Consider the following 72089-nt stretch of genomic DNA (forward strand, 5'->3'; position numbering starts at 1 on the left):
ATTAATCAGACTGCTATAGATAGCAATTGCTGATGAGACTTAGCCCCAGGCTAAGCAAATTCATGTTTGGGAATATGGCTCTAAAGCTCCCTCTGTCTTCGATTACAAGAATTGGACAAAAGAAGAAGCAGTATCTTCCTATAGTTTATTAAGTATGAATTATGAACAATAGTTTTGTTTTTCTTAAATTGGTATTGGTATTGTTATTTTTCCCTAGGATAATCAAGGATTGGATTGAAGAATTAGGCTCAATATTCATGTCAATGACATTTTTCTTCTACAAAGGCATGCTGTCTATAGTTTAAGAAGTTTAAAATAATCTTGAAGATATTTAAAAATAAAAATCAAATCCATACAGATTTTTACCGGCCTGAAAAAGCTGAAATGGTTCCCATTTGTCCTAGCCTAATTTCCTGTTTCCCAAATCACTAAGCTAAGAAAACAGAAGCTCTGGCCTGCAGATAATATACTCAGAGCTCCCAAAGACAGAAATTTTTATTTGAAACAAGGAATAAAGCTAATTGAATGAAATCAATTTTGCTTGGTTTAATGCCTGATCATCTGCTCCCTGCTCCATCTCCAAGCTCTGAAGTATTTCTTCTAGACTTGGTTGAATTTTCTTTTAGACTTGAGCACATTGAAGTCTGAGTGTTGCTATATTTCAGGGGGACTATAGTTATTATATTGTCTGGGGTACAATTGGCATGGCCAATGTTAATGCCAAATGATGCCTATTTGATGAGTTTTTATGATTTTTCTTGTTATGATTATTTTACAGAAGCAAATATACCAGAAGGTTCATGTGTTCATATCAACTCTGCATCATCTGGAACTTCAAAATAAGAAAAGGGAGCTGTTTCCATCGATCCTAGTAAACAATTGAACATTCAAAGATTGCAAATGGCTTTAAATCTACATGTATTTTAAAGTTTCTCTCTTCAAAAGAAACCTTTGCTGCCTTTCAAGGGAACAAGGGACAAAATTAAATGCAAAAGAGCCTGCTAATGCAAGATTAAGATTCTCAGAGGAACATCAATTTCTGCACATTCTACTGATTCTGAATATTAACGTCTCATATTTAAGAGCCTAGCTATCTCTGAAAAACACAACATTTGAGGCATAATGAATCCAAATGAAGAGAATTTCATTGACTCTCACTTTTTTCAGCATGTCTGACCACCATGTAGTAAACTGGCTTATCAAGGGCCTAATTACTCAATTTCAGGATTAGTCTTGCCCCTGATTTCTCTTCCTTTCCCCTACTCTTGCCACTTTATCTCAATTTCATTTTATGTTAGCACCTCCACCGTGGGGACAGCCAGGGTCAGGAAGTGAAAGTGAAACCCCAATGAGACAACTTTGCCTGAATGGATAGAGTAGATTAAAATTCTCAACTGTTTTTATATACTTGTTGATTATTTAACTATCAGAAATTAATTTATTTGTGCTCAGCCTACATGATAAATAAAGGGTAGGCTCTTGAATCTAAGAGGTCTGGTTTTCAATTCTTTCTCTGAGAGTAACTACTGTTTTTTGAGATGAGCAAGTCAATTAAGCTGCCTGTTGTCTTCCCCATTAGAGTAAACTCCAAGAGCAGGAACTGTGCACAACACTCAGCACAGTACTGGGCATATAGTAGGTACTTAAGTCTAGTTGATTACCTTTAGTGCCCTCAAAACCTAAGACTTGATGTTACAGATGAGATCTGAAACTTTCTTGATAGAGAATATTTCAGAAGATCATAAGATCAAAACTTTAGAACAGAAAGAAATCTCAAAGGCCAACTAGCCCAATACCTCTATTTTTCAGGTGGCGATATTGACATTGAACAATTGGCCAAAGTTTACACAAATAACAGGAGTCAAGTTGAATTTTAATTCACAAGGTATTGATATCAGAATGAACTCTCTTTCCACTATAATCTGTAGTAGTTAGCACTGGTCTAGACAAGAAAAAAAAATCCCCACTATTTCTAGTTGGATCTAGTCCAACCCCAGTATTGGACAGATATGGAACTGGGGGTAAATCTTCAAGGTCACATAGATATTAGAAAAAGAATTTGAACTCAAAGCTTCTTATTCTAGATACCATGTTTTTTCACTTCACCTTGCTTTTTGTCGTTTCTTTAGCTCTGTCATCTTTGTGATCCAGGTCCACAAATAGTCAAGAAATAGCTAGACCCCAATCACCTTTTGTCCACTTTTAAACAATGGAAAAATGCAAAAGTTGGCATTAGTCACTTTTGTGCTTTTTAAAAAATTTCACCACAGCATCTGTTTCTGTTTCTGTAATGACAAGAAATGTGAACAGAGGGGATCGGATGCGCAATGTACCAAGAATGGAGGCAGGTGGCTTTTCTAGGAGAATTCATAGATAAGAACGTCAAAACTCAAAGCAGATCCACCCATCTGGGATGGAGAGATGTGCTTGTGAGTATGAGAAGCATATGAGGAATTTAGTTAATCCAATGTTGTTGAATAACAATAACAACACTTTGTGTTTATGTGGCGCCTTTCTCCTAAAGAGCTCAGCCTGCTTTATAAACAGTATCTCATTAATCTTCACAGCTTCCTTATATGGAAGGTAGTCTCAAATATCATTACTCACATCTTTATCAACAGGGAAACACAAGCCAGGAGAGTAAAGGAACAACTTGTTCAAGGTCACCTAGGGAATGAGTGGCAGAATTAGGAATAAAACTCAGGGTTATGATTTTTGGTTTAAATTGTAGGCAATAGATTTATTGGAATTGTATGCAATGTAAGGTGAATGGTTCTTTTCCCTCAAATACCCACATGGGAAGCCATCTTTCTACGGGGGCAGAGTAGGACCAGGAAGAGCAAAAGAATGAAGCTTTCTCTCTAGGAGAAAGTTTTCACACACACACACACACACACACACACACACACACACACACACACACAAAAGCCCAGAAATAATAAGGGTCTTCCCAATCTCCCATTGGAAGATTCTTATTTCTAGAGTTCAATTTCTTCCCACTGTAGAGAACTGGGCTTCTGCCATTCTCTGTGTGATTTCATCATGGTTAGGACTATCTCTTGCCCAGCCCAACAATCAGTAAAAGCTTTTATCCCAGGAGAAAATATTCCTAATTAAAATTCCAAGATTTAGCTCCAATGTTGGACCTTTGTTTTCTTATTCTAGAAGAAAAGTCAGATCCACTTTTGGTTGTATTCTAATTGGTCAGATTCTGGCAAGATAGAAGTTCCTTGAGAGTAGTGGCCATTTTCTTTTTTATCTGGGTATCCCTGACATTTGACACATTGTCCAAACACACAGGGCACTTAATAGGTAAAGGATGAATTTAATTGAAGCTCTCTTGCTTATAATCAATGGATATGTGTATAAAATGTAAAGATAAGCAAAATGTCAGAAACAAGCTTGGAAATTATCTTGGCCAACCTTCTATTTGAGAGAGTGAAGGGAGGAGAAATGGCACTTTGTCCATACCTGTTATCAAACAGTAAGGTGAACATGCAATGTGCAATCTCCACTGATATCAATGGTCAATTCATCTGTAATTTACAGTCTGAACTAGCTTGGAGCACTGAGAGGGTAAGCAATTCTCTCATGCTGCATCCCCTCCTTAATTTTACAGGTACAAAAACAGAAAATGGTTTCCCACGCACCTATATCTATGACAAAGACTCATCTTGAAGCAGTATGTATGGGAAGTGCTCTCCCATCTTCCACCCATCCCAGAAATAGCCATTTCTGAGGTAAATGCATTGCATGAAAGATGGCTTCACAACTACTGGTTTCCATTTGATAAAGGAAGATGTATTCACTTATGTGCATAAAGGCAAGCAGAACCCTTAAGTTTTTGCCCTTGCCCAAAATATTTCATTGGTTAGCGTAACCATTTCCATAGGCTTTGAATATAAAGAGATGATACTACCAGGATAATTATATCTGGATTGCGTACCTTTTCTAATTTTCTATACTGCTCTTCTGTCTGATAATTCTCTCCCCTTACAATGTGTGTATGAATGTGTGTTTCAAAACCTACTTCCTTTATTATTCATGAGGTAAAAAACTACTTTTTAAGAAATCTTTAAAACTTGGCAAAGTTAAGAAGGCTAGTTTTCATGTACAAGGTGACAATTTGGCACAGAGATCTCAACCTTTAAGCTTCCAATACTCCATATAACCAGGCGGTTATCATGGTATATGAGCAACTATTTGGCAAACAAAAGTCTGAGCCTTGTGAGGCAAATTGGACTCTATGGAGCTGACAGTGACCAGATAGATACTGAACTTCTTTCTTTAGAAACTGAAGGTTCATTCATCATCTCCCCAGGGACCCAGAATTCAGTTCTCTTCAGGATCAAAATGTTCTTTGATGACAAAATAGCAGAAGGAGTTACCCTAAGAAATCAGATTTAAAAAAAAAAGAAAGAAAACAGTTGTTCTCCTGTGTACATATACATACCCATACATATGGAAGTCATGTTTTTTTTTGTTTTTTGCTTGAGAATTGTTTTCTAGAAACAAAAACTGAAGTATGAGGAGACTCCCTAACTTTCCTGGCTTGTCTTTTTTCTCCTGTTAAATAACTATAGAGAAGCTCTCTCTTACTCTGACACAGGCTGGGCTTTTTCTTAAAGCAATCCACAAATTTCTGCCAAAATATGTTCAGGAAATATGAGCTGTTGCATCTGGTGACCCCTTTAGTTAACCACAAACTGAATCATGGGATACAGTTCAGCTGAGTAATAAAATATAATCCAATTGGGGGGTGGCATTAGAGTGGGCCACATCCTTATAGATCTTCTTTTAACCCAGTTTAACAAGTTGCTCTCAAGAAGTTATTTATTCCCCCTGTCAACATCCTGTTGTGGAGACGACAGCCGTCAAAGCTCTTTTGGATCCTAATCCTATTCTTCTCCCTCCAGCCTCAGGTAGTGGAAGGCTTCATAGAAGCAATATCTTTTTGAGTCAGCTAAGTGATTTGTTTGACATCGATCATTTGTTTAAAAGAACAGACACCAGGTTTTTTTTTAAAGAAGGCAAAATAATCTCATTCATCATTAAACATGAAGGAAATTCAAAATAAACATCAACTACTACAAATTACTGTGAATTTTAGTATGACCTGGATTACCATAAGGAATCTACCAGTGATCTAGAGTCACTCTGCACCAAATAATATAACATTTATTAAGGGCTTACTATGTGCCGAGTACTGTGTAAGGCACTGGAGATATGAAGACAAAAGTAAAAAAGAAAAATCTTTGTCCTCAAGGATTCTATCAATGGAGACAACTGTGCACATATTAATTCATATAAAACACACACACACACACACACACACACACACACACCATGTGGAGGAAATCCTGAGTAGGAGGGCACTAGTGGCTGAGGGAACCAAGATTTGTGCCTAAGCCGAGTATTGAAGGAATGCAGGGACTCTCAGAGGCAGAAGTGAAAAGAGAATACATTTTAGGTCTGGGAGAATCCAAAAGGAAAAGACATGGAGGTCCAGAGCCCCAATTTTGTTACTTTTGGCTATCAAGGAAACTAAGCCACAGGTTTGTTTGGGCTTCCTCTTTGTGTCAATTGATTTATGTCAGTTAAACTTCCCTAAGAATGGTACCAGTGTGTCTCTACCTTTATCCTTTTACCATTAAGAAAATCATCAGTAGCACATTTTTTTGCTGAGACAATTGGGGTTAAGTGACTTGCCCATGGTCACACAGTTAGGAAGTGTTAAGTGTCTGAGGTCAGATTTGAACTCCGGTCTTTCTGACTTCAGGGCTGGTGCTCTACCCACTGAGCCACCTAGCTATCCATCATTGTAAAATTAGCTTGGAATTGTTTTATCTGCATGCTACATTTCTTTCAATTTTTATCCTTTATGCTAGATTTGCATTAGTGTATGTAAAGGGAATGTGTAATTCCCGGGTAGAAGAAACCCCAGAAAGTTTTGATGAAGTATCCCAGAAGTGTCCTGTCCCAGATTTGGTGCATGTACAGATATTCTATAACTACTTTCAGTATGCTAAATCTGTTGTAAGGAGAAGTCTTTTTGGCTATGTGCAAAAGGCTTTTCCTCTGCTCATGCTCCACATTGGGGAGCAGGAAACTTCTATTATACTTTACTATACCTTTCCAGATGTAGTCTCTCCATGCTCTTCCACATGAGGATTAGCTCCCCCCACCCATATCGCAAATTTTGATTTTTCTAATAAGTTAGTGGTCTGACAGTATGCAGAAAGCTGATGTGTGAGGCATTAATAAGTAATTTTCTCTCTGCTAAAATATAATCAATTTTATTCTTTTGTGATGCTATATGACGTTAACAATGTCAAGTATCTTCTGATTTTCTTGTATTTATGATACATAGAAGTGAGACTTCTATGTAGTTTCTGCCACTTATTTCTTACTTTACAAACATATTTTCCAGCACATTTTAGAGGCAGGTATTTCTGTTCCTCCTGATTTGCTCTGAATTCACCAATTATTAAAGTGTATATTGATCTAAGAATCTTTCAAATCACAGAATTCTTCTTCCTCTTCAATATCTAATTATAAATAGTTTCAATGCCATTTGTGGTGATATTTTTGCAAATGTTCATCATGAAAACTGCATTACAAAATGAGAAGGACCATGAAATGATGCTTCATAGCCCTTGGATAAATGAAATCCCCCCCACACAAACACCTCTTGTTTGTGGCCAAAATATTTAAGCTTCAACTTGAATGTTTGACATCCCAGTGAACAGTCTAAATTATTTTTTGAAGTATTGACTGATTCGATCTCCATGTTGTCCAAGGGACTTTCAAAATTCTCTCCAGCACCCCAATTCAAAATCCTCAATTCTGCGGTGCTCAGTTTTCCTCACAACACAGCCTTCACAGCCCTACATTGCTACTGAAAAAACCACAACTTTGATTACATATATGAACCATTGTCAACAAGGTGTCTCTGCTTTTTAGTATGCTAATCTAGATTTGCCATAGCTTTCCTTCCAAAAACAAGCATCTTTGAATCTTCATGGCTACAGTCATCATTTGCCATGATCTTTGAGTCCAAGAATATAAAATCTACTTCTGTTTTTTCTTCCTCTCTTTACCAGGATGTGATGGAACCATTTGCTAAGATCTTATGTTCTTTTCATGTCAAACTTCAAACCAGCTTTTAAAATTTCCTCTTTTATTCTCATTAAGAGGCTTCTTAATTCCTCTTCACTTTCTGCCACCAGAATGGTATCACCTGCAAATTCAGAATTGTTGATATTTCTCCTAGCAATCTTAATTCTGCCTTTTATCCATCCAGCTTGGTATTTCACCTGATGTACTTTGCATACAAATTAAATAAATAAGGTGACAATATACAACCTTGTAGAACTACTTTTCGAATCTTAAACTAATCACTTGTTTCACATTTGGTTCGAACTTTTGTATCTTGGAATATGGTTATATGAAGGAATACAAGTTCCTTCAGAGACCAGATGAACTAGTACTCCCATCTCTCTGAGGACTTGTCACATGATGTTATCAGTTAAATGATCAAATTCTTTAGTGTAATCAGTGAAGCAGAAGTAGATAGTTTTCTGGAACTTTTTTGCTTTCTCCGTAATCTGATGAATCTTGGCAATTTCTGCTTCTGAAAACTAGCCTACTCTTCCAATAATTCTTGGTTCACATATTGCTGAAGCCTAACTTTCAGAATTATAAGCATACCGTTGCTGACATGAAATAAACATAATTTGTTAAGTAAATTGAACAATTTTTCACATTGCCCTTCTTTAGGATTGAGATGTAAGCTGATCTTTTCCAATTCACTGACCACTGCTGAGTTTTCCAAATTTGCTGGCAAATTGAGTCCAGAACTTCAATAGCATCATCTTTAAGGATTTTAAATAGTTCAACTAAGATTCTGTCACCTCTACTAGCCTTATTGTTAACAATACTTCCTAATTAATTCTCCAGGATGTCTGGTTCTAGATCAGTAAGCATACCATCATGGTTAGTTGTAAGAAAGATAAAATCTTTCTTGTATAGTTCTACATATTCTTATCACCTCTTTTTTTCTTAGACATCTTTTATTTTTTCCATTCTGTTTGTTTCTTCTATTTCATTTTATTACTCATGTAAGAAAACTTCTTATCTCTCCTTGCTATTCTTTAGAATTCTACATTCAGTTGTTTATAGCTTTCCCTTTTTTCTTTCCTTTTAGTTATCCTTCTTTCCACAGCTATTTATGAACTTCAAGGTTCCATTTTGCTTTCCTCACATTCTTTCCCCTTTAGAATGTTTCTTTGTTGCTGCTTCCTATATAATATTACAAACCTCTATCCATAGTTTTCAGGCACTCTGTCTACCAGATATAATCACTTAAATCTATTCAGTTCTTCCAGTACATATCCATAAGGGATATTATTTAGATTATAATTATATGGTCTGATGGTTTTCCCTACTTTCTTCAATTTCAATCTGAATTTTATAATAAGAAGCTCATAATCTGAGTAAGTCAGCTCCAGGTCTTGTTCTAACCGACAATATAGAGTTTTTCATCTCTGGCTGCAAAATATATAATCAATCTGATTTCAGTGATCACCATCTGGTGATGTCCATGTGTAGAACCATCTTCTGGATTATTGAAAAAGAGTGTTTGCTATGACCAGAGAGTTATCTTAACAATTTCTATTAGTCTCTCCTTGTTTCACTTTGTACTCCAAAGCCAAATTTGTCTCTTATTCTAATGATCTTTTGATGATCTGCCTTAGCATTCCAATTCCCACGATGAATGTAACAGCTTTTTGTTTTCCCCAGGGAGGGAGGGAGTGGTATTATTTCTAGAAGATTTTGTAGGTCTTTAAAGAACTGATAAACTTTGGCCTCTTTGGCATTAGTGGTTGGAACATATACATGTAGTGCCCTGATGTTGAATAGTTTGCTTGGGGTTCAAACAGATATTATTCTGACATTTTAAAAAATTATATCCCGGGACTGCTTTTCTCACCATTTTATTGACTCTGAGGTCTATTTCACTTCTTCTAAGGGATTCTTGTCCACAGTAGTAGATGTAAGGGTGACCTGAATAAAATTCACCCATTCCTGTCCATTTAGCTTGACAACCAAAATGACAGTGCTCATCCTGGAATATGAATAGCAAGTGCAAAGGAGCAACTTTCAGAAGACATGACAAGTAGGATGTCATCCTATCTCGGGAAAGCTCATGTGAGAATCCTTTCCTTAGAATGTATAAAACAACCTATTCCAGATATTGGCATAGTCTTTAGTAGAATGGATTTGAGGAGGCTTCTCAGTAAATAAAGCCACTTTAGAGGAGTAACCTATGATGACACTGGGTGTTTAGAGAAAGCTAATAAAAGAGACCCCACTACTATCACAATGGCAAATTCACAGCCATATCTAAAGAGGTTCCAACTAAAGTAGCTTGAAATTATAAGGTACTAGGAAAGAAAATCCATGGCCAGAAAATATGACAGTAAAGTAATTAATGTAATATTTCCATAATGGGGAATGGAGAGAAAGATCCAGTACTTCTATTTACCTCATACTTTCAAATTAATAATTTTCCAGATCTTCAGTAATACAAGTTATCTAATTAAGCTAGGCATCTTTTTGTGGTAATAGAAGGAAAATGTAAGAGAATCATATGCCTCAGGTACAACTAGCACTGATCCAATCCTATTCCAGATGACAATCCAATCCTTTGGTCAAAAGGATTGTAAGGAAATCAGTGGATGGAGTCTGAAATGATGTCAGAAGTGGTTATTTGGAAACTGTGCATACCTGGAAGATCTTAGTTTCACCTGGAGTTGTTACTCCTTGATTTTAGCTGTTACTGCACTTAATCTCATAGGAATATATAAACACTTTGAAGGCAGTGACAGTTTTTTCCTTCCTGTCTTTACTACAGTGCTTTGGATATCATAGGTACTTAAATATTTATTATGTACAATCAAAAATCAGCCTATCCACTGACCCCCCGAAAAACACCAACTTAGAACAGGATATGGGGGGAGGAACATGAATAATATTTCTATGTAGTATGATATAATATAATCTTTATTTATTGCAAAATTATGAAAAGTTTTAGTCAGCTGTGTTTTTTAGTCCTGTATAATTCTTTGTGATCCCATCTGTTGTTGTTTTTTACTTGTTGTTTGTTTTGGTTTGGTTTTTATGGCAAAGATATTAATCTGCCATTTCAATCTCAAATTGATTTTATAAATGAGTAAACAGAGGCGAATAGGGTCAAATGACTTGCCCAAGGTTACATACTAAGTATTTGAGACTAGATTTGAACTAAGGAAGATGAGTCTTTCCAACTATAAGCCCTGTGTTCTTTCTCCTGCTCTACCTAGATGATACCTAGTTATTGTTAAAAAAAAGTTCTAATAGGTTATATATCTATGAAAGCATATTAACTTCTCTTATATTCTAAGATAGTTTTCTTTTTTAAATCTACTTTTATGTTTTGCTGTGTTTTTCATTAACTATTCTCCAACTCTATATTTTTTAATTCTTATTTTTGTTTATTCTTATTTATTCATTATTATTTTTGTTTAGTATTTTATTTTCCCCCAATTACATGCAAAAACAATTTAACATTCATTTCTTAAAACTTTGGGTTCCAAACTCTCTCCATCCCTTCCTCTCTTGTTGAGAAAGTAAGCAATTCGATATAGGTTATACATATGTAGTCATGCAAAACATAATCCTATATTAATCATGTTGTGTAAGAAAACAGACCAGAAAAACTCAAGAAAAATAAGGGAAGTAAAAAAGTATGTTTCAATCTGTATTCAACTACTATCAGTTCTTTCTCTGGGGATAGATAGCACTCCTTCAGAGTTGTCATAGATCATTGTATCACTGAAAATAGCTAAGTTGTTCCTATCTTACAATAGTTACCTTGTACATAATACATGTCACTTTGCGTCAGCTTCTTTAAGTCTTTCCAGATTTTTCGGTGAACATCCTGCTCATCATTTCTGATAGCACAATAACATTTCATCGCAATCACATACCACAATGTGTTCAGTCATTCCCCAATTGAAGGGCATCCCCTCAATTTTCAATTCTTTGTTGCCAGAAAAGAATTGCTATAAAAATTTTTGTACACAGATATGTTTTTTGCTTTTCTGTTTTTTTATTTCTTTCTGAATACAGAACTAGTGCTTGCATTGCTAGGTCAAAGGTTTTGCATAGTTTAATAGTTTTTTGGGTATTGTTCCAAATTACTCTACAGAATGGTGGAATCAGGTCACAATTCCACTAATAGTTCACTATTTTTCCCCACATGACCTTCGACATTTGTCATTTTCTTTTTCTGTCATGTTAGCCAATTTGATAGGTAAGGATAGTTCCTCAGAATTATTTTAATTTGCATTTCTCCAATCAATAATGAAATAGAACATTTTTTCATATGGCTATAGATAGCTTTGATTACTTCATCTGAAAACTTCATATCTTTTGATCTTTTAATTGGGGAATGACTCATTTTTATAAATCTTACTCAGTTCTCCATATGTTTGAAAAATGAGGCATTTATCAGAGAAATTTGTTTAAATTTTTTTTCACATTTAGTCTTGCTATTTCCCTTTCCATCCTATTTCCCCCTGTGCTTATGCTATTTTCTTTCTCCTTTCACCCTATCCTTTTTAAAAAGTGTTTTGTTTCTAACATCTTTCCCAATCTGCCCTCCCTTCTATCACCTACCCACCACTTTTCTTATCACCTTCCCCTCCCATTTTTCTATAGGGTAAGATAGATTTCTATACTTATTTATATTTCTCTATTATTGCCTCTTTTATGTGACAAAATTTGCCCCATTCTATCTTTCTGTTTCTTTTTTTCCCGGTATATTTCTCTCTCATCCCCTTAATTTAATTTTTTTAGATATCATTCCTTCATGTTCAAATCACACCTGTGTCCTCTGTTTACATATCCTTCTAAACTGCACTATTAATGAGAAAGTTATATAGTTCAGCTTTATTAAGTCCCTTATGATTTATCTTCCCTATTTAGCTTTTTATGCTTCTCTTAAATCTTGTATTTAAAAATCAAATATTTTATTCAACTCTAGTCTCTTCATCAGGAAGGCTTAAAAGTCCTCATTGAATCTCCACTTTCCCCCTGAAGGTTTAAACCCATTTTTGCTGGGTAACTGTTTATTGTTTGTAATCCTAACTCCTTGACCCTCCAGAATTCATATTCTAAACCCTCTGAGATTTTAATATAGAAGCTGCTAAATCTTGTGATATCCTGAATATCACTCCATGGTACTTAAATGGTTTCTTTCTGGCTGCTTACAATGTTTTGGCTTGTTCTAGGAGCTCTGAAATCTAGATATAATATTCCTGGGAATTTTCTTTTTGGGATCTCTTTCGGGAGAATCAGTGGATTTATCCGATTACTATGATTGTAGAATATCAAAACAGTTCTCCTTGAATTTCTTGAACTGAATTTCTTGAAAGATGATGTCTAGGCTCTTTTTTTTTTTTAATTAGAGCTTTCAGGTAGCCCAGTAATTTTTATCTATCCTGGATCTATTTTACAAGTCAATTATTTTTCCAATGAAATATTTTACATTGCATTTTTTCCATTTGGGGTTTTTTATTGTTTCTTGATTTATCATAAAGTCATTAGCTTCCATTCACTCAATTATAATTTTTAAGGAATCATTTCCTTTGTTTAAGTAAAGCTTTTTATTTACAAAACATATACCTGGATAATTTTTACACATTGACCCTTGCAAAACCTTGTGTTTCAAATTTCTCCCCTTATCCTTACTCCCTCACCTATGTTAAACATATTAAAAATATGTGTTAATTGTGTTAAACACATGTTAAATATGTGTTAAAGCTTTACTTAAAAAAGAAAATGATTCCTTAAAAATTATAATTGCGTGAATGAAAGCTAATGATTTTATGAGAAATCAAGAAATAACAAGAAACATGTTGTGCACATGTTGGTTTCTTTCCCTCCTTTAAGATCTCTTTGGTCTTAAAGAAGGGAAAAGGGCCTGTATGTGCAAGAATGTCTGTGGCAGCCCGCCTTGTAGTGGCCAGAAACTGGAAATTGAGTGGATGCTCATTATTTGGAGAATGGTTGGGTAAATTGTGGTATATGAATTTTATGGAATATTGTTTTTCTGTAAGAAATGACAAGCAGGATGATTTAAGAAAGACCTGGAGAGACTTACATGAACTGATGCTGAGTGAAATGAGCAAGACCAGGAGATCATTATATATTTCAACAATGATACTGTATGATGATCAATTCTGATGGACGTGGCCCTCTTCAACAATGAGATGAACCAAATCAGTTCTATTTGTTCAATAATGAATAGAATCAGCTATACCCAGGGAAAGAACTCTGGGAGATGACTATGAACCACTACGTAGAATTCCCAATCCCTCTATTTTTGTCTGCCTGATTCTTGATTTCCTTCACAGGTTAATTGTATGCTATTTCAAAGTCCAATTTTTCTTGTGCAGCAAAATAACTCTATGGACATGTATACATATGTTGTATTTAGCATATACTTTAACATATTTAACATGTATTGGTCTACCTGCCATCTAGGGGAGGAGATGGAGGGAAGGAGGGGAAAAATTGGAACAAAAGGTTTTGCAAGGGTCAATGCTGAAAAATTACCCATGCACATATCTTGTAAATATAAAGCTATTTAAAAAGATCTCTTTGGAATATAAGTTTAGGAGAAACACTGCTGGATCAAAGGGTATGCATATTTTAATAGCTCTTTGGGCATAGTTAGGAATCATTTTCTTAAGTGAAAGTGAACTTTTGTACCTTTTGTAAGGTACATTTTCCATTTAGCCAATTCTATTTTTTAAGAACTTTTATTTCTTTAGTAGGTTTTCATGTCTCTTTTTCTATTTGGCAGTTCCACTTTTCAATGCATTTTTCTCATTTGTGTGTGTGTGTATGTGTGTCTCTGTGTGTGTCTCTGTGTGTGTATGTATTTATTTATTTTGTTTGCCATTTGGCCTAGTATTTTTTTAAAGTATTGTTTTCTTCAGTATATTTGTGTGTGTATGTATTCTTTAACAAGCTGTTGACTATATTGGAGCACTTGCCAATGAGGGAGGCTGTGAGAGGAAGGGAGGGGTTTTGTAGGGGTGAATGTCAAAAATTATCAATGTATATATTTTGAAAATAAAAAACTTTCATTAAAAAAGCTGTTGACTTATTCCCATGATATTATTGCATCACTCTCATTCTCTTTCCAATTTTTCCTTTACCTCTTTTTTTTTCTTTACTTTACTTTTTTTTCTTACTTTATTTTCTTCTGAGTATGTGTTTTAATTCTCGTTGTCACCATAGTAACTTTCTATGGTCAGAATTTTTTTGTGTTTTATGCCTTTTTTCCAGTCCATTTCTTGACTTTTAACTTTGTTAAAGTAAGTTTCTGCTTCCAGGGTGGAGGGTACACTTTCCCAAGCTTCAGGAGTTTGTCTAAGTATTTTAAGAGATACTTTTAGGGACCTGTAAGTTTTTAGTTCTTCTAAGATGGCATGATGTAAGGAGAGGTGATCTTACAACTTTCCTGGCCTGTGATCTGGTCTATGAGTTACCAGGCACTCTTTTATGCTTTGGAACTATGTTCCACTGTGGCTATAAATTTTGGTATACTAGTATGCTTACTTACCCTGGAACTGCCACTTACTACTGTGACCCAGATCTGAGTAGGGGCAAAACAACAGAGTCCTGCCCCCAGGGCCAGCAAAAAGACCCCTGTAATTTTTTGACCAGTTGTTCAACCCCCTTACCATCTGTGGGCTGAGAGCTCCAGAAGCACCCATTGCTACTGCAAAGGCTCCCATGGCCTGCTTCTGGTTTGTTGGGGCTTGGTGTTATGGATGCTACCTGCACTGAACTGTGCTCCATTCTCATTCTGGTGCACCAGATCTCTCTTTTCAACTTTCTAAATTATCTTTGGCTGGATATTTTTTTATTCTGTCCTTTTGTAGTTCCTGACACTCCAGGAATTGGAGTGTTCTATGGCATTATTGAAAGGTATTCAAAGGAATTTAGGGGAGACTTCAAGGGAGTCATTGCTTTTTCTACACCATCTGTCTAAATTTATTTATTTTTAATCATTTTTAAAAATTTTAAGTTACAAATTCTTTTCCTCTCACCATTCCCTCACTGAATAGAAACATAAAATTACATCAATTAATTATACAGGTAAAACTATGTACAGATATTTCCATATTAGTTATATGATACCAAAAATAATAAAAGTGAGATAATCATACTTCAATTTATACTTAATCAGTTTTCTCTTTTTCATTTTTAGACCTTCAGAATTGTCTTGGATCATTACATTGATCACTGTAGCCAAGTCTTTCACACTTGATATTACCGTGCACAGGAATCTCCCAATTTTTATCACTTTACTTTGTGTCAGTCATAAATGTCTTGCCATATTGTTGTTTTACTTTGTCACAATCATATACCACAGCTTGTTCAGTCATTCACCATTTGTAAGTGTTCCCTCAATTTTCAATTCTTTGCCACAACAAAAAGAGTTGCTATAAATATTTTTGTATAGATCCTTCTCGTTTTTCTTTTATCTCTTTAAAATATAGACGCATGGCCAAAGGGCATGCAGAGTTTTGTAGCCCTTTGGGCATAGCTCCAAATTGTTCTGGGGGTTGATTGGACCAGTTCACAACTCCACTAATAGTTTATTAGTGTTCCTATCTGTCCCACCCCCAGCATTTCTCTCTTCTGATAGGTGTGAGATGGTAGCTCAGAGTTGTTTTAATTTGCATTTCTCCATTCAATAGTGATTTAGAGTATTTTTCATATGAATGTTGGTAGCTTTGATTTCTTCTTGATATTATTTCATTGTCTAGGGTACCTTTTATCAAAAATATAGCTTTCCAGCTTGTCTCTGCTTATCTATTTTAATCAATTAGGGATATTTTTGCTTTTGATTTGTCTGAAATCATGATTGCTCCCCTGTCCTTATTATTTTAGCTAAAGCATAGCAGATTCTGCTTTAGTCTTTTATTTTAATTCTGTGTGTGTCTTTCTGTCTCATGTGTCTCTTGTAAACCATTTATTTTTGAATTCTGGACTTAGTATTCCTCTTTTCCCTAGAACTGTGTGACACAGAACTATGTATGGGCAATATAGGTGTCAATCAGCACCAGCTGTACCCAGGGTCAGAAAAAGCCCTGTAATATGTCTCTGAACAGTTGTCTGACCCCCTTACCATTTCTGACCTGAGAACTCCAGGAATGGCTGTTGCTATCACAGCTGCTTCATTGTCTAGTGCTGCTGCTTCTGCTGCACTCTAGCCCGGCTGCCACAAGAGTCTCACAGACCTCTTCTACCTCTTAAATTATCTTAGTCTGGAAAAATGTCTCTTCCTGACCCAATTTGATTTGAAACGTCATTTTTTAGTTTGGAGTAGAATGTGAGGAGAGTTCAGCTGTGTTGTAGCCTTTGCTCCACTATCTTGGCTTCTTATCTCTCTAGGATAGTTATTAACCATTACCTTTGATTACTGATGAATGTTTCACAAATATTACTATTTGTTAATATTTGTAGGGAAAAACTAATCACTAATACTAGAAAAATAACTTATTTCTAACTTCTAAAAGTTAAGCTACAAGAGTAGGCATGTTGAATCATTTTCTTACACACAAGTAAAGTTGTCTTTGAAAAGTATAGGACTTGGGGCATGCTCTAAATGGAGCAAGTTGGAACTAAGGTGATCCTCTGAATACTAGCTAGTTGACTCTTTTCTAGGACATAGTATAGTATATTAAATATTCATCCTTTGTATCATGGAAGACTGCTTTACACAATTCTGTTGCCTCAGATTTTGTAGGATTACCGTGAGTTATTATCACCAATAAGTTTTAGTTTATGACAATTAAGCAGAAACATATAGATTTGTTCAACAAATTGTTGTATGTGAAGAAACAGAGTATTATTGAATCACAAGAAATAATGCATATGAAGAATCCAAAAAAATGAAGGATTTGTGTAAGCTAATGCAATATGAAGAAAGTATTGGAGAATATTAAAATATATTAAAATAGTTTTGGAGAATAGTAAAATCATAGTTCTAATAATATAAATGAAAAAGCATTAAAAAAAACAACTAAGATTAACTACAATGATCAGATTTAGTCCTTGAGGACAGATGATAAAACATACTTCCCACTATTATATAGAGAGTTGAGTGATTTAAGGATATGAAATTTTATATATGACCTGAGCAAATTTTGAAAATGACATAAATCTTCATTGGGACATTGTGATATCTGTATTCACTTTCCACTGGAGACCTTAACTTTTCACTTTAGTTTATCTCCAAATAAATTTCTATATACCATAGTATTTAAATTTTTTATCATTGAAAAGCAGTATGGCAAAAATTTGCTTCCTATATATTATGCCCTAGGTAGTCATTACTTAATTGGTTTGTTTACAGTAGTCTGATAGAAACAATTGCTGGCCTTTAGAAAATTACAAATACAGATATAATACTGAAGAAGACAGACATGAAGACATCCAGAGAGTTGAATAAATATGTTAAACTATTACATGAGAAGGAAATGAAGACCATTAATCTCCAAATTTAATGTAATTTTATGTAAGACTCTGCTAATAGGCAAGGTAATTGGACAGAGATCAAGAGATTTTTTTTTAAACAAGAAGCTTGACTTGGGGGTTGAGTGCGAAAAATAAGCTTTGTCATTATGGATGCTCTTTTGAACATTATGAAAGGTAAGCACGATTGGTTTATTTCTCTTTCAATCCCAGAAGGGCAGAAAGCCACAAGAATCATTCTCAAGAGTTTTACTGGTTATTGAGTTCACCCCAAAATGAAGTTTTAAAAAATAAGTGAAGAGATTTTGACCTTTATTTCCCATTCCACATCAAGTCCAAGAAAAACCTCATGAGCTATACAAACTATTGTTACTTTCAAGAGTACCTCAGTGAATATGACAGGTACATTTCCTGCAAGAAGCTCAATTTGTCAGTTGAGTGTTTGCACAGAATTATTCCACTTATACCAAAGAAAGTATTTTCCCCTGCTCACACTTCTTTTCCTGTGATGCTGATTCATTGGTTCTATTTTGGGATCTCATAATTTAGAGACTGACACTTACAAGCAAAAGGAGAATTCATTCCCCTCTGATTTCCTTTACTTTCTTGAGCTAATTTATACAATAGCATATAAATAAAGCATTTATTATGTATACATTTGTAAAAATCCATACCATCTTTCTAACATGTTCCTCATTAGTGAAGACAGGTCCATACTTTGGATATTAATTTTCTCTTCTCTTAGGATGAATCAATGCTGTCCCACTTCTTGTTAGTTTTATTTATGATCTTACAAAATATGGACCTTTGAAAATGAAAACCACAAAAATCTGATTTGCCTTAAAGTAATGATTCTAGCAGCATAATATTTAGCATTTCCTTGAGTCACTGAGTTATCTTGCAGTTTTGTTCTGCTACTACTGCCACATGACTGGCTGTTCTTGTAGCCAACTAGGTCACAGAGTATGTCTCTTATTTCTACAGAACTGTTTGTTAAACAACACAAATGAATGTAACACATTATTGGGCTTAACGTATAGAAAGATAGTGCCATATGGTAAGCTAGTAGGTAGTTGGGGAATAAGTTTGAGGATTCTGTGCATTGAAATCAAACATGTTGTTGAGATTCCACATGGAAAGAGAAATTTGTGGGGGGACAAATTCCTTAATGCTCCAGGGGATCATGTGGGTTATTTTCCTCTAAAACTCAAATTTGGGGATTTTTTTCACTCACTTATAAAAAAATTAGATTCAAAACAAGAAAGAATAAAGTATCTGGTGGGAGTGGTTAAATAAAGAATTATATTGGTATAGCGCATTGTAGTTCAGAAAAATGATATCCTAAGGACTTAAAAAGTGTAAATATCAACAAGTTGATGAAGAACTTGTGAAGGCATTGTCTTTTATTGGCTAAAATAGAATGCAGATGAAGTTTAAAATGAGTAAATTGGCTATTAGGAATTAGACTAGGTTGCTTAAAGCATTTAACAAGATTTCAGGGGGAAATTGTATTTTTCCCAAAAATAATAAATCAAATGAACCATAATAGAAGCATTTAGAAGTGGAAGGGGCCTTAGATATTGTTTTAATTTTTTCATTCTACAAATGAACACACTGAAGTCTAGAAAAGTAAAATGTTCTGTTGAAAGATCAAATAAGTAGTGACATAGCTCAGATTTGAATGACCAGGTCTTCTGATTCCAAATTCATTTCTCTTTCCGTTGTACAACACTGCCTTTTCTGATTGTTTAGTATAGTGCTCTACATTAATGGTTTTCAGAGTACAGTCTGTATACTTCTAGGGATCCCTAAAGTTCTTTCAGGGAGTTCAGAAGATCAAAACTACTTTTTGTTATTCATCTTTTAAAATATTCCTCCATTTTCTAATGCTGTATCTGTGTGAGGCTACATTTTCTCTATAAACTTCAGCCAAAATAATATATGTCAATGGATTGAAGGCAGAAAAAAATAAATATTCAAATTGTATTCTTTTAAGCCAGTTACCAAAAAAGATTTTCAGAAATATGCCAATCAATGGCACTCTCACCATTGATTTTTTTTTATTTTAAAAGCAGTTATTTTTCATAACAAAATTCAAAGTCAAGAAAGAGTCTGGAAAGATAAACAACAACAGAAAGAAAAAAAACTTGACCACAAAAATTTAATAGAGTGTCAGGGAAAAACCAAGATAAAAACTCAAAAGAAGATGTCAATATGAAAACAGTACAAAGAAAACCTCAAAAAAATCCCAATTAAACCCAAACCCAGCAACAATTCCTGAAAATATTAAAGATTCAAGAATGATAGAGGAAAAAATGGGGAAAGAAATGAGAGTAATGCAAGAAAATTATAAAAAAGAGAATTAACAACTTGGTAAAAGGATCACAAAAATACTGAAGAAAATAATACTCTTAAAAACAGAATTATAAAGATTGAAGAGAAAATCCAGGAAGCTGCCTGAGCTCTCTCCAGGTTCCCTCAGAAACAACATTAAATCAAGCTTCCAAAAGAATTCTGGAACACCAAAGGATTTCAGAAAAGATTTATCTCACTTGGGTAAAGGTTGAACAGAGTCCAGTACAAGCCTATAGGACACTTTTAGACACAACACAGATCAGCAACTGAGCAACCATAGAGAGCTGCTATGGTGACAGGGAAGATCAAAACACAAATTCAAAAGAACTAAACTATGTCAAAATATGTACAAGCTTTAAAGGGAAATATGAATTGGTCTCAAGTCCCCAAAGCCCTTTTGGAAGAACTCAAAAAGATTTTTAAAATCAAGTAAAAAATAAAGAAGAAAAATTGGGAAAAGAAATTAAAATTTGAAAAGCAAATTATGAAAAGAGAGTCAACAGTTTGGAAAAGAAAGCACAAAAATTGATAGAAGAAAGTTCCTTAAAAATCGAATTGGCCAAGTGGAAAATGAGGTACAAAAATTAGCTGAAGAAAATAATTCCTTAAAAATTAAAACTGGGAAAATAGAAGCTAAGAACTATATGAGACATCAAGAAGCAGTCAAAATCAAAAGAATGAAAAAAATAAAAGAAAATGTAAAATACCTCATTGGAAAAACAACGGACCTGGAAAATAGATCCTGTGGAGATAATTTAAGAATTATTGCACTACCTGAAAGTCACCAAAAGATCCTGGACAGCATCTTTCAAGAAATTATCAAGGAAAATGTTCCTGATATCCTAAAATCAGAGTGACATAATGATTGAAATAATCCTCCAATCACTTCCTAAAAAAAATTCCAAAATGAAAACTCAAATGAATATTGTAGCCAAATCCCAGAATTATCAGATCAAGGAGAAAATACTGTAAGCAGTCAGAAAGGAACAATGCAAATATCAAGTCATAATTACCCAGGACTTGGGAGTCTCTACATTAAAAGGCAAAAGGGCTTGGGATATGATATTCCACAAAGCAAAGAAGTTTGTATTACAATCAATAATAAACTACTCAGCAAAATTAAACATAATCTCTTTTGGGGAAAGATGGATTTTAAACAACTTAAAGCTATCTACAATCATGAAAAAAAAATGTTCTAAATCACTATGGATTAGAGAAATGCAAATTAAAACAACTCTGAGATACCATCTCATACCTATCCAATTGACTAATATAACAAAGTAGGAAATTAATGTGGGACACTAATAATTGTTGGTGAAGTTGTTAATTGACGCAATCATTTTGGAGAGCAATTGGGAACTATGCCCAAAGGACAAAACTGTGCATGCTCTATGATTTAGCAATCCCATTATGATATCTGAAAGATATCATAAAAAGGGGAATGACCTGCATGCACATAAATATTTATAGCAGCTCTCTTGTGGTGGCAAAGAATTAGACATTGGGGAAATGATCCTCAATTGAGGAAGGTCTGACCAAGTCGTGATACATGAATGTGATGGAATATTATTGTTCTATAAGAAATGATGAGCAGGCAGTTTTCAGAAAAACCTGGAAAGACTCATATGAACTGATGCTGAATGAAGTGAGCAGAATCAGTAAAACACTATACCTAGTAATGTCAATATTGTATACAATTATCAGCTTTGATTGGCTTAGCTCTTCTTAGCAATATAATGATCCAACACAATTCCAAAAAACAATGATGATAAATATTATCAACATCCAGAGTAAAATTTATGAAGTATTAATTAAGATTGAAGCATACAATTTTCAATTTTTTTCTCATTGCTTTTCCTCTTTGTTCTGTTTCTTTTTTTTCTGTAACACAACTAATGTGGACATATATTTAAGTGATTTCATACTTACAATTTATATCAGATTTCTTGACTCCTTGATGAGAGGGTTAGGTAGGAAAAAGAAAAAATTGATATTCAAAATTTTGTAAAAAAAATGAATGTCGAAAACTATATTTTCATGTGATTTTTTGGGAAGTACTATTTACAAACAAAAGAAAAGAAAAGAAAAGAAAACAGAATTGGTCAAATCACAAGAGAGGTACAAAAATCCTTTGAAGGAAAAAACTCCTCAAAAAAAACTAAATTGGCCAAATGCAAAAGGAGATGTAAAAATTCACTGAAGAAGGTAATTCTTGAAACGTAAGGATTGGTCAAATGGAAGTCAATGATTTCATGAAACACTAAGAAACAATTAAACAAAGTCAAAACAATGAAAAAAATAGAATATGTGAAATGTTTTATTGAAAAACAATTGACCTGAGCCTACCAGATCTAAAACTATATTATAATGCAGCGGTTACCAAAACCATTTGGTATTTATTAACTAAGAAATAGACTAGTTGATCAGTGGAATAGGTTAGGCTCACAGGACAAAATATTCAATAACTTTAATAATTTAGTGTTCGACAAACCCAAAGACCTCAGCTTTTGGGATAAGAATTCACTGTTTGACAAAAACTGCTAGGGAAAATTAGAAATTAGTATGGCAGAAACTAGTCCACACGTAACACCGTACACCAAGATAAAGTCAAAATGGGTTCATGACCTAGGCATAAAGAATGATATTATAAATAAATTGGAAGAGCATAGGATAGTTTACCTCTCAGACCTTTGGGGGAGGAAGTATTTTGTGACCAATGAAAAACTAGAGATCGTTATTGATCACAAAATAGAAAATTTTGATTATATCAAATTGAAAAGCTTTTGTACAAACAAAACTACTGCAGACAAGATTAGAAGGGAAACAATAAACTGGGAAAATATTTTTATAGATAAAGGTTCTAATAAAGACCTCATTTCCAAAATATATAGAGACTTAAATCTAATTTATAAGAAATCAAGCCATTCTCCAAATGATAAATGGTCAAAGGATATAAACAGACAATTTTCAGATGAAGAAATTAAAACTATTTCTAGCCATATGAAAATATGCTCCAAGTCATTATTAATCAGAGAAATGCAAATTAAGACAAATCTGAGATACCACTACATACTTGTCAGATTGGCTAGGATGACAGGGAAAGATAATGCGGAATGCTGGAGGGGATGTGGGAAAACAGGGACCCTAATAAACTGTTGGTGGAACTGTGAATACATCCAGCCATTCTGGAGAGCAATTTGGAACTATTCTCAAAAAGTTATCAAAATGTGTATACCCTTTGATCCAGCAGTGTTAGTACTGGGCTTTTATTCCAAAGAGATTTTAAAGAAGGGAAAAGGACCCATATGTGCAAGAATGTTTGTGGCAGGTCTCTTTGTAATGGCCAGAAACTGGAAATTGAGTGGATGCCTCTCAATTGGAGAAAGGCTGAATAAATTGTGGTATATGAATATTATGGAATAGTATTGTTCTGTAAAGAAATGACCAGCAGGATGATTTCAGAAAGGCTTAGAGAGACTTACGTGAACTGATGCTGAGTGAAATGAGCAGGACCAGGAGATCATTATATACTTCAACAACAATACTATATGAATTTTGATAGACCTGGCCCTCTTCAACAAGTTGATGAACCAAATCAGTTCCAATAGAGTAGTAATGAATAGAACCAGCTACACCCAGCGAAAGAACTCTTGGAAATGAGTATGAACCACTACATAGAATTCCCAATCCCTCTATTTTTGTCTGCCTTCATTTTTTATTTCCTTCACAGGTTAATTGTACATTATTTCAAAGTTCAATTCTTCTTGTGCAGCAAAATAACTGTATGGACACGTATATATATATATATATATATATATATATATATATATATAGTATTTAACATATACTTTAACATATTTAACATGTATTGGTCTACCTGCCATCTGGGGGAGAGGGTGGAGGGAAGGAGGGGAAAAGTTGGAACAAAAGGTTTTGTAACTGTCAATGCTGAAAAATTACCCATGCATATATCTTGTAATTAAAAAGCTATAATAAAAAAAGAAAAACAATTGATCTGGAAAATAAATTGAGGAAAGATAATTGAATGATTAGAGAAAACATGATAAAAAAAAGTTGCTATATATTATATTTCAAAAAACTATAAAGAAAATCATCCAGATATGTTAGAAATAAAAGGTCAAAAAGACATTAAAATAATCCACCAATAACTTCTTGAAACAGATTCCAAAATAAACATTCAAAGGAATATTAAGTTAAATTCCAGAGCAATCAGGTTGAGGAAAATTTAGGGAAGTAGGCAAAGGAAAAATGTTATCCCCGTATTATGAAGTCAAAGTCAGGATAACACAAGATTTAGAGCATCCATGTTAAAGGAGGAGAAGGCTTGAAATATTGCAATATTCTGGATGGCAAAGGAGCTAGGGTTACAAACAAGAATAACCTACCTAGCAAAATGCTTCCAGTGATATAGTATTATCTAGTGTGATACTTAAAGAAAAAAAAATATTTAATGAAATAGAAGACTTTCAAGCATTCTTGATGAAAAGACCAGAGCTGAATAGAAAATTTTACATTCAAACACAAGACTTAAGAGAAGCATATAAAGGTAAAAATAAAAGAGAAATCATAAAGCATGCAAACTAATGTTAAACTGTTAACATTCATATGTGGGTGCTATTAAGAACTTGATCATTCTTAGGACAGATAGAAGGAGCCTACATAGAAAGTAAATAGTAGAATTGTTTAGAACCCTGAATCCAAAAACATATTGTTTATAAGAGATACACTTGAAAAAGGAAGACATATAGAGAGTTAAAATTAAGGACTGGAGCAGAATTTATTTTGTTTCAGCTGAAGCAAAAATGGCAGGAGTAGCAATCATGATCTCAGACAAAGCAAAAATAAACCTAATTAAAAGAGATAAGAAGGAAAGTTATATTTTGCTAAAAGGTACCATGGACAATGAAATAGTATTTTAAAAATTACATGAAGTTTTTATAAAACACTCGTTATAAAAAAAATCCTATTCTTCAGAGAGAGAACTGATGAACTCTGAATACAAATTAAATTATAATTTTCTATGTTCCTTTTTTTAGTATGTTTAATATGGAAATATGCCTTACATGATTTCATATGTATAAGTGATATTTTGTGTGCCTTCTCAATGGGTGGGAGAGATGAGAGAAAAGAGGTGAAGAACTTGTAATAAAATTTAAAAAGAGAAAACTTTAAAAAATATTTTAATGTAAAAAATTAACTTTGACGAATTTTTTCAGTGACCAACAAGTAGACACTAGAAATAATGATATTTGAATCATAAATGAAACAAGAAGACCATAGTAAGTTTCAACTAAGGGGAAGAATGGTTCATAGGTTTTCCTTATGGAAATATTGGAATTGGAATTTGCATTTAAATGAAAAGAGTAACATTTTGTTGGATATCTATTCATCTTGTATTATAGAAATCACAAAGTATACTTATGAAAAGATGTCCATTATATTAGTTGCAGTTAGCATTAGCATATTTTGTAGACAATGAAAATGTAGAGAAATTCTTGGGAAAAGGTCATCTAGATTTAGACAATGTATACTCTGGTACTTGTTTTTTCAATAAAAAAGGTGTGCATTCATCAGAACAGCAAAAAAAAAAAATGAATTTTAACTCAGAAATAAGAAATGAGAGTAGATCAAAGGTTTATAGACCTTCATAGCTATGTATCATTAATACTTTTCTTTAAGAAGAGAGTTGTGAGGCCCTGGACACAGTAAATGCAAAATTATATCACAAAAATGAAATTAATTATATTTTAATGTAGAGGGCCTGAACTATGAGAAAAATATATTTGAAGCAAAGATACTTACATCAGAGTGTTAACTCAGTGTGATTGATGAGATAATGGATTTCTAGTTTGCATATATTTAGTTCTTAGTGTAATGTAATGATTCTACAGTTGGCACATGCTCAGTGTGCTATAGTGGTGTAATTATACTAAGGTATTTAAGGGCTGAGAGGACCTGAAATAAGCAGACTTCAGAGAGACTCAAGTGAGGGTGTGCTCGAGCAAAGACTCCAGACTCTATCCCAGTTCATCCTTGTGGTGACTCTCCTGCTAAGATCAAGGTCTGTCCAGAGACCCTCAAGAAAGCTAGTCTGGACTTTACATTTTAATATAGAGGAAATGAATGGTTGCCTTTGTGGGAGTCATTTCCAAATCAACTATCTGTGTTTAATCAGTTCACCTATTTGTTAGTTAAATATTAAAATTAATATGAAATTACTAGGAAGAAATAAGATATGTCATAGTTAACTAACTCCAAATCTTATTTAAATAAGCCATTGAGTTTTTTAATTAAGAAGTTAATTTAGAAGCAAACATTTATATGTCATGCTCATTTCCTAAGAAAGTTTAACAATGTAAATCTGAGGAGATCAAAAAAAAGCCCAAAATCTTATATAGAAAAGCAACACTTTATCCCCTTGAGAAGCATAAAGACATAGCAGCCAAAGAAAACACCATTTTAAAATATAAATTCACATCTGAAATCTTACAGGGTAGGATGGTAGAAGATCATGATATAATCTCATAAGATATTGAGAATCAGTAAAGGGAAAAAACAACCTATATCATCCCAAGGATGAACTTGGAAGATGAACAAAAAATGATAAAAAATGAAAATGATGTGTCTAGATTCTGTGACAAATTTTTTTTCTCCATCCATGAGAATGCAGGAACCAGTTTTAAAACGACCAATAAATAGCCATATTAATTTTTTTCCTTAACATTTGTGCTGAGGATGGTGAATACTGCCTAAAATTCTCTTCTCATAATTTTGACATTTTACTACTCTAATTTATAATCTTGCCATGCCCTTTGAGGTTCATTTGGTTCTAAATCTATGAACCTATGAATAAAAATGAAGGAAATAGATTTTATTTTAAAGACAGAGAAGGTACTTATTTTCATTGGTAGAAGAAGTGCCACTTCTACCAATGGGGCAGGGAGAAGGAAAAAATTGCCATTCCTGAAGGATTCCTGAAATTATTAAAGACAGCAGAAAGTATTTACATTGTAATATCTGTTGCAGTTATGTAGTGTACTAGATGGATTGATGGATTTGGACTCAAAAAGATAAGCTCAAATCTAGCTTCTGACATTAATTAATTGTGTGGTCCTGAGCAAGTCACTTAAACAATGTCTGCTTCAGTTTCCTCAACTACAAGATGGAGATAATAACATCTACTTCCCAGATTTATTATGAGAATCAAATGAGATGATATTTTCAAAGTGCTTAGAAAAGTGCCTGGTACATAGAACATAGTATAAAAATGTTTATTTCTTCCTTTCCGGCCCAAGGGAGTATGATGGGCTCCACATATTTTCTTGTTACACACTCTTTACAATGGAGGTTTTGTGTATTATTATCCTAAGAACACTTAGGAATAATATTTTGCTTTGTTTAATTTTTTCTTCTCAATGGGCCATTTGGTGACCAAAATGAATTGTCAATCTAACCCAGAGTAAATTATATAGAGTTGTCTATTTGCTATTTTTCCTTGTTAATTGTTTGTCCTTGAAATATTAGCTGTATTAACACAGAAGAGAGAGAGAACTAGAGAGCAAAGAGGTAGATTATTAAATCACAACTGACTTCTCAGTGCTCAGTAAGGTCCCATCTTTTGCATTTCTTTCCTTTATGATGGTTTGGGATCCACTGATTATTATAAGCATTAAGATAAACTAACTGATAAAGTTCATTATGTTTCACAATTTGTCAGTGTTGACTGAAATATCTTTATAGTGATAGAGTTCAATTAATTTCACTCAAAATAAAAGTTTAGAAAGGAGTTTTTAAAAATGAAAAATATGATGACCTGGAATAACTATAAGTGACCCTTTAGAATCCTACCATTGCAAATGGAGAGAAAAATTGGGATGAAATAGTTCAATGTGCTCATTTTGCAGATGAGCAAACTAAGGAATAAAATAACTTCCTTAGGATTAGGCTGTTTAAAAAGTAGTGGCAAAGGCCATCTCAGACCCTTGTACTCCAGATTTAACTTCTTATACTTCACCAGACAGTCAGCCTTCTAAGCTCAATACCTACCACAGTGCCTACCATATAATCGGTAATTAATAAGTGCTAGTTGACTGAGTGAGAGAGGCTAAAGACTGTTTTTTTCAAATGGAAGATTGTGAAGATGCAAGTTTTACCTCTTTTAGATCAAGGCCCTTTCGTGAACTAGGCTAAAATAATTGGGTTGGCTTCCCTGGAGACACTAAAATATCAATAAACTGACTTAAGCTCCCTCAAGATATCTGTGCAAAAAAAACCAAGAGGTTTATTTAATGAAAGCACAACTACTTCCTCTATTAGCTTTGATCAATTGCTTTGTGGTCACTTTCATTAGACTGTCTAATTTGAACCACAATTAGATTTTATCCTTTTTAACAGATAAAGCAGATTCCCCAGCCATTAATTAAAGAGTCTGACTAAAGGTGGTTACAAGATGGATGTATATCCCCTCCACTGATGACCCTACTCAGCAAAATAGTACACTTTTGTTTTAAAAAGCAAATACTGTATCGCTAATTGAATGAAAACTTTGGCTTCTATTTGGAGCTGATGGAGACACTCACAACACACACACACACAGAGACACACACGATTATTTAGGTATGCTAAGGTAGCATTTGAAATTTGGGGACTTTCAGAAAAAGAAAGTATGCATGTAAATAAAAATATTTATTTAAAAAATTTTTTTGTAAAAATACTTCAGAGAAATTTTAATGCCATCTATTTGAGCCCTAGAAGCAGTTAGGTAGCCCAGTGGATATAATGCTGAATTTGGCATTAAGATGATGGAGTTTAAATCCTGTCTCAGAGACTTATTATCCATGTAATGTTTGGCAGATTGATTTACCTCTGAGCCTTAGTTTCCTGATCTGTAAACGGAGAAGAATAATAGCACTTTCCTGGAAGAGTTATTGTGAAGATACAGTAAGATAGTTATGCAAAACACTTTGCAAACCTTAAAGCACCACATAAACATCATTATCTTTGTCCTGTGTGATTCTTGTACTGTTCTTATCTTTCTGCAAATCTTCTACCAGATGTTTACCCACCATGCTGGAGGCCTTCCTCTTCAACTATTAACATCAGATAACAATGGAGTTCTCTACTTGTCTATCAGCTATTATTGGTTCTCCTATCATCCTGATTTATATCTCACCTTCTTTTCTGGTCATTCACCTCTGTTGACAGCTTTTCTTTCACTTCTGTTACACCATCCTTTGTTAGCATTGTGTTATATCTTATTTCTAACTTATCATATTTACTTCAGTCATTTCTTCGGGTGACCCTCAACTTAAGAGCCTTTAATACTCCACGTCTTATCCTTTAGAAGCTATCGTCTTCCATATTTCATCACTGCAAAACATTACCAAGAGAATATTAAAGTTAAATAAATACGGTTCCTTGTTTCATAGGGAAATTGGGAGTCATTAGAAGCAAGCACAATTTCCCAAGGGCAATCCAAACCCAGCTCCTTCTCTTGCTCAGTTTTGAACCCAGATAATTGTCTGTCCGTGGTATCACCTCTCAAAAGTGGATGTGCTGTTTAATTCTATTGATGAGTGATCCACTCAACTTCATCTTATATTCCATACAAGAAAAACTCTTTATCCAATTGATTTTTCATATGGAAAAATAGGCTAAATTATTTTAAGTGGTTATGGGTCTGATTTAGGAGGCTCTGCAGTCCTCTAGAGATGAACTCAATTAGCACAATGATATCTACAAAAAGAAGTGTCAAGAGGATCTCATCTCACCATTTATAAAGAATTCCTCTTCCATTTGGTTTCTATACTGAATATCCTGCATGACAATGTTAAACTCCTCTAGGCAGCATATATCTTCTTATAAATATTCATAATCAGGGGAGCATCAAAGAAAGTTAACTCTCATGTTCAGTCTTGCAAGAAATTTTGGATGAATTTGCTCTATGTATGGGAAACGATTACTTGAAGAAGAACATTTATGACAGTAGCTTGCTCTATTGAGTCAAATGCTTTTAGTAGTAATAAAAATAATCATTTTATTAATACTTAAATAAGTTGTACATATATATGCATACACATATACATCTATGCATACACACATATGAGGTGACTAGATGATTCAGTGAACAGAACTCAGTTCTGAGTTCAAATCCAGCTTCAGACACTTAAAAACTGTTTGAAGCTGGCAAGTCACTTAATTCTGTTTGCCTTGATCTATTACAGAAAGAAATGGCAAACCATTCTATAATCTTTCCTAAGAAAAAACCCATGGAAAATATTGATGTGTCAAAAATAAATTCACAGGATCACTAAGAATAAGAAATGACTGAATAACTGAACAATCCCAACAGCACACTTATATATACAAATATACATACATATAGATAAATATACATGCACACATATATGTAAAATGCTTACAAATTATCAGAGATAATGTAACACAAAGCACCGAGGGATGGTTCTCAGTTTAAGTCCTGGATTTAACACATATTAAGTGTGTGTTTGTGGGCAAATTGCTTAACTTCTCAGTGTCCCAAGCATCTCTCTACGACTAAAGTTACATGGCAATTCCTCATCTATTTTTGTAGCAGGGTTTACTACACCAAATGAAATAACAAATACGTACCTCTCTAAAGATAAAGATTTCTATTATTGTAGAAGTGACAGTAAAGGGCAAGGTAGAGAAACCTCTGAGATAGTTCTCTTTTCAAGCCATTTTTACTGTTTGTTGTTCAGATGTTTCAGTCATGGCCATCTCTTCATGACTGGGATTTTCTTGGCAGAGATACTGAAGTGATTTGCCATTTCTTTTCAAGGCTCATTTTACAGAAGAGAAACTGAAGCCAACAGAATTAAAAGACTTGCCCAATGTCACATAGCTAATAAGTCAGGACAGATTTGTTCTCTTCCTGACTCCAGAGCTGATGCTCTGTCCACTGTACCACCTAACTTCCCATTCTTCAAGCCATAAATGATGGTAAAAAGCAAAGCAGACAAGCCTCTCCTTTCTTGAGGCAGCCAGCTATCTTGACAGCAAGGGATTTTTCCTAAAATTATATCACTAGAGAGGTAAGAATCTGTTCTACTAAGCTCTTCTCTTAGTTCTCAATTTTAATAATCAATAGTCAATAAATATTTATTAAGCACCAAATATGTGCCAGTAAGTGTGCTAAGCTCTGACATTGTGAAGAAGCTGGACAATTGCCAAATTAATTAAAAAATGAGTCCTGCTGCCTTCTCCTTCATGAAACGGCTCCTTTCAAGCAGCAGGAAGCAGTCTCAGTTACTCTTCCTTCATTCTGCTTCCCTTGGCTTTTTGGGGGGCTTCTTCTGTCTTCTTTATTCCTGGGGTCTTCGGCTGACTCCTCAAATCAGCCAGCAACAGCCAATTGTCTCATAGTTACCCAAAAAGTTCTAGTTCTGGGCTTCTCAATTATCAATCTCAAAATCTTCATACTAATCAGATATAAATTAGATGCTTGGAAACAAAGTGCCATTAGCCATTCTTGCCCTTAGTTAAGTTTTTTTTTTTTCACTCAAAGTTGTTTGGTGTTTTGGGTTTGGGTTTTTTTTTTTTGGGGGGGGGTCCTTTCAGAACTTTCTGTGTTTCTCCTAATTCCATTTCTTTGAGAAGATGCTTTATTAGAAGTATCTCAGAACTAAGTTTCTGCCCCTTTCAAAAATAAAATTAAAATGCCCAGACCCAAAAGAGACCATCCTTACTCGAAAGTAGCTATCTAATTCTACTTAGATCTTTTCATTTCTGAGTTAAAAATTTCAAGGTTTTGTTGTTGTTGCTGCTGCTGTTGTTTTTTAGCTAATCCTTAAATGATGCAGCCTCTATATTCCTCATATTCTTCATCACTTTCTTCTATATGATTTTTATTCTTTCAATGTCCTTTCTAAAATGTTGAACCTAGAAATGAATATAGATGTGATCTTCCCAAAGTAGGGAGCAATACCCTTATTCATTATCTTTATTCTGGAAATCAGGCTACCCTAGTCATCATCCTAAAACACTTTAAGACTTTTTGGGTCTTCATATCATTTCATTGACTCAGATTCAGTTTAGGATTCACTGAACCTCCCCCCCATCTTCCCACAAATAAAATTTTCTCCGTAAGCTTGTGAACTCCTTATGGAGGTATTGACCTTCAGCAATGTTTTTATATCTAGCACTAAGCACAATGTTTGGCACAGAGTGATTCTTTTTTTTTTTTTTTGATAGTCTACTCATACCTACCCTATCTTGCTCTGTGGTAGTAAATTAAAATATATATAAGACATATAGAGAGTTAAAATTAAGGACTGGAGCAGAATTTATTTTGTTTCAGCTGAAGCAAAAATGGCAGGAGTAGCAATCATGATCTCAGACAAAGCAAAAATAAACCTAATTAAAAGAGATAAGAAGGAAAGTTATATTTTGCTAAAAGGTACCATGGACAATGAAATAGTATTTTAAAAATTACATGAAGTTTTTATAAAACACTCGTTATAAAAAAAATCCTATTCTTCAGAACTCTATCTTCCTATATGTTGGGTATCCTTCTGCTCTTATTATATAACTTGCAAATGTGATACACATTCACCTTTTCTGTCATACTAGTCCTCAATAAAATGTTGAGCAGGACAGGTGCAAGAAATGATTCTTGGAGATGCCCTGAAAGTGACACTCACCCATTAATGACTTTGGGTCTGGACATTCAACCAATTATGAGTTCATCTAAAATCTAGACAATCCCCCTGGATGACATCTAGATTTTTAGATGTTAAAGGGGAAATCTTAACATCCCAAAATTGTCTTCGGTGTTATCTACCACTATGCTTGTAAATATTTTGCTGTAATATTTGGGTCTTTACCTCCTTTTCATCTACCTGAATTAATGAACCTGCTTCCAAGGAGTTGAGCCCTAAGCAGAGTCTGTTCTTTGCTCTTAGGGGAAAAAAAATCTATTGTCATGCTTAGCGATCCAAATGCAACTTGCTGCTGTCTTGTTCTCATGGCCTGTGGTCCTGGGTGCTGACTCAGCTACAAAAAAATGCAGGCTGAGTGAGAGGTCAGTTTAATTACTGTATTCTTCATTATTAATAGGGATCTCAAATTAAATAAAACAGTACAAACAATAGGCAAAGAAATATGCTTGGTCTCTTTCATTAGGACAGGAAGGAAGGAAAGACCATCTCCTGGTTTGAGAACAGATATATGTATACTTGTATATGTAATTTACATGTAAATGATATGTGATTTATAATCACAAAAGGGTGTCTGTATTTATATGGATTTACCCTTAAAGCTGGAAAATCCCTGAGTAATATGAATGAGCCACTGCTTTACCAAGGAAAGTAGAACTATGAGTGAAGACATTAATGACCAAGTTGTTTTGCTTTGAGAGGTGAAGTGAATAGGGAACTAGATTTGGAGTAAGGAAACCCTGAGTTTGAATCCCACCACAGACATATACTAACTTTGTGACTTTGTGTGTAAAATTGCTTAACCTATCTTAATCTTAGTTTACTCATTTACAAAATAAGAGTGTCAGACTTAGTACTCTTTAGAATTCCTTATGTCCTTATTATTGTCCTTTTGGTGGGGACTTTTGATGGAAGAAGTGATGTCACAGGTGAGAGAAGCAAAAATGTTCACGTATCACAGAGATTATCACATTAGTTTTTAGAGGGTTGTGTGGAATAAGGCTGCACCCTTAGAGTCAGAAAGCTACTTTTTTATGTATACTGGATGATCCAACCAAACTATTCTTTGTTTCCCAAATGTTTACCATGCATTCCCACTACCCTGCCTTTTTTCATTGTTCTCCTTCTCTGAAATTTACTTTCACCTACATGTAAGCCTGTTATGATCCTACATATCTTTCAAGAAGCAGACAAAATTTCACATCTTCTATGGAGACTTTTCAGTCAACTCAGCTGAAATGATTTTCCCTCTCAGATTATTCAAAACACCTAGCTTGCACCTCATCTACACTCTTTTTTTTATCTTGTATATTGTTTGTGGACTTTTACTTCTGCTACTGGAGAATCAATGGACATCACAGAGTATGTCTTACCTATTATCTTTGGCTCCCACTTGAAGCCTAACTAGTGCTTTCCATATAACATAATCAGTAGACATCTTTTGAATTGTTGAAAGGAATCCCTGACTATCCTTCTTTCTCTCATAGCATGTTTAATAAAGCCTATTTTGCACCAGACACAACACAAGAGTTTTAGCATACAAATAGAGAAGTGAAACATTCCCTTTCTTCCAGAAGCTTTCATTTTTTGGGGGAAAGACAACACACACATAATACATAATACACACACTCCCATATATGTGTGTATGTATATATGAATATATATACATACATATACATATAAAATTAATACTTACTTTCCCAATACCAATGATTTTGTTTTTCAAGTTGAATTAATATTTCTTTAGTATAAAAAAAATTCACTTTAGGAAATGGCAAAATGAGAATCACTGCTCTTGCTCAGATTTTCATTTTTTCTCCTTCTGAAGGAAACTGTAAAATTTCAAATAAAGAAGAATGGAATGGGAAAATCTTGTGCTTGGATTTTGTCTTGTTTAATTAGTCTTTTTGCTTATTGCAGAACTCCTGCAATTGAGACAGAGAAAAAAATATTCCTCAACCCCCTCTATCATCCAAAATCACAATAATAAGAGACCCATTTTCATTCATTCTTCCAAATGTATAATGTTTCCCCAAAGAAGAAATCAAACCTATATTTTATTTAATCTTGTCTCTTATGAAAACAAAGTAGACAAGAGAAATCAATACTTTCAAACTCCTAAAGGTATATGATCCATGGCTCCCTAAATTAATAGTCTACCAGGCTGATGGTTTGTAGAGGACTCTATTCTTCATAGTTCAGCTAAATGAGCTCTTGTGACAAAAGAGAACCATTTTCCCCACTGCCCTCTATTTAGAAATATCATAAAAGGGCTAAGGAACAACTTTTTAAAGGGACTTTCTATATATAGCTTTTGTTAGAGGCTTTCCCCCAAAATATTGCTTAATTTGGGTCTTCAAAATATAGAAAAAATAAATCTGTTAATTACATGCTATTGTGGCTATTAAGTTGACCTGAGATTCAACAAATCAATAATTTCAGCAAACAATTCTTATATACAATAAATAAACAATTATTATTATTTAACCCTTGTCAAATCTCTTAGCCTCTCAGCACTCCAGTTTCCTGGAGTACTGACACATAGATGCTAATTTTTGTTGATAGAAAGAAATTTTATTTTGGGGAATTCTTTATATCAATGAAATCACAATGTATCATTTTTGCATAGTCCCATGATTTGTTGGCATAGGGAACTCCCAGACTCCTTGTCAAAAAATTTCTTCCATAGGTGTAAAGCAGAAACTCATGTGTAATTTATAAATATTAGAAAATTAACCAAAGTACCAAAAAGCTCATAGACTTGCTCAAGTTCACACAGCTTATACATATCAGAAGTAGAACTTGAATGTTGGCCTTCTTGATTCCTAAGTCAGCAACCTATTTATTAGGATTATCTTTAGAAAACTTCATTTTTTTTAATCTCAAGTTTCTTTAGAAATGAAGATCTATATTTTTAATATTAACTCTTTCAGTGATATAAAATAGCACATGGGAGTATGATCAAGTTGCAATACATTATAAATAAGGAATTAAGGAAAAGCAGTGGAAAATATGGCATAAGAGAAATATATATTTGAAAAATTCCAGGAAAAAATATTTTTTTAACAAACAAAACCAATGCAGCTAAAGTTACAAGGAAAGTTGGTAACTGGAGAAAAAATATTCACAATTAATTTATTTGTTAAAGGTTTTATTTCTAGCATATATAGAAAATAGATTTGAATTAAAAGAATAAGAAGCATTCTGTAATTGACATACAGTGAAAGGATAAGTATAGACAGTCTTTGGTTATAATTAATAGATATATGAAATCAACTAAATCATCAACAAAGAGAAAAAGTGAAAATTAAAGTAATTCTTAGTTTTCTCCTCACATCCAGTAAACTGGCAAGATTAAAAAAAAGAAAAACTGATAATTGTTGGAAGGGATGTGGGAAATAGGTGTATTGCATTGTTGGTAGAGTTACAGATTAGTTTAGACATTCTAGAAAGCATTTTGCCTGGAAATTATTCAAAAGTTACTAAACTATGTATACTCTTTACCTCCTATAATACCATTACTGGGTCTAAAGTCTCCTGAAAAATCAAAGATGTATTTCTAAAGAGGAAAAGGTGTGAGATATTGATAGCAGCTCTTTTTTGTGGTATAAAGAACTGGAAAATCCAAGGTGGTGGACAAGGAGCAGATATCCAGGTGAACTCTTCCAATATTCCCCTCAGATAACTTAAAATCCTCAAATCAAAGATTGGAGTGAGACATTTTTCTAGTCTAAGAAAACTTAAGAGGTCAGTAGAAAAAGTTTGTGGCACTGGGGTAGAGGCTTATTTAGAGCCCATACAGGGTGAGACAGCAATAGTAGACACAGAAGAAGCTTCACAAGCTCTCAGTTAGGAAACCGTAAAGTGGGTCATAAAACTGATAAGAAAGAGACTACAGGGTTCATTTTCCTGATTTTGGGTACAGTTGGCACTGACTGGCAAGTGTATTACTCATATGCCATTTGGGGCCACAATTCCAGGGCACAGAGGAGAACAGGAATGAGGGGGTCAGTTGCACAAGAGACAGGGCTGTAGTCATTAAAGAAAATAAATCTTTAAAAATTAAAATTGGGGGACAGCTAGGTGTTACAGTTGATAGAGCACTGATAGAGACCGGAGTTCAAATCTAGCCTCAGGCATTTACTAGCTGTATAACTCTAGAAAAGTAATTTAATCTTGATAGTCTTCCTACTCAAAAGAACAAAGTACACCTACCTCAAATTTATTTTTAAAAATATAATTAGACAAGTGAAAGTTAACAACTCTATGAGACAACAAGAAACAATAAAACAGAGTAAAAAGAATGAAACAAATGAAAGAAAATATAAAATATCTCATTGGAAAAACAATTGATCTGAAGAATATATCAAGGAGCAACAATTTAAGAATCAATGGACTACTAGAAAGTCATGATCATGAAATATCCTAAACATCATATTTTGAAAAATTATAAAGAAAAACTGCCCTGATGTCTTAGATTCAGAGAATAAATTAGATATAGAAAGAATTCATCAATCACTTCCTTGAAAGAGATCTCAAAATGAAAACTTCTAGAAATATTATAGTCAGATTTCAGAGTTTCCAGGTCAAAGAAGTATTTTAAGTAGGCATAAAGAAACAATTTAAATATCATGGATCTACAGTCAGGATCACACAAAATTTAGCAGTTTCTATATTAAAAAAGTTGAGGCCTTGGAATATGATATTCTGGCAGGAAAAGGAACTAGCATTATAATCAAGAATAACTTAGACAGAAAAACTAAATGTAATCTCTCAAGGGGAAAATTGATATTTAATGAAATAGAAGACTTTCAATCAGACCTGATGAAAATACTATAGCTCTACAGAAAATTTAGTATTCAAGCACAAGACTCAAGAGAAGCATAAGAAGAGTACACATAAAAGAGTAATTATAAAAGACTCAGTAAAGTTAAACAAAGTTTTTATATTAGTAGACAGGAAGATATGAAACTCCCAGGAATTTTATCATTATTAGGGTAATCAAAATGAATTTACATAAGCAAAGGACATGGGTATAGCTGGATTATATTGGGATAATTTCCACCCCCAAAAAGGGAGTATGAAAGATAGATGTATTGGGGGAGGAGGAGAGAATTCAGAACTCAAAATTAAAAAAATAAAAGAATATGAAAAATAACAGATTAAAATGTTAAACAAAAAAGCCCTGCAAATTAAGCAGGTGGTCATCAGTTAAAGAATTAATAATCAAATTATAGAGTATGAATGTAGTGGCATATTATTTTTCTATGAGAAATTATAAAGAAGATGATTTCAGACAAACATGGGAAGATTTGTGAGAACTGATGGTAAAGTGAAGTGAGCAAAACCAGGAGAATTATTCATACTTTAACAACAATATAAAGACAAACAGCTTTGAAAGACTTAAGAACTCTGATCAATACAATGATCAGTCATGATTCTAGAAAACAGACAATGAAATGTGCTACATATTTCTTGATAGAGGATGATGGATTCCATATACAAATACAGACACCTGTTTTTTTATTACAATCCATAAAAGAATGTGTTTTACTTAACTGCACAGCAAGAGTTTTGTTTTATTTCTTTTTTTATTTAGTGGAAGCAAGAGAGGGAGAGACATTGGATTTTTATTAATTAAAAAATGAAATTAAAAGTGTTTTTTAAAGAAGTAAGGCAGGATTTTTCAATTGATAAATGGTCAAAGGATATGGACAGACAATTTTCAGATGAAGAAATTGAAACCATTTCTAGTCATATGAAAAAAATGCTCTAAATCACTATTGATCAGAGAAATGAAAATTAAGACAACCCTGAGATATCACTACACACCTCATAGATTGGCTAAGATGACAGGAAAAGCTAATGACAAATGTTGGAGGGGATGTGAGAAAACTGGGACATTGATACATTGTTGGTGGAGTTGTGAACGAATCCAACCATTCTGGAGAGCAATCTGGAATTATGCCCAAAAAGTTATCAAACTATGCATACCCTTTGCTCCAGCAGTGTTTCTACTGGGCTTATACCCCAAAGAGATCTTAAAGGAGGGAAAGGGACCCACATATGCAAAAATGTTTGTGGCAGCCTTTTTTGTAGTGGCAAGAAACTGCAAACTCAGTGGCTGCCCATCAATTGGAGAATGGCTGAATAAGTTATGGTGTATGTATGTTATGGAATATTATTGTTCTGTGAGAAACAATCAGCAGGATGATTTCAGAGAGGCCTGGAGAGATTTACATGAACTGATGCTGAATGAAATGAGCAGGACCAGGAGATCATTGTACATGGCAACAACAAGATTATACAATAAGCAATTCTGAAGAACGTGGCTACCTTCAACAGTGAGATGATTCAGATCAGTTCCAATGGTCTTGTGATGAAGAACGTCATCTACACTCAAAGAGAGGACTGTGGGAACTGAGTGTAGTCACAACATAGTATTTTCACTCTTTTTGTTGTTGTTGGCTTGTATTTTATTTTGTTTCTCTTTTTTTCTGGTTTGATTTGATTTTTCTTTTGGGCAAGATAATTGTATAAATATATGTGTGTGTATATTGAATTTAATATGTTTAACATATATTACACTATTTGCCATCTAGGGGAGTAGGTAGGGGAAGGCGGGAAATTGGAATACAAGGTTTTGCAAGGGTTAACTTTATAGAATTATTCATTCATGTGTTTTGAAAAATAAAAAGCTTTAATAAAGAATAGAAAGAAGTAAGGCAGGGCCTTGATTAAGCAATGCTCAAATAGCATAGTGTGATTTACTCTGCATAGTTGAAAGTAGTTTTTAAAAATAGCATTTCTTTTTTAAAAAGTAACAGACAGCAAGAATGGCCCCCAAAAAATGATTAAGAAAACACCTTTTCTCACTCCTCTGCAGTTGTGAGAAATCCATGGATGTGGAATACTGAGTATATTTGCAGACATTTAACTGTATCCATAGGATCTAATGTTTTTTTTTTTTTCTCTTCTAAATTATTTTAAAAATAGGAAGACTCTAGGAAGAAAAATTACAAGGAGATGAATAGAAGGGGAAAGATAGGTGATTACAAGGTAAATTAAATGTATTTTTAAATTTCAAAAGAGAAATAATGAGAGGGACAGTGTCAGAGAAATCTGTGAAGATATGTGTCTACTGATGCTCACTGGTGAAGTGAACAGAACCAGAACAATACAAAACAATAACAACAATATTATAAAGATAAGCAATTGTGAGAGACTTAAGAATTCTGATTAACACGTTAGTAAGTAGCATCCCAGATGATGAAGTATTTCCTTTTCCTCCTAACAGAGAGGTGATGGACTAAAAGTACAGATTTAGACTGTTCTTTTTATTTTTATTTGAATATATCTAATTTACGAATTTGTTTCTTTCTACTATGCTTATTTATAACAAGATTTTCTTGTTGTGGTTGTTGTTGCAAGTGGTTGTTTGCTTGCTTGTTTTTTCCAATGGGGGAGGAAGAAATAATAATTTTACTTGAAAAAATATAAAAGAAAAAATAAAGAAATAAAAATTGATCATATAGTGAGATGAGAGAGAGAATTTATTAAATGTTTACTGGTTGCCAAGAACTGTGCAAAACATTGGTGATAAAAATATAAGCACACAGACCCTGTTCTGCAGGACGTTACATTCTATTGGAATAAGACAACAAAAAAGAAGAATACTGGAAAAGTAGAAGAGATGCACATAGGAGTATCCTATGTATAGCTGGGAACTGCTTAAAAGGTCAAGGTCCCATCAAGGTAAGGCAAAAGCTCACCTTTCAGATCTGAGAGACCCAGGGATTGAAGCCAAGTTTGAGGTAAGAATGTAGTGGGGATGATGACTACTGAGCATGATGAACAGAGCACCAAGACTATTGATGCTTTTTTGATATCCTAAGGATTTCAGAAACTCTTTTATGAATTAATGATAGAACATGGGCAAGATTTGCATAGCATGGACATGAGTGACAAGACTGAGATCTATATACATTGGAGGGAATACTTACATTAAGGAAATCACATAAATCCATTGGAGAATTGAATAAATATAATTTGCAAGATTTGACAACTGAATTGGATACAAGGAAAATAAAGAGTTAAGGATGACTCTGGAATTATGAACTAAGAAGAAAGGGGTAGTGTTGTGATATGGGAGCCACCTGCCAGTGGCTGCTGGAGGTCTAACTTAGACCTGTAGAGTGGATCTCTTCATGTGAGATGATGATGATGATGATGATGATGATGATGATGATGATGATGATGATGATGATGATGATGATGATGATGATGATGATGATGATGATGATGATGATGATGATGATACAAAAAGACTGGGAGGCAATTGTGTTCTCTGACCTTTCCACTGAGAGACAGTTATATTGTCTGACCTCTCTCCTCATTCCTCTGCCTCCAATTTATTTCATTCCCAATCCACAAGCAACACCTGTGTCAGTAAAGGCTGCCCTGCAGGTCCTTTAGATGTTACCATCCACAGCTGTGGAGGCTCTCAGAAAACTGACCTGCCCCTTCACCCAGGCATGGTCCTTAATAAGGAAGTGCCCTTATCAGAAATAGGCAAGTTGGGATGAGGTCTGTGCTTTGGGGAAAAATAGTGAGTTCTGTTTGGACATGTTAAGTTTGAGATCCCTATAGGACATCCACATGGCAATGTTTAATAGGCAAGTGATGCCGCATTATATTATTGGGGAGAATATTTTTCTAAATCTCAAAATTTCATTAAATTACAATTATATTTAAAAATAACATAAGTGCTATTTTGTTGCTTTTATATATACTTTTGTTCCTTCACTAAAGTACATTTGATATATTGGAAACACATAAAAAAGATAACCTCAATCAACAGTCATAGATAATTTTATATGAAGGTAATAATTTTAATGCTAGAAATGAAGATTTCTAATATATATTTCTCTATTATTTTTAGAAGATATTTAGTCTTAATTAAGAGTATACTAAATGGAATAGGTATTAGCAATGCCACAAGCCAAGCAGATAGTCCAGAATTTCCAACTTTGCTTTTCCTGTAAAATTCATTCAAGTGACAAGAGTTGTTTAAAGTTAATATTAGAATTTTCAAAATGGCCCAGAGTTTATGGTAAATGAAAATAGCTCACATTCAAAACATATTTGGGGGAAGGTATTTTTTTAGACTGATAGCCCTTTAAATTACACAGATTACAGTAAAATTGCCTGGTATAATACCAATTCAAAAGGGAGAACAAACTTTTCTTAAACATTAAAAAGCACACCCCATCCTAAACCCCAGGGAACATGAAGTGGGTGATGGCAGATTTGACCAATCCTCTTGGAAACCAAGAATTTAATTTACCTGACTAATCAACAGAAGAAGGTGATTGGCTTTCTGTTGATTTTAGCTTAGTGGCTGCTTACCTGCTGATGAGACAAACTTCCTTTTCCTAATTTATCACTTTAATTTAAAGTTACATCTTTTAACATTACACAAATAAGTGGCCTACAAAAGACCCTCACCATTACAGTGATGTACCCCACCCCAGATTATCAATGACACTGACCAGCTCTCAGAATGCAAGAGTAAGCAGAGGGCTAGGACTAACATTTATCACCATTTGGTTGGAGAGGAAAGCATTCATTCCATTTATCACTTGATCTCTCTCTATTATTCTTCATACGGATGGAGTTCAATCAGCACAATTGGTTTGACTTGAAAGTTTCCAGCCATTTCCCACAAAGGGTAATAGTGAGCGTCCTTGCTTAAAGGAAATCTCAGCTCCAAAATAAGTATCTAGAAAGAGTGTTTGCTTTTCTTGTAGTTTTGAAGATGAAATGTTACTATATTAGAAGAAATCATTAAGAAAACATGGCTTAATAATAATTACTAAGATTTGCATAGTGCTTTAAGATTTGCAAATAACTTTACAAAAATTATCTTATTTTATCATCAAAGATAAATGCCATTGTTGTTCAGTCATGCCCAAATCTTCTGGACTCCATTTGGGGTTTTTTTTTGGCAAAGATAATAGAGTGATTTGCCATTTCTTTCTCCAGCTCATTTTACAGATGAGGAAACTGACAAATAGAATTAATTAACTTTGCCCATGTCTGGATAGCTAGTAAATGTCTGAGACCAGATTTGAAGTCAATAAGATGAGTCTTCCTTACTCCAAGTCCAACATTATATCCACTGTGCCACCTAGCCATTTCCTAGTAATAGTATTACAATCCTTGTTTTTATAAATGAGTAAACTGAGGCCCATAGAGATTAAGTAAAAAGCCTAAGTCTTCCTAACTTCAGGTTCAGCATGTAACTGCCTACATTTATATATATATATATATATATATATATATATATATATATATATATAATACACACACACATATATATATATATATTTATATAAGTCTTGGTTATCTATTTGAAGTAAAATTTTAAAGAAAGTCCCTCTTTTAAAAGTGAAAGAATAGAATCTAGTAAAAAGATTACTGGGCTTGAAACATGAGAAAATAGGGTTTATCACCTTCTTCAACATCTAAAAATGATTAGTTTCCTATAAAAATCATTTATCCTGTGTGAGCCTCAGTTTCCTCCTCTGTAAGATTTATATATGCTATCATTTATATAGCACTACAAGTTTTGTAATTTGTATTCTCTCATTTTGTTCTCACAACAGCTCTGGTAAGGAAAGATTACCATTATCTCCTTTATAGCTGAAAAAATTGAGGCAGAATGACTTACCCAGAATGACTTACAGTCCATTGCTTTATCCACTGCTTAATTGCCTGTCAACTGGTTTGTTGTAATAGATAAAAGAGAACAAAATATGTAAAGTGTTATATAAATGTCAGCTAATGTTATTCTTTAGAGGCCTGAATATGTGGGTTTCCTGTCCTATTTTTGACACATACTGGTTGAGTGATCCTGGACAAGTCATTTTATGTCTGATTTCTAATTGAAATGCCACTCATTGTCTGAGGCTATTAATTACAGATGTATTACTAATCCTAATTGGTAGAGGGAGTTTCCATACAGTTGAAACAAGATCCCTTTCCTCACCTATCCCCCAAAGTTAATATTATTCTTGATAACAATTGTATTTAATTATGAAAGCAATTCATTAGGAGAAAGCTTATATCAAGTTAAGAATTTGTGGTTCTATTATTAACAATAATAATATTTTAACACACTTCAAACTTATAAAGTAGATGTTATTTTTATTGTTATTAATCTCTTTTTAAATAAGGAAACTGAGCTTGAGAAGCAGAGGTTCTGTGATTAATACACTAAGTAATTGAATATTCTGACTCCTCTTCCAAATACCTGGTGGCATTGTCACACAGATTGCCAATTCAGTTAGACAGCCTGTGGGCAGAAGTTATTACTCCTGGATTCTTCTCTGCAAAGTCTTAACAAAGAGTTTAATTGCATTTCATATTTCTTGGGATCCCAGGATTTAGGGCAAAAGCCTGAGCAATCATCTCACACAATTCCTGGACTGAGGTCCAGAGCATTTCCTTGACTTAGCCAGGACTCAAGGGTCTTAGAAAGAAAGTGACAGAGTGAGAATTCAAACTCATGAGGAAGCCAAAGAATCCACTCCAGTCTGACACTCTTTCATTAAATCCCTACTGTGTGAAAGGTACTGGAGATACAAAGATAAAATGAGAACCCTTGACCCTTAATTCTACTGGGCAGTGAGGGGAGGGATACAATTTATATAAAGATAAAGACTATGTATGATAATTTTAGGGATCAGGAAAAAAATCTCAGAAGTGATAGCACGAGTTGAGCCTTTGGGAAAGAAACAAATTTCTAGAGACAGAGTGAAGAATAATTCCAATTCTCTTCAATTATTCCATTGAAACAGATTTTGGGACTGTGTCAGACACTAGGGAAACAAAGATAACAAAAACAAAACCAAAAAACAGCCAGTCCCTGTTCTAAAGGTGTTTATGTTCTATTCCAGGCTTAGGAACCAGTCTGTGTGAAAGCCTATTGGTTGGAGATGGGGTGCTTAGTGCAGGCAACAGCAGGTGGGACTTTTTGGCTGGAACATGGAGTGCATGAAGGGGAGTAGCATGCAACAAGCCTGGGAAAAGAAATGTTTATCTTTGTTTGTAACTGTAAAAATTTTAAAAAAAATGTTGTTTTTAGAAAGGCTGAGGGAGTAGATATAGTCATATTGTGAAACTATTTATTTTTTTAATTAATTGATTTTAATATACATTGCTTTATGAACCATGTTGGGAGAGAAAAGTCAGAACAAAAGGGAAAAACCATGGGAGAAAGGAAAAACACAGAAAAAAAGAAGTGAACATAGACTATGTTGATTTACATTCAATCTCCATAGTTGATTTTTTGGATGCAGATGGCATTTTCTATCCAAAGTCTATTGGGATTGCCTTGGGTCATTGAACTACAGAGAAGAACCAAGTCTTTCATTTTTGATCATCACACATTTTTACTGTTACTATGTACAATGTATTCCTGTTTCTTCTTGTTTCGTTCAGTATCAGTTCATGTAAATCTTTCCAGACCTTTCTAAAATTACCTTGTTCTTCATTTTTATAGAACGATAATATTCCATTACAAACTTCATATACCACAACTTGTTCAGTCATTCCCCAGTTGATTGACATCTACTCATTTTCCAGTTCTTTGCTAGCACAAAAAGAGCTGCTACAAACATTTTTGCAAATGTGGGTTCTTTTCCCTCCTTTATTATTTCCTTGAGATACAGACACAGTAGTGTCACTGCTGGGTCAAAGGATATGCACAGTTTTATAGCCCTTTTGATATAATTCCAAATTGCTCTCCAGAATGGTTGAATTATTTCAAAACTCCACCAATAGTGCATTAGTGTGCCAGTTTTCCCACATCCTTTCTAACATTTATCATTAGCTTTTCCTGTCATCTTAGTTAATCTAAAATATGTGAGATGGTACCTCAGAGTTGTTTTAATTTATACTTCTCTAATCAATAGTGATTTAGAACATTTTTTTTTCATATGACTATAGATGGCTTTAATTTCTTTACCTGAAAATTGTCTATTCATATTCTTTAACCTTTTATCAATGGGCAATGACATGTATTCTTATAAATTTGACACAGTTCTTTATATATTTTAGAAATGAGACTTTTATCAGAAATACTGGCTGTAATAATTTTTCCCAGCTCTGTACTTCCCTTTTAATCTTGTTTCTGTTGGTTTTGTTTGTGCAAAAAAAAAAAATTAATGTAATGTAATCAAAGTTCTACACTTTGACTTTTATATTGTTCTCTAGTTCTTCTTTGGTCATAAATTCCTCCATTCTCCGAAAATCTGATAGGAAAATTATCCCTTGCTTTCCTAATTTGCTTATGTTATCACACTTTATGCCCAAATCATTACCCATTTTGACCTTATTTTGGTATGGCGTGTGTGATATAAGTCTATGCCAAGTTTCTGAGATATTATTTTCCAGAGTTTCCAACAGTTTTTTTTCAAATAATAAGTTCTTATCTCTGAAGTTAGAGTTTGAAGGTTTATCAAATATTAAATTACTTTAGACCTTAATTATTGTGTCATGTATATCTAATCTATTCCACTGATCAACCACTATTTCTTAGCCAGTACCAATTGATTTTGATGACTTCTGCTTTATAATATAGTTTTAGGTTTGATACTGCTAAGCCATCACCCTTTGTATTTTTTTTTATTAATTTCCTTGTTATTCTTGACCTTTTGTTCTTCCAGATTAATTTTGTTATTATTAATTTTTCTAGTTATATTAAATAATTTGTGGAAGTTTGATTGGTATGGCAGTGAACAAGTAGACCGATTTTAGGCAGAATTGTCATTTTTATTCTATTTAACTCGGCCTACTCTTGAGCAATTGATATTTTTCCAATTGTTTAGATATAACTATTTTTGTGAGAAGTGTTTGTAATTTTGTTCATATAGTTCCTGGGCTTGTCTTGGCAGGTAGACACCCATTGTAAAACATTTTAAAATGCCTTCTAAAGAGAGTATATTATATATAATAGAAAGCCATTGAAGCTTCTTGAACAGGAGAGCAACCCCATGTTCAGACTTGTGCTTTAGGAATATTACTTTGGCAGCTGCATATAGGAAGGACTGGAGAAGGAAGAAAATACAAGCAGGTAATTTAGGTACAGTAGAAAGCTGTTAAAATAGCTTAGATGAGAAATGATAAGGGTCTGAACTAAGATAGTAACTATATAAGTGAAAGGGAAGAGTTGAATAAGAAAGATATTGTGGAAGGAGAACCATAAAGACTTGTTGGAGTGGCTGTGTATGAGAGGAGAGAAAAACAGTGAAGGTTGTGAACCTGGATGACCAAGAGGGCAGTGGCACCCTTAATCAGAAACAAGGAAGGAGGATTCTTTTAGGAGGAAAGATGGTACATTCTATTTTAGATAGGTTGAATTTGCATTGCCTACAATATACCCCATTGGAAATGTCCAAAAGACAGTTGGTAACACTGGGCTAAGGCTGGATATTAATTTAGTTAGTCATTTGCAGAGAGAGGATAATGGAACTCATGAGAGTTGAGATCAACCCAAGAGACAGTTTTTGAGTAATGCAAATAATGAAACCCCTGATGTAGTCTCATTATTCAAATTTGCCTTGCCTATTTTCATTAGGTTAGAATCAGTTATCATAGCTGACATTACTATAACTCTGAATGGTGTGAATTCAAATCTGTACAGCCACTTTACAGAATTCATTATTTGTACTAATTGGAACCTGTCTGTAACAGTTATTTTCTCTGATTCTTGAATCCTACTACTCTTTTGATAGCCTCTCTTTTCTAATATTATTTTTGTGTTAAACAGATGTTTTTCTTCTTTAGTAGAATTCAGGGTTGAAATCATACTTTCTTTTGTCCTCTCAAATAGTAGTGACCATGGTTAAGAGTAGGATTGATGCAGTTACAGCAGGGAATAGAAATTTGAAGATTGACTTTGGTTGGGGATGAGCTACTAACTTATTGAGTAAACATGGGCAAATCATTTAACTTTCCTAGGTCTGTTTTTTTTTCATATGTAAAGGGACTTTTCATATGTAATGGACTAGATAATCTCTCAGGTCCCTTCTAGCTTTAACAGTCTAATCCTATTATTGAAAATAGGCCTGCCCATTAAAAAATTTAAGCCACTAAACAACGTCCAGCCTCTATGTCCTCAGAATCGGTTGTATGAGTGCCAGACATGAACCTAATTAAAAGTGTTTCAGGCCTCTGAAGCTCTTGGGCTTTCCATGGAAGCCCTTTTAGCTGAGATCACACCCTTTCTTAAAAGTAGCTGAGGACTGCTATAGCAACACTCTTAGGGAAGGAGGGTATTCATGTCTTTGAACATGAGGGGGACTTGTGAAAGAGCTTTACCTTGACTGAGATAGGCTAAATGGGCTAATTAAACAGAACCAGAGAATTTCAGAAAATTAATTTTTTTAGAAACATCAACTTAATGTGCCTCTCTAGGGGAAATGATGATAAGATGCAAAATGCTAAGGCAGCCCTGAAGGGAAAAGAAGGATGGAGGAGGGGAATCTTACCCCAGACTTAGGAAGATGATGTTCATGGATCAAAATATGGGGCTGAGAGGATAAGAATCTATTTGAGGATAATTGTCACGGATTTTGAATTTAAAGTAATAGGACTGGAGGCCAGTTAAACACCCAGCAGTTGTTCTTAATCAGCATAAGTCGCTCTATAAAATGAGACAAATCTGAAGTGCCCGAGTAAGAGGAAAGAAAGCAAGGATTGAGATAGGACTGGTTAATTGAAATGCCACTCATTGCATTCTGGCCAAAAGCAGAACCTGGACAATGAAGCCACTGGCTCCCTGAAACAAGCACACCACACAGTGGAGTCATTAGCAATAGCAAGATATGGCCAAGATAGGACTTTTTATAGAACAGTGAAAGTGGGCCAATCTAAAATCCAATACAAGAAGTGAAAGAAGAAGAACTGAGTTTCTCATTAAGTCCTCCCATAGACTCAGCCTACATCCATGCCACGATGGTGAATTAAAGCAGCACTTTCCATGACTTCATTAGCTTGGTAATGATCCCTCCGGACTTGGATGGGGTCAGGTGGGACGGTCCTGGTCACGTGCCAAATTGGGACAAAGTGGTGATCCTGGAACATTGTCACTGAGGAACGAAGAAACTTCCCAGTTTGGTGAGAAAAGCTACAGCCTCCTAACTCTGGAATCTCCCACAGCCTCCTAGAAGCACTTGAGGGAGCCAAACGAATCCAGGCATTTGTCTTGATTTCTGACTTCCTGGAATCTGCACTTCCCTGATTACAATCTCTGCCAGACTTATCTTCCTTTATCAGACCTTTCTTCACCTCCATTCCCAAATCAAAAACATTTACACTTTTAAAGAGTCCCTCTTTCCAGTCTCATTAAATTGATACTTTTTTTCCTGGCTTTGAACAACATTATCTAGCCTCATTAACTGGCATTATATCACTCTACTCTCCAATACTACACTCTGAGTCACAAGATTTTCCTCACTATCCAACAAAAGGAACAAGGCCATTCTTGCTTTGGGTATAATGGTGAGAACACTGGCTCTGGAGTTTGTGGTCTTGGGTTCAAATTCTGCTATTTACAATTATTGCTGTTGAAACTTTGGGTTGTTGATCTTCTGGATGGTCTCTGAGAGAGCTCTGAGCCAGCTGAACCAACTATAATTTATGATCTTCTACTTCCTTCATCATGAGGATTCAAATGTCTGGAATGTTTATCCACCTTTCTATAAAGTCTCCATAGCAAATGTACTCAACACTCTGTTGGTGGTGGTGGTGGTTGTTTTTTGACATTCTGTGAATGTCGGTACAATTCTTGAAGGTGCCCATCCGTTATTTGTTGTTCTCAGTAAATGAACGACTTGTCCTGATGCTCTATGGTCTTTAAATATCCTTTGAGCACAACTGTAGTCCATGTATACATCCCAAATTTCTTCCCATTGTTCTTTAATTCTTCTGAGATAATGGGATCCTATGATTCACAAACAGATAGCATTGCCAGGGAAATATTGATATTTTAAAAAAATAGTTTTTTTTGTTGTTGTTGCAACAAGAGGCTTCCTTGTTTGGGCTCATTGAAATGGTGCCATTTTCCAAATGTGATTCAGTTCTTGAGGAGTTCTCTCTTCCTATTTAACGCTGGGTCTAGTTCATTGTCTCTGAGTTCAATCTGTCTAGTCTTAGAACTAAGAGTTATCATTTTCCTCTCTTTATTGCATATGTAAGCATCAGCCCAAACATTTAAATATAAAAAAGAGAACTATATGAGAAACTTTATTTCTATTATATTTAAGTATCTTCAAAACTATGTTTAATTCAATGAAACAATAACAAAAACATCCTCTTGATATCCCTTCCAGAACTTTCTGAACTAAGAATACTTATGTGACAACATCTTCCTAATTATTTTCTGAAACTTACTAAACTGGAATCAACCTCTCACCTATTCTTATCTCCTGCATCTCTTCTTTTCAGATGCCTGGATCATCAAACTAAAAATTTAAGTATATGCTCATAACAAGTATGTTGTAATGAATTCCAGAAGTATGAAGTAAAATAGGACCATAAAATCATAGAATTTTGCAACTAGAGATGATTTAATCCATTTCTATCATCTTGCAGGTAAATAAACTAAAGCTTAGAAAGGTTGGTGATACAGGGTGATTTGCTTTGGTAGAGAAAATATTAAACTCAGAGTCAGAAAATCTGATTTTAGTTTATACTTATAAGCCTTTTGACTGTGAGCAAATCAATTAACTTCTTGAGTCTGTTTTTTAATATGTCCCTCCCATCCTCAACTTACTAGATAAGTATCTAACTAATATTTTAAAGCAAAGCCCCTATGTTAGGTCAGATGTTCTGAAGTAATTCTTTTTTCTCTAAAAGCCAGAATGTGGACTTTGACGTAATCATCCCTCAATTCCTTTTCTTCTTCTGAAGCACAATCCATTCTGACACATGCAGTTTGGGATCTGTACCTCCAGAAAATGCTAAGGTAAAGAGTAAAATACCAAAGAAATGCCCAAGTGCATTTAACATAGCTAAAACACCAGCTCCATAAAAGCTGGAAAAGCATCATTAGTATTGCAAATTAGGGAAAGAGCAATTATCCCCAAGATGTGCAGGTATTTGCTACATCTTGCTTGCAAAGGACTGCCATAACATGATGAATAGGTAAAAATGTCAGCTCTCGCATGCTGGGGGAGAGGGGCACTGAGAGAGGCAGAGAGAATGGAGGGGAGGAGGAGGGTGGGTAATGAGGCTATCCTAGCAGGGCTGAGCAAAACATTAAAAATGACAATTGCACAGAATGGTTGGATGGTAGTGTGTGTGTGTGTGTGTGTGTGTGTGTGTGTGTGCAGGTGTCCTGGTGTGCTAGAGATGGGAGGGAGCCTCAGAGTGCATGGCATAGGTGACCTTGGATAGCTTTATTGGATGAAAAAGAAGATTAAAATTTCCCTGCCAGATACTGTCATGACTTACTTTTAATGAATAGTGGAAAAGTCCAGATGATTGCCTAGGTGGCTGGCTTTCTCATTTGTGGAAATGCTGCTCTGTCTGGCTCTCATCATTTAGATGGAGAGGATTTTAACCAGTTTTTATGGGCATTGGACCATGCTGGTCTCAGGTCAACAGGAGGACTTACCAGAACATCAACATTACAGACAGCCCGGCACCATCCCAAATTCTGACACTTTGACTTAGGGCATGCAGGGTGAGCTCCCTTGGCAGCAAGGCGATTTGGTGCCAGCAAAGAACAAGGGAGTTATTGACAGGCTGCTCCAGGGCCTTTTGTCTTCTGAACCATCACAGGTAAGAAAAGGTAAAATAGGGTGAATACTAAATTTTGAGGGTGGGCAGACCTTAAACCAGGTCCTTTCCAATGCCAGAGATCTACCTGTTTATTAGCTGAGAAAATCTTCCAAATTCTGCCATATTATTGAGTGCTGGTTTTTTTTTTTTTAATATGAAGGTGACTAACATAGTTCAGATTCTTCTAACTTGTATGAATCCAGACTTCAAATCTGGTAGGATTTCAGCATTTGGGGAAAACCAGAACATTCTGTTGGCTAAAGACTTTTACTTAAATGAAGTGTTTTCTGACTGTACCAAAGCACACCCATTTCTAAGGCCCTGACAATGCAGTAAATTGACCTCTTCACAAGCTTTGACACTGTGGATCATCCTCTCCACACTTGACACTGTAGGTTTTCAACACATCCCTCTCTCCTGGTTTTCCTCCTACCCATCTTATCATTCCTTCTCAGCCTCCTTTGCTGGATCATCATCCAGGACATGCCCTCTAGTTATAGATATCTTGTGGGTTTCCATCCTGGGTCTTTTTCTCTTCCCCTTCTATCTACTTACCTTGGTGATCTCATCATTTCTCACAGAGTTAATGACCATCTCTAGGAAGACTTTTCTTAAATCTCTCTGTCCAGTCTCACATCCCCAACTGCCTTTCAGAAACCTCTTAAATAAAGGTTAGCAGACCTCCTAGCAGACATTCTAAATTCAACATATCCAAAATTGAACTGATTATCTTTTCCCCTAACTCCTCTCTAACTCCTATCTTACCTATCACTAGATAGGACAATTCCATCTTCTGAGTCACTCAGGTTCCCAGCCTTGACTTCTCTGTCTCTCATCCGCCATATCCAATCGTTCCCAAAGTCTATTAATTTCATCTTTGTGGAATTTTGCAAATAAGCCCCCTTCTCACAGCCCCCACCATGGCACAAGCCCTCACCACTTCATGTTGGGATTATTACAATGATCTTCAGATGATTCTGCCTGCATCATGTATCTCCCCACTCCAATCAATCCTCAATTCAGTTATCAAAGTGATTTTCCTAAGGTGAAGGTCTGGTCACACCCCCCCCCCAACTCAATAAATTCCTACTGGTTCCCTATAGCCTCCAGGATCAAATATAAAAAAAACTCTATCTGATGTTCAAGTCCTTTGTAACCTAGTCCCTTTATACTTTCAATCTTCTTATGCCTTACTTATATTTACTAGATTAAAATACTATTTAATCTAGAGACACTGGTCTCCTTGCTGTTCTATAAACAAACCATTTTCTCTGTTGGCTCCAGGTACTCCTCCTATAATTCTCTCCTTTTTTGTCACTGCTTACTAGCTTCCCTGGCTTCCTTTAATTTCCATCTAAAATCCCATTTTCTAGAGAATGCTTTTCCTAACTTCTTCTTGATCCCAGTGCCCTCACTATGTTAATTATTTCCTGTTTATTTTATATGTAACTTGTTTGGATATTTGTTTGCTTATTGTCTCATTCTTTAGATTGTGAGCACCTTGACCACAAGGATCATCTTTTTCTTCTATTTTGTATCTCTCATGTTTAGCACAATGCCTGGAAGAGAGGAAGTATTTAATAAATGTTCATTGACTGACTAATGAATTATTCTGAGATTACAAGGTAGACTTCAAGAGAATTTTAGAGATAGTAAGTACAGAATTCTGTAGTTAAATTTTCATAAGAAGTTATATTATGATTATAAATTTAAAGTTCTACATGATTTTATAGCCATTAAATCCAACTCTTCCATTTTAAGATGAACAAACCAAGGTACAAAATGTTTCATAGAATCATAAGTCCAGAACTGGTAGGGTTCTCAGGGCCCATTGAATCTAACTCTTTCATTATGTAAATACAGAAATGAAAGCACAGAAAACTAAAATTATTTGTATAGATTTGCATAGCTAATAAGTATATAAGGGAGGGATTTGAACCCAGGGCTAATGACTATACCACTGTTGCCTAAAGATAAGAATAGAAACTAGACCTGTGATTTCTGGGAACTCCCAAGTGATATTTTAGTCTTAAACATTTGTCTAGGACACTGAGTGGCTGTTAATTTCCCAGTATATGTCAGAGGCAGAACTTAAACCCAAAGTCTCCCTTTCTTCAAGGCTCTTATTCATTATGTTACACTGCCTCTATTTTAAGCTAAATGAGACAGTGTGAACTTTTTTGGCCACTTTTTCCTTTACTCCATTTTCTCTTACCACCTTGCCTTTGTACAAGCTAAAGATGTCCACTTAATATATTCTCCTCATATACTTCTGCATTTTATGATTCTTAGTTTTCTTTGTCTTAGCTCCTATACAAGATATTTTCTTTTGCCCCCCCAGGTCTTTCTTTTTGATATACTTGAATTTATTTTCTATGTTGCATTTACTTATGTAGATAGAGGACTAGCCTGAGAATCAAGAAAATCTGGATTCAGGTTCTATCTCTTTCACTTCAGTAAGTGGGAAAGTCATAACCTCTCAGTGCCCAAGGCAAATTTCCAAGATGGCAAAATAGAGAAGAGTTGCCACTGTACATCAGAAGAGGAATAATAAAAAACACAATTTAGATGTGTCAGTGTCTAACACGGGGAATATTCACCCTGAAAGGTCCCATAGCAAATAAATTACATGTCCAGACCACCTTCTCTTTCCCTGGAACTAAACAGTAGTTGCTAGATCCTTGCTTCTCCTTTCCTCTCCCCCTATGGTACACTGTGGATTCCTTGAAGGCAGGAGCCATTTCATTTTTATCTTCCTGTCATAAGTGCCTAGCATAGGATCTTGTGCTTGCTCTATCACATTGAACCAAACTATATTGAAGTGAAAACAATTTTGATGGTAAAAAGGGAGAAAATGTGTGCATGCACTGTGAGTCATGGGCTCCCTTGGGATCACTTGCAGCTGTTGTTTAGTTATCTCCTTTGTATCCTACTCTTCATGATCCTATTTGGTGTTTTCTTGATAAAGATAGTGGAGTGGTTTGCCATTTCCTTCTCCAACTCATTTGAAAGAGAAGGAAACTGAGGCAAATGGATGACTTGCCCAGAGTCCCACAGCTAGGAAGTATATAAGACTGAATTTGAACTCTGGTCTTTCTGACTCCAGGCTCTATGTTCTATCTACTGTAACACTAAACTGCCCCAGAGGAGCATAAATATAGAGCTGGAAGAATTCCGGAAATCATCTAGGTCAACCTCTTCATTTTGCAGATGAGGAAAAGAAGAAAAGGAAAGGGCTGAGAGATATGAGCTGACTTGGTTCAAACTACCCAGGCAGCAGTAACCAAGCTAGGATTCAAAGCCTTGTCTTCAGATTCCAAGTCCATGGCTCTTTATACTACCTGAAAATATCTGAAAACTAGCAATTTCAAGAGACCCGGAGAGGAATTAAAATTAAGTCAATTGGGACCCTGATTAGCTGGCACTGATTTAATTAATAGGCAAGTAAACAACCAATTCAGAGGCTTTGGATTGAAACTACATTCTTAATCAGGAAGAAATGGACAGTATTAAAACCAAAGTTTTAATGAAAACATTTCATAAACCAGAAACAATGCAAAAACTATCATCAATATATGACATCTAACACTTGTGAGTTGTCTTTTGCTGAACTGAGACTTTGGCAGTGAGAGATTCTGAATTAAGGAAGTACAAGTACAACTGTTATTTAGAGCAGAAACTCTATGAGGGAGAGAAATGATCTGATCCTCAAATCCTTCCCAGCAAATAAACAAAGAAAAAAAATACTGTGCAGCTCATTACATTTCATATTGTGATAAAACATGACATTTCGACTTAAGTACTTTGCACATTCCCTGGAGCTATGATCAGGGCACAGAACAGCTGTATGTGTAATTAAATAAAGCTCATTTAAATAAATTAGATTTACTAAAAATCACTCCAAGTTTGTATTTATCAAAGTAGTGTGGTTTTTTTTTAAGGTGAGTTGTTATGATCTTTTTTCTTAAATATGTATATTTTAGGATATGGTGGGTTCTAAGACATGTTACATTACAAAGTAGTAAAAATGGAAAGTTTTCTCCTTAGTCTTCAATTTGTTTTATTGGCCTTCAGGGTACCCAGAAAGAGAGAGTGAAATAAAGTCAAATTGTACTTTTTGAACTTCTAACAAGTTCTGCCTCTGTGTCATACAAAACATCTGTATCTTTGAAAGAAGCACAAGAATTCTCCTCACTATGGAGGATATCTGCCCAATTCATATTTGTATGGGTATTTACATGGGAATCCATAGTCAAGAAATTACTCAAGTTGGCCCTATTTGTGCCCAGACTTGAAAAAGGAGGTGGTACCTCAATAAAGCTAAGTATTATTTGAATGGGAATGAGCACATAACTAACTTTAATGGGCCTGATTTTCTTGTTGTTGTGATATTATTATCAAAGGCCCTGGAATTGTTTTTGTAAAAGGAAAGAATATTTCTGGGAACCAAGGTGAATTGAGGTTTGACCTTCTTTTCATATTATGTCTCTCAAGACATTTTCTCTCATATATACTTGTTTGTAGGTTTCAAGAATGAACTGCATTGATCTTGCTTTTAGAAATCAGTTGAAGAAGTAAAAAGGAGACTCCATGATTTATGACTAGGCCACCTGATCATTCCTTAGAGATTCGTCTATATGTGCAGATAGAGGACAACTGCAAAGAACTGGGTTTGCAGACACTGAACGTCAAATAACCCAATTCTTTCTCCACCCCCTGAAATGAAAGTGACTCTCAATTTGAAATGATGAATGGAAGGAAGGAAGGAAGGAAGGAAGGAAGGAAGGAAGGAAGGAAGGAAGGAGAGAGAGAGAGAGAGAGAAAGAAGGCAAGGAGGAATTATGGGAGAGAAAGAGAGGGAAAGAAGCCATTTGTATTCATCATCTATGATAAATTTTTCTGGAGTTAATATTCAATACCCAGATTCTATTTTCTTCCCAAATCATTAACTTAATCCTTAAATTGTTTCTTTAATCTCTTAGCTCCCTACACCATTCTAATTTGCACATAATATTGGAAAGTAAAGGATGCTTTTACTACCCCAAAATTACATCCTTATGCTCATACTGGAAGTGACTGATATTCCATTATTGGCTAGGAGGAATGATTCTGATAAAAAAAAAGGCTTGTGGAATGAAACTATTTGATATTGATGGCATGAAAGAGACTGAAAATGACTTCATTTTCTCAGGGTGCTAACATCTAAGTTTGTATTTTATTAGACACAGTTAAACTCTTTAATTCATAAGTAATAAGTCATTAAGCCTATTTTTTAAGAGCTTGCATATAATTGATCCTGTACCTTTTATGGACACAATATTCTGTCTTTGTAAATTCAATGACAATCCTATCGATTATCCACAATTCATGTATATGTCATAATAAATACACAAATGAACTTCTAATAGGAAAGACGGTGGCACAGTGTATAGCAAGTAGACCTGTACTCAAGAAACCCTGAGATCAAATCTAGCTTCAGACACTTAGTAGCTAATATGACTGGACAAATCACTTAAATCTTTTGTTTTAGTTTCCTTATCTGTAAAATGGGCATAATAGAACCTGAGTTTCAAATGAGATATATGTAAATTGGATGGCAAATCTTAAAATGCAAAGTAAAAACTATTCTTTTATTAGTTCAATGGTCAAAATATACAATTATGCTCCAGCATATTAGCTATTCCAAATATGCTAATGTCTTGAGTATATATTCATTACCTTCTCTTGTTTCTAAACCTTTTGTAATCTTACATTTTCAGTAAGTAAAAGAAAAAAAGAAAATTTAATTCAACTGAACTTTAAATGATTTCAGTAGTTTAGAACATTGCACACCTAACACATAGTAGGCAATAAATGTTTATTGTTGACTTATTTTCATGAAATATTAAACAAAACTCTTTTATGATTATATTATGTTTATGTATATACTTATCAGTCAATATTTAAGGAAATGTGTTTTGTGTGGGTTGATAGGGGGTGATATATTCCAAATTCTATTCCTAATTACATATTCTTTGAGAGGCATGATAATATAATGGAAAATATAGTTTGTTTACAATCAGAACTACCTACTTTCTAGCTACATAATCATGAAGGAATTATGTAATCTCTTTTAATTTAAGCTTTAGGATCCCTCATTTGCAAAATGAAGATACTGATACTTGTATTTTGCTTGAAAATTGTTTTTTTATTAAATAAATATTAATTGAAGCTATGAGATAAAAAGATGCTTTGCTAGGTATTTAAAAATTTTTTTCCATAGTATCTTATTTTTGAAATACATGTAAAGATAGTTTTCAACATTTGTGTTTGTAAGACTTTGTGTTCCAAATTTTTCTTCCTCTCCTATCTCCTCCCTGTTCCAATACAGCAAGTAATATGATATAGGTTAAATTGGTACAATTCTTTTAACATATTTTCATATTTATCATGTTGTGCAAGAAAAATCAGACCAAGAGGGGCAAAAAAAACATGAGAAAGAAAACAAACAAAAAATGAACATACTATGCTTTGGTCCATATTCAGTCTTTATAGTTCTTTTTTCTGAATGCAGTAAGGCTAACTTTATAAACCTTAAAACACTATGTAAATAGTGACTGACCTAAACCGCTTCAAGACCATTGCTAAGGGCATTGGCTAAATTTCCATATGGGCCAATATCATAAAAGACATGTGTAATAACCATGACCCTATTAGCTGTATTACTTTGCACATATCACTTAACCTCTCTCAGCTTTAGTCTCTTTACCTGTAAAATGAGGGAGTTAGATTATATGGTTTTTAAGATTTCCTCCATTTATAAATCTATAACTCATTGTTAATATAATAATCTACACACATGATACAAATACAGAAGTTTATTTTAAATAATATTTTATAGTTTTAAATATAGTTTAAGATAGTTTCCTCATAGAAACCTAAGAAATCAATTAGTACTGCTTGGGGGTGAGGAGAAAACATTCCATGAATTCTCTACCTCCTTCCCTCCTTTCCCTCTTCCTTTCTCCCTCTTTTCCTTCTTTCTTTACACTGAAAAATCATTGTCCTTTTTCCAATTCTTTGAAAAATAACTTCTCCAAAGTTTTATCCCTGACATTCTTCTCCTGATACACTATTTCCCTTTCCAACTTTTCATAGGATAAATATACCTTCATGTTCAATGTATCCGAATGTAAGCTTATTATCCTTTCACTAAATCTTTTCCCCCTTCTGATTTCACTATTCCCATAAATATGCTACTATTCTTCCATATCCAAAATTATGTTTTAACATTCTTCATCTCTCATATCCATTTGCTGATTCTTCAGCAATTTCTGTGGCCTCCATTCTCTCCTTTTTATACCCATTGCCACTATCCAAGAATAGGCTTTTGTTATCACTCACCTGGACTATTATAGCAAAAGACTACTAACAGGTAACTGTGCCTACTAAACCCTCTTCCCACCATATTAGTGCCTTTATGAATCAAATTATTTCTTCACTCAAAAAATTTTTCATTGTTTTCTTCTGACTGCTAAGTAAAGTTCAAATTCCTTTACTTGGCATTCAGTACCATTATAATTCAAAGAGATTATAAGGACAAGTAGCATGGGAAAAAGGGTAGAACTAGAAGGAAGTATTACTTTTTTCAAGGGCAAATTTAAAGGATCATCCTTGCTAGAATGAAGGATACATGTTTGAGCACAATAGAATATAAATCTGGATAAGTAAAATTGATGAGAATCCACAATAATTATTATTCTTTTGACTTTATTTATACCATACTTCTTCACTTCTGGACATTTTCTATACTCCTGCCATGTGCATTTCTCTCCCTTCTTACTTTTTTCTTCTTATTGTAAGAGAACTATAAACTTCAAACTATCTAAGATTTTTGAGTCATAAGAAACTTGAATATAATTTCATAGAAAATAGAGAACTACTAGAGATTTTTTTGAGGAGGGGAATCAGTATCTTGCAAAGAGCAAACCTTATATGATTTTGCAAAATCATATAAGGTTTGCTCTTTGCAAGATTTTAACCAGACCTCTCTTTCTTACTGTTTAGCTAACCAATATTGATATTAATTCAAGTATGGATTTCAGATGTAGCATATGTTTTGGGGATGGTTTTGAATATTTACATCTTACTATTACTTTTCCTTGATAATTAGACTGATCACATTAATAGCAATTCAGAGAAGAAGTCATTAAAATATCTAAATACATTTAGGTTCCACATGAGAAAAGAAAGAAATTCTTTTCCAATTCTCTCTTTCTCTTTACCTCTTTTTTTCTCATCTCTTTATTCAATTACTATAAGTATCTCAATTTATTCTTCACTAAATACAGTCCATTTTCCTAATTCCTGTTACTCTTGCCCAAAGCCACAATTGGACCTTTATCATTCATCAGAAATAATACCTGATTACTGAATTATGCTATTTTTCTGGTGAATTCTGAAATTTGATGGTCTATGCAGAATATATCTTAATGTCTCAAATTTACCAATGGGCCAATGTTTTATCTACAAAAAATCAAGTTAAAAACAATCATCCAATACTTAAGTGAACTTGTTGACAGCATTATAACCTACAAACTTTGTCCTAATTACCTCTGTGTGTGTTAGCTCCTTAATAATCTGAAGATTGCTGTTTTCAGTTTCTGTCCTACTTTGCCACTACTTTTCTTCATCTATTTGCTACTTGAAAATCTCATGAGGTCTGATCATTTTCAGAATCAACTGCCAGGCAACCAAATCTCACCTTTGGTCCAGAGCTAGATGTATTTTTAAGTCAAAAAAGGAAAATTAGAGAGAACGAATTCTTCAGACTTTGGCTTTGTCACAAAAACAGAGACTGAGCAGACACAAACTAAGACAGAGATAGAAAGAGTGAGCCAGAGTGAGAGAGGGGGATAGAAATAAAGTACCAGAAAGAGAAAGAGAAATCCAGAGAGTAAGAGAGTAAATAAGAGAAAAAGAAACAAAGGGTCATAGAGAAAGGAACAGAGTCAGAGAGGGACAGGCAGAGATTGTCAATGAGTGAGAGTGAAAAAAATAGGAAGAAAGAAAGTCAGAGAAACAGAGAAGGAGAGAGGAATAGAAAGGATTTGAGAAAAGAGAGAAAGAGACCAACAGAACGTGTGAGAGAGAATAATAAGTTCAATTTATTAATCATATTAGTAGGAAATAGGCATTGTTTTGGATAAATTAATGTAATCAATACAAAATGTTGCCAGCACAACTGGAGTATGTTATTGCAGTGTTGTTTGAGTGTCAAAGTGGAAAAAGTATAATAAATAAAATTGTTTTTATTCCTGGAGCAAATTGGATCAATATACATTGGGAAAAGTGAGCCCAGGAAAATTTCATTCATTGTGGTCATCTCTGGGACATACATAAATCACTATGTCTCATTAGTAGATGAAATAAATATGTACATACCTACATACTATGATTCAAGGGAAATATCCGGAGTTCTTAGCCCCCAAATTTCCAACTACCTATCATTCCTTCTTCTTTATTCTTGCTATCTTGCTTGCTAATTCACTGACTTATTATTGCCCCACTTTTGAACTATGCTGTTCTGAATGATGAAAGTTTATGATAAGGAGCAATCTAGACACCCTATCTACTATGCTTCTACACCCTGGCCATTTTCTGCTTTTTTACTAGGCATATTTCTCTTCCTCACCATTTTCTACTTTGGCTCTGAGAGAATTACAACCAGATTAGTACTACCATAACTTCTGAAAAGGACATGTCAATCAGCCATCTTACTGTGTTACTCATTATCTTGGTGACTTCTCATACCAAAACACCCTTCCTTGGGAATCACTCATTCTCCAATATTCCTTGTCTCCCCTTATTAGAATATAAGCTCCTTAGGAGCAGGGATTATCTAGTTTTTCATTTTGTATACCCCCACCCCTGCCAGTGCCCAGAGCACATTAAATAAATGTATTTTGTTAATTTATTACATTTATTTCATGCATTTTATTCATTTAGACAAACTTTATGAAATTCTACCATTAACTTTAAACCACTTTCAAGTTTGAGAGCTTTGTGTTTATTTAAAAGAAATGAGTCTGTGAAGAGGTTATAATGGCTCTTTACCAACTAATATTTAGAAGGTTAGAAGAACAAGAATGTGTCAATTGGTTTGAGGAAGCTGTTTTACAAAGTAGGGTAGGAGACAAGGTAGACTCACAAGGAGGCAGAGATACTTCCTTTATGGAGATATGGAATAACTGAAATGGAATGAGTAACTGGTTTTAATAAAGATTCTTAATCTTGGAACCATAAGCTTCTTTTGAAAAAATAATTTAATAAACATTTCAACATAATTGGGATTTCTTTGTAATACTATATATCTTTTTATTTAAAATATTATTTTAAGAAGGGTTCATGGTCTTCATTACACCAACAAGATACATGACACACAGAAAAGGTTATGATCCTCTACTCTACAGCCAAAGATAAAAGCCAACTTCTTAACAGACTGGCCATGGATAAAGGCAGTAAAGGGATCTCTTTCCATCACTTTTTTTCCTACTTTGATCCCGTAAAACCCTAAATAACAGTGTACAAATAGAGTCATCACTGGCCATGGGTGAACCAACTATATTATTATTGCGTTGATCACTAAAATAATCAAAATTAATTTGTATTTTGCATGTCCAGAGTAATGCTACAATTCATTCATTGCATGTAGTATATAGTTTTCTATTTCTACAATAATAGAATTAAGGTCTAAAGAAAGTTACAGACTCTTTTTTGGAATAACAATAATAATGATGATGATGGTTGATATTTATATTGCACTCTGGCTCTCCAAAATACATTATATATAATCTCATTTTATCCTCACAACAACCTTATGAGGGAGACATTATTATTTTGCCTATTTTGTAGAAAAGGAAACTGAGGTTGAGAGAGGTAAGGTTATTTACTCAGTGTTACACAGCTAGTAAATTTTCAGAGGGATTTGAATTCAGTTTTTACTGACCTCAGGTCCAACATTCTATTTACTATGTCACCCAAGTAAGAATTTTTAGAATCATTTCTCAAAAATTGGAAAAGATTTAAGAAACATTGAGTTGGAAACGTTTTTGATATCTTTGACAGGTGCTCATTTGGCTTTTATCTGAATTCAATTTGAGAAGTATTTATTAAGCACTTACTATCTGGGAGGCTTCAGTGCCAGGTACTGGGAATACAAAGACAAAAAAAAAAGAACATTGACACTCCCTCCCCATCTCTGGAGCATTCTGTTCCACTTTTGGATAGTGTTAATTTTCAGGAAGCTGAAGCCTTTCTGTAGCATCTACATGTTGGTTCTAGGTCTTTCCTGTGGGTTTGAGCAAAACACGGCTGAACCCTTTTTCATATGACAGCTCTTCAAATGCTTGAAGACAGCTCTCTTGTCCCATCCTAAAATCTTCCAGGCTAGAGATTTTGGATGAAAATATACTCTACAGAATAAAGTCTGCATATATTTAGTCCAAAAAGATATCCAAGACTGTCTGTCAACTTAGATGTCTGAATTTGGCTTTTTTCTCTAGCTCTAGATGTTTTTAGTTTCTTATTTTCTTATTTCATTTTCTGATAAAGAAAACAGATGTCATGGATTTTCCGCCACTGGCCTTTCTACCCACATATTGCTGATTTTTATATTGTAATTTAGTATGACACTATGAAATAAAAACTGGCATGTGTTCATCCTACACAGATGCCCTACACAGATGAAATAAACTTGGATTCTTAAAAACTATGATGGTGGGGAGTGTAAGTTCTGAAAAGAAGCTCTACTTATCAGATGGAAATACTCTAGAATGGGCCAGCTGATGGATATTATTTCTATTCTATGAAGATGATTTAGCTCATTTAGAGAGGAGGCTCAGTCCCAGAAAGTTGACCACTCCATGATAAACTTTTGGGTCGTGGAGATTCATAAAAAGGTTAAAAAAAATAGCTTTCAGTCTTTTATGCCCTTTATATTTTCATAGAGAAAGGAATAAAAGATCAGAAGATGGGACCAAGGATTCTAGAAATCAGACAGCCTTTTGACCATGTGAAAATATTTTATTTAACTTTCTAGTCTATTCATTTGTTTAACATCTAAAAATATGATCAATTTGGGAAAATAGAGACCCTGTCTCAGGGTAGGAAATTTGCAAGGAGCAAAAGTTTAACATAGACATTTCTACAGCAAAATAGAAGAGGGTGAAGGGAACACAGGCTCACGTTAGTCAAGGAACAGAGAAGAGGTTTGCCCGTGGGAAAGTTATGAGGATAGCAGATTAAACCCTGTTTTCTCTCTGTTTCTTTCCCTCTCATCATAAAGAAACCCCTTGTCCATTACTTAATAAATACTTGTTTCATTTTTACTATACTCTGACCCTCCCCAGGTTTTCCCATTTCTACCTTCCATCTCAGGCCAACTCTTATTCTTCCCCAAATATTGGAGTATTAACAAATAGTAATCCCATGCTGCCCCCTTATAGGGATAACATTCCCAGTACTACTTTCAGTCCCACCCACTGTTCAGGAAATACTCACCAAAGCCTTTATGGTGTAGTGAAAAGTCACACATCCCATGAGCTAGGCTTAAATAACTTCTGGGTTGCCTTCCAATGCTGATGTTCTACATAGTAAATTATTCCTTTTACTCTGATATTTAACAAGTCATGAGATCTGATTTAGACCTTAGGAGCAACTGAGACAAATCTCTTCATTTTCCACTGAATGAAACTGAAGCATCCATAGATTAAATGACAGTCCCAGGACTACACAGCTAGTAAGAGTCTGAGGAAGGATTTGAACCTATCACACCTGAGGCTCTTTCCACTATACTCCACTATCTATCATGTGACAAGCACTAACTTGAATTTGCCTTAATAAATTAATATGCTATATTCACATCATGAATTGCAAAGTTGATTTGAGAGTACATTTCATGCTGTTTATCACAGTTGGTGCTGCTTGCCCCTGGTAGTAGTTGTTCTAGTGACAAGCTGCTAGATACAACTATGGCAACAGCAAAGGTATTGATATTGATGTACTCTTAGAATAACTAAACCCATTGGACTATATTCATATTGACTTTCTCACCATAACTGAAATATAAAGACATTTTTAAAAAATAGTTTATAGACTGAGAGTTGGAAGGTAATTCAAAGATGGTCTAATATAAAAAGTTATTTTCCTAAATGAAAAAACTGAATCTGAGCAATTAAAGCACTCAACAAGCATTCATTAAATGTCACTCCATGCCAGGAATTGTGCTAAGTGCCAGGGAAACCAAGAAAGGTAGAAGCAGTCTCTGCCCTACAAGAGCTCCCATACTTCCTGGGACATCAACATGGAAAAACAAGACATGTACAAGAGATGTGCAAAGCAGATGAAAGGTAATAAGAGAAGGGAAGCCACTAGCATCTGGGAGAAGCAAAAAAGGCCTGCTGTAGAAAATGGGAATTAAGCTGTGTCTTGAAGAGAAACCAGGGAAATCAGGGGGAAGGAGATACCACATTTAAGGGATGGGAGGCAGTCAGTGCAAAAGCCCTCAGATGGGAAATACTGTGTTCTGTTTGAGGAACTGCAAGTAGACTGAAGGAAAAATACACAGTGAATACACAGAGAATAAAAATATAAGAATTCAGAATCCAACCATTCTAGAGAGAAATTTGGAACTATACCCAAAGGGTTATCACACTGTGCATACCCTTTGATCCAGCAGTGCTGCTGTTGGGCTTATATCCTGGAGACATTTTAAAGGAGGGAAAGGGACCCACGTGTACAAAAATGTTTGTAACAGCCCTTTTATAGTGGCAAGAAACTGGAAAGTGAGTGGATGCCCATCAGTTGGGGAATGGCTGAATAAATTGTGGTATATGAATGTTATGGAATATCATTGTTCTGTAAGAAACGACCAGCAGAATGATTTCAAAGAAGCGTGGAGAAACTTACATGAACTGATGCTGAGTGAAATGAGTAGAACCAGGAGATCATTGTACACAGCAACAAGATTATACAATGATCAGTTCTGATGGACAAGGCTCTTTTTCAACAATGAGATGATTCAGGACAATTCTAGTAGATGTGAGAGAAAGACTGTGGGAACTGAGTGTGGTTCACAACATAGCATTTTCACTCTTTTTGTTGTGGTTTACTTGAATTTTATTTTCTTTCTCAATTTTTTTTACTTTTTGATCTGAATTTTCTTGTGTACCAAGATAATTACATAAATATGTATATTATATTGGATTTAACATATATTTTATCATGTTTAACATATATTGAATTACATGTGTATGTTTTAAAAATAAAAAAAACTTCAATTAAAAAATAAGAGTTCAAAAATAGGAAGGAGCATGGCCATAAAGAACTTAAAATGCTAAACAGAAAAATTTATGTTTTATCTTTCAATAGGGAGCCACTGGAGCTCACTGAGAATGGGGGCGGCATAGAAAAACTTATACTTCAGAAAAATTGATTGAAATGAGGAAAGAATTAAAGCAGAGAGGCCTGTTCTAATATTCTAAATTAGAGCTGATAAAGCCCTAAACTTGAGTTGTAGTTGTGTGAGTACAGAGAAGGAATACAAGGAAAATAAAAGTACAAAAAGCGACATTGACAATGGACTAGCTATAAGGATGAGTGTAAGTGAGAAGTTTAAGATAACATAAACATAGCGACTGAGAGAATGGTTTTGCTTTTGGTAGTGATTTTAAAAAGTTTAGAAGAAGAGAAGTTTTCTGTGGAAAACTAATAAGTTCCATTTAAAATATATTGAATTTCTGATTTTTACAACTTAGTAGTAGTTTATGGAATGGATAGAATGATGGACCTGGAGTCCAGAAAACTTGAATTCATAACCAGCCTCTTACTCTCTGTATGACCCTGAATGATACAACCTCTGGCTGCTTGTGTTTCTTCACTTATAAAATGGAGATAATAATAATTTCCAAGGATTTACAAATGTAAATCATTTTATAAACCTAAAGTACTTTATAAAAGCTCACAATTATTATTAGTTATTGAATGAAAGAGGTGGGATTCAAACCTAGATTTTCTGGATACCACTTGCATTTACATGGAAAGATAGCTTTCATGCTCTCCTTGGGAGAAATTCAATATAGAAACTGTCAGAGTGTGTTTCATCATGTGGCCCAAAGCAATAAGAAATATCCCTTCTTCTGTCATCTTATGTTTATAAGAAGTAGGAGTAAGCAGAATACCATGATGAAAAAATTCCATCACTAAAGATGAATAATCAGAAAAAAACTATTTGAAGAATTTTATAAATGGCTCCAAGATGTTTGTATTCTACCCTAGTCTAATCACATGGGAAGTATTATGTTCACATACTATGGAAAACTTGACCTGTTGAAACAAACTGTCATCTCTGAAAAATGGAAATAGACAAAAGCAAAGACAATGAATCTGCTACCAAGTCTTGAAAAAGTTTAAATGATAGAAAAGTAATTAGATCAAGGACATAAACAAAAGTTCAAAGACTATCACAATTATCAAACATTAAATTTCCTTGCAGTCAAGAGATAAAGCCATACAAGGATGGCACTGGTTTTATATGCAAGTCCTTTTATAAAATGCCATCAGGAAAAATGGCAGAGCAAAAGGAACTCAGAGCAGCAAAAAACAGTTGAGGCAAAAGAAACCTTGAATTTGGTTGATGTGAAGTTCATCTAGAACATTTGTAGATAAAACTGAAGGACAATAAATAAGGAGAAAAAGAAACAGCTCTGTAAGTACTTTCTGTAATCATTAGTTTCCATCAGTGATCGTGGGATAAAGTTCATTCTATTTTCAACCAACAAAGAAGTGATAATTACACTTAAGATGAAGTTAGTAAAAACACCTCAACCTGAGAAAATATATGTAGAAGAAATAGATGCTGAAGCTGAAACAATTTCAAAGACAATCAGGATTAATTTTAAAGAAATATCAAAGAAGGGAAATATCTAAAAGAATGAAAAAAAATCACAGATTGTTCATTTACCAAGAAGATATCAATAATAACTATAGATTCAAATACCTACTTATTAATCTCTCAAATGTGTGTTCAAATTATTAATACATACATATACATGGTATATTGTATGTTGGGGGGCATCTTTGATGAAAACATAAGAAGGCCTCCTGTGGACTATTTTCTATAGGACAAATTTTTATAATAAAGCACTGACTAATAGTTGTAGAAAACACTACAGATACTGGGGCTACTTTATTAATTTTTAAATATCATTTTCAGCTTTGAACATTACTCTCAAACAAGATATTTTTCATTCAAATATAAAAGCATATCCTTTATTGTTAATTGTCTTATATATTTGTATTCTTCCTATAAAATTAATTATAAGTCTCTCTAGGGCAGGAAATAGCTTGTACCATTTTGTAGACCCAATCTATCACATAGTGCCCTGAATTACATTTGTACTAAATGGACCTGAAAATGATGATGATGGTGATGATGATGATAATGATGTGTAAAAAGAATAGCAAGACTCAAAGACTTAGAATCCAGTCTGTCATTTACTACCAATGTAACCTTTGGCATGTTTCCCTTATTTCTCTGAGTCTATGTTCTCTCTTTTATATGAATCACAAAACTTACCTAACTCATAAAATTGTCAATAAAATCAAATGGAACCATATATGTTATAGCAGTTAGTAAATATGCAACACTTACAAATTAGTGAATTTCTTTAGCATTAGACTAGGTCAGATCGGAAATAATCCAATTCAATTATCAATGGAAATTTTCTCCCTCAGCTACACAATTCACACAGTTGAGAAGACAATTTTGTGTCTGCAAAAGAAAGAAAAAACCTGGACTGGGGCAAAACCAGAGGCTAAGAGAACCTGTAGCAGAGAGTAATGAAGAGGATAAAGAGAAGAAGATGCTGAAAAATAAAATTCTGAGTTATGAATCATCTAGTGAGATTTTGCATAAAGTCCCAGACATTAGTTCTCAAGTGTTATAACATTGCCCTTAAATGGCTAATTCTTGAAATTTGTATTTGAAGTCACAATATAATCTTGATTCAATGACACACTTAAAGAACTGGAAAATTTATAAAACATTTTCCTCATGGCATTCCTGTGAGGTAGTTAGCACAATTGTTTTTGTATCCATTTTACATATGAGGAAACCGATGGCTAATCAGGCCATTGGAAGTGTCAAACCTACTAGGTGTCAGAGGGAGAGTTTGTTTTCTAATCCCAAATCCAGTACTCTTATTATCCCTGAGATCCTAAAACATAAACTGAAAGACAATTCAAAGAGTCCTAACCTAAACATCTTTTTTAAAAAATGCCAGGTGTGCACATTAGAAACAGGGTTTCATACTGGAACCTCAGAAAAAAAGAAAATAATAGAATGATATCTGACATATGGGTTAGTGGCCAAATGGTAAGGAATCATTAGCTCTGCCACAATGCCAGAAAGGCCTTCTGCTCACATTAATGTTTAACAAGCAACCTAACCCTTTCATCTTAATGCTTATTTAAAGTCTTGAATAATTTTACTAATTCAAAGTCAGAAAAATGATGAGCTCTACCAGAGATGACGTTTGCAGTGATATTTACCTTTGGAGACCCATCTGAAATTAAAATGTGGTTACTAGACACCCAATATTTCCAATTGTCTTTGTAGCCATAATTACTCCAGTGAATTATTGGTGCTCCTTTGCCGATTATTAATAATTAACCACAGAGCTATAACGTATCAGTCCTGTTAGGGACTTTGAAAATTATCTAGTCCAGTCTTCTCATTTTATAAATGAGGGAAAAGAGGCTGAGAAAGGTTAAGTGACACAGACTGCTAGTAAATGACCGAGCTACAATTAGAACCCAAATCTTTAACTCCAAATCTAATGTTCTTTTCTACTGCATCATTTTGCTTTCAAATTGAATAATAATGGGGATGCTTTCACTTTGAAGCAAAAGTTTGACATATCTACTGGCTACAACAATGCCTCATCCAACACATTCACAGTGTCTGGAAATTTTCCTAAATGGATCTCATCAGCACATATAATGTATATGTAAAGAACAATAAGAAGGCAGGGATCCATCTTTCAGCCACATGACAAGGAAAGGACAATGGTCGTGTACACTTGTATACAACCTTGCTATTTTCAATAGTATTCTTATATTAAAAATGGTGCTTTTTTACTTGGCAGCTCTCTAGTAGCTCTAGGTAGAAACTATTTCGTCCTAATTCATATTTGTTTGATGTTACAAAATTTCCAGAGCCCTGGGGAATGGAACTCAGCTATGATTGCATCCATCAGCTTTTCTTTTGGCAACTTCTTTTTCTCATTATGCTTAACTCTTCCAATCATTAAGTCCTAGTCCACTGCACTTATAATCAATGTTTTGGTGTTTGGGTTTTTTGGGCACTTCCCTATTTTTTCATAAGTCAGCTTGAGTTAGATCAGAACAAATAAAATCCTTAGAGGAGCAAAAGACAATCTGATTTTTATCAAAATGACCCCAAAATTCTTAAGCACTTTGCTCTCATATTGTTTCTTTTCTCCCAGATTTCTATCTCTCTCTCTCTCTCTCTCTCTCTCTCTCTCTCTCTCTCTCTCTCTCTCACACACACACACACACACACACACACACACACACACACACAAACTGTTCTCCCCAAGATGCATGGATTCCTTCTCTCTAGAAAAAAAAATAAAAATTTGACCTATTATGATCATCCAGTTACAATTTTTGGTTGGGTATGGCCTAGAAAATGTGACTTCCAATGTTCTTTCCATACTACTTGAAACTTTGTGATTCTGGTTTTGATATTTTTATTTTGTTCTTTTTTATTAATTTTTCATTTGTCACTAGTGGTCTGTACTCACTGCTTCCATTTCTCCCCTTATCCTTTCTTCCTTTGCTCCTTAGAACACAACTATTTCTCTTATACTCAACTGAAATTTTCCTCTTAAAAGCCATTAGTGCTCTTTTTATCACTGAATTCAAATCCAAAGTCAAATCTAAAGGATTTTCCCCTAAGGACTTGTCTGTAGCATTTTATAGTGTTGAACACCCCCTCCTTCTTAAAACTACCCTACTATGATTTTGAGATCATAACTCCTAACCCTTTTGCTTCACACAGGGCTTTTGATCCTCAAAAGCACCCGATTACTACTTCTTTCAAGATTTTAAGGTCTGAGAAAATGGGTTTCTATTGCAATAGCTCAAGTTCCAATTAATGTACTTCTCAATTTTCCAGTCAATATTCTCATCTTGCTTTTAGCAAAGGTATTTTCCAAGGTAGTAATTAGAGTAAGAACATCTAGGAAAACAGACAAACAAAAAACATTCCCCCCAAAAGTGAAGTGCATTCTCCCATTACAACATTTCTGAGAATAAGATCGAATTTACAATAAAATGGCAGTGAGGCACATATCTATTGCTGAAAGTCATTTTTTCCTTTCATAGTCTCCATGGAGTATTGCCCTCTGTGGGGTTCTGAGAATCAGCGTATTTATAAAGGTCCATATCTCAATCACATGGGCACAATCCTGAAGCTTCCATCATTTTTTGGTAACTGTCCTTTCACATTCATCTGCACATCCATTTCACATTCCCCTCAATCTTGGATTATCACTAGTGTAGATGGTATTACTGATTTTAAACTTTGGTGAGAAAATCCCTGATTTTAGAAGCTCTCTTAAATTCAAATGAGCTCCCAAGAGAGAAGAAGAAGGAGAAACTCTTGAAATTGGCTGAAATAATAAGGCAAATCTCTGGCCCATTGCATGAAGTAGGGAGCCATTTTCAAAAGTATAAAATAGAGGCATTCTAGCAGCAGATTCAGTCATAACAGAGGAATAGCTTTCAGCCAAGGTCATGAAAGAGAAAAAAGGAAGAGAGAGAGGAAGTCTCTTTCCTTCAGGTAATTTCCAGCCTCATGGAACATATATTCTGAGTGACTTGCATTCTATTGCACAACTTGAATGACCTAAGTTGAAATAATTTATGTTAAAAATCTCAAAAATTATCTTAGAAGTTCTCTCAAGGTTATACTGAACTTGAATATCCTTCTTGACATACAGAAGGATATAATCCAGTGCCAACCATGGTACTTGACATGTAGTAAGAACTTAATAAATGATTGATTGATTGATGTGTTCTCACAAGCAAAGAGGGAATGATAACTTTTCTTTGACCCATTTGTAGATGCAGGACTTATGTTGACTTTACATTGGTTGTATCATAGTTTTATATTAGCCTTTTGCCTTGTCATCCTAGAATAGTCCTAATCTGGTATCTAATGCCATTCAATTTCCTTTAAGATTTCAAGAAGTGAACAGAAAACCAATTTTTGAATCAGAAGATTCAGATGTGAATCTTGAATTTACCACTTGCTACCTGTAAGATCTTGGACAAGTCAATTAGCCTATAACCTTTTTCCTGATCCAAACAATAAAGAGCTGGATCAGATTGCATTTGAATCCTTCAAACTCTAAATTTATGATTCTGTGACCCTGAAATTCCTGTTTACATACATATTTTCTTCAAAGAATCTCTGTCATTTGTGGAAATCATATAATCAAA

This window comes from Sarcophilus harrisii, chromosome 5, assembly GCF_902635505.1.
Source record: "Sarcophilus harrisii chromosome 5, mSarHar1.11, whole genome shotgun sequence".
NCBI lineage: Eukaryota > Metazoa > Chordata > Mammalia > Dasyuromorphia > Dasyuridae > Sarcophilus > Sarcophilus harrisii.